The 72089-nt window shown below is 44.9% G+C and overlaps 2 protein-coding genes and 1 pseudogene across 2 annotated transcripts; all 3 read left to right on the forward strand.

Annotated features, from left to right (window-relative positions):
* Positions 1–720: 720 nt before the first annotated feature.
* On the forward strand, positions 721–14708 carry LOC145337416 (uncharacterized). Its single transcript, XM_080182190.1, has 3 exons — positions 721–763; positions 11264–11430; positions 14517–14708. Exons 1-3 carry the CDS (start codon positions 754–756, stop codon positions 14706–14708), a joined length of 369 nt encoding a protein of 122 aa, XP_080038316.1. The 5' UTR covers positions 721–753.
* An 88-nt stretch (positions 14709–14796) lies between these two features.
* On the forward strand, positions 14797–47433 carry LOC145337417 (NACHT, LRR and PYD domains-containing protein 3-like). The gene is made up of 4 exons (XM_080182192.1): positions 14797–14857; positions 16359–18096; positions 20007–20093; positions 47346–47433. Exons 1-4 carry the CDS (start codon positions 14812–14814, stop codon positions 47431–47433), a joined length of 1959 nt encoding a protein of 652 aa, XP_080038318.1. The 5' UTR covers positions 14797–14811.
* Positions 47434–54242: 6809 nt separating this feature from the next.
* LOC145337418 (putative G-protein coupled receptor 139) overlaps positions 54243–72089 on the forward strand; it is a 19283-nt pseudogene continuing 1436 nt past the window's right edge.

Below are 72089 nucleotides of genomic sequence, written 5' to 3' on the forward strand. Positions count from 1 at the left end.
CATTTTGTGAGGTAAATATTTCTGGTGGCTGGGTAGAAAGAGGGAAGTGAGTGACCATCTGGAGGGACATCAGTGTCACAGGTGAGGGAGCTCCTGAGTACTGGAATTGTCCTATAGATAGCTGGTATTGGGAACTGCCTAGATTGAGCTGAAACAACTCAGCATCTTGTCTGGAATGGAGCATAATTTAAATTATAATTATTAATAACTGGTTATTGAGGACTGACAGGGAATGTCAGCGGTCTGTATCTGTGGTCCTGCTGAAAGAAAATCAAGCCCAAAGGAGAAAGAACATTTGCAGATTGCCTGGGCTTGTCTGGACACATTTCAAGTCAGGAGACACAGGCTGAGTAAAAATGAAACACACCGGATACTGGGATCGGGAAAAAAAAAGAGAAAATGCTGGAATAACTCAGTAGCTGTGGCAACATCATGGGTAGAAGAAACAGAGATAAATGGGGGTTTGAACCAAGAATCATCTTGGACTCAACGTGTTTACTCTGTTTTATTTCTCTCTGATGCTGCCAGACCTGCTGGGATTTTCTAGCACCTTCTCTTTGTATTTTGAGATTTGAACAGAATTAACAAATAAACTCCCTGAAATACCATGTGTGAAATGTATGGCTGTTATGAGGAGTTTCTTGGTGTAATTTTACATGGAAAATTATATTTATTTCAGAGAGTCAGAATTTGGAATTGTCTAACATCACTGTGGCTGAAGGATCAGATCCAACATCTTCAACAAGAGTGAAAATGGATGTGGGTAGGTTCAGAAAATAATTCAAATAGTAATTTCTCTCAGGACAGAGTTCCAGGTTTTGAGCAAGAATCTACAGTTCAAATGGGAAGTCAAAAGGAGAACAGGGGCTGAGCAGGAAGAGGAATTGAGTGACCATCTATCAGTTCATCCTAGTCACAGATGTAGGGAGCTCGAGTTCTGATACTGCCCAACAGATAGCTGGCATTGGGGACAATAAAGTGAATTGAGACAGTGACGAAACCTGAAATTCCCTCTCAAGATTAATGGACCTTTCCATGGTCTGACTCTCCCCTACTCTGATTCTCCTGCCCGTTTGACACACCAACAAATTGCAGCACAGTTTAAACAACAATGAGTTAAGATCCCAGCTGATACCTCAGGACAGGTCAAATCTCATGATCGAACCTGACTTGACTGATCCTAACTTCTATTATTTATGTAGTGTTTGGCTGTTTACTTTGGATGGCAATGACTAAACAGAGCCACTGACTCTGTCCTCCCTGGGTTACCCATTATCTGATCTCACTGACTCCATCCTCCCCAGGATACACACTGTCTGATCTCACTGACTCCATCCTCCCCGGGTTACACACAGTCTGATCTCACTGACTCCATCCTCCCCAGGATACACACTGTCTGATCTCACTGACTCCATCCTCCCCGGGTTACACAGTCTGATCTCACTGACTCCATCCTCCCCAGGTTACCCACTATCTGATCTCACTGACTCCATCCTCCCCAGGTTAGCCACTATCTGATCTCACTGACTCCATCCTCCCCGGGTTACACACTGTCTGATCCCACTGACTCTGTCCTCCCCAGGTTACCCACTATCTGATCTCACTGACTCCATCCTCCCCAGGTTACCCACTATCTGATCTCACTTGACTCCATCCTCCACGGGTTACACACTGTCTGATCTCCCTGACTCCATCCTCCCTGGGTTACACACTGTCTGATCTCAATGACTCCATCCTCCCCAGGTTACACTCCGTCTGATCTCACTGATTCCATCCTCCCCGGGATACACACTGTCTGATCTCACTGACTCCATCCTCCCCGGGTTACACACTGTCTGATCTCACTGACTCCATCCTCCCCGGGTTACACACTGTCTGATCTCACTGACTCCATTCTCCATGGGTTATACACTGTCTGGTCTCACTGACTTCAACCTCCCCGGGTTACACACTGTGATCTCACTGACTCCATTCTCCCCGGGTTACACACTGCCTGATCTCACTGACTCCATCCTCCCCGGGTTACACACCGTCTGATCTCAATGACTCCATCCTCCATGGGTTACACACTGTCTGGTCTCACGGACTTCATCCTCCCCGGGTTACACACTGTGTGATCTCACTGACTCCATTCTCCCCGGGTTACACACTGTCTGGTCTCACTGATTTCATCCTCCCCGGGTTACACACTGTGTGATCTCACTGACTCCATCCTCCCCGGGTTACACACTGCCTGATCTCACTGACTCCATCCTCCATGGGTTACACACTGATCTCACTGACTCCATCCTCCCTGAGTTACACACTGTCTGATCTCACTGACTCCATCCTCCCCGGGTTACACACTGATCTCACTGACTCCATCCTCCCCGGGTTACACACTGTCTGATCTCACTGACTCCATCCTCCCCGGGTTACACACCGTCTGATCTCACTGACTCCATCCTCCCCGGGTTACACACTGATCTCAATGACTCCATCCTCCCTGGGTTACACACTGTCTGATCTCAATGATGAAGTTTCAACAAAATAATAAAATGTTTCTTAAGCAAAGAAAGAAAAACTATAATAAACTACCTTCCCAGGTATATGAAAATTTACAAAGTAACATGTTCTTGAAATCAATTTGATGGTTTAATGTTTTCAGTAAGTGCATGTAAGAGTCTGCAGAAGGATCTAGATAGGCTGGGCGAATGGGCCAGGAAATGGCAAATGGAATTTAATGTTGGCAAGTGTGAGGTGGTCCACTTTGGTAGGAATAATGGTAGGAAGGACTATTACTTAAGTGGCGAAAAACTGCAGCAGGCGACGGTGCAGGGGGACCTCGGGGTCCTTGTGCATGAGTCGCAAAAACCCAGCTTGCAGGTGCAGCAGGTGATCAGGAAGGCGAATGGGATGCTGGCCTTCATAGCGAGGGGGATTGAATATAAAAGTAGGGAGGTCTTGCTGCAGCTGCATAGGGCATTGGTGAGGCCGCAGCTGGAGTACTGTGTGCAGTTTTGGGCGCCGTACTGACGCAAGGATATTTTGGCCTTGGAGAGAGTGCAGAGGAGGTTTACTAGGCTGATGCCGGAGTTGAGGGGGTTGAGCTATGAGGAGAGGCTGAATAAATTAGGCTTGTACTCGTGAGAGTTTAGAAGAATGAGGGGAGATCTCATTGAGACGTATAAGATGATGAATGGGATGGATAGGATAGAGGTGGAGAGACTCTTCCCGCTCAGAAAGGATAGGAGGACTAGGGGGCACAGCCTCAAGATAAAGGGGGGGCGGTTTAGAACGGAGTTGAGGAGGAACTTCTTCACTCAAAGGGTGGTGAATCTCTGGAATTCTCTGCCCGTTGAAGTGGTGGAGGCTGCCTTGCTAAATATTTTTAAGACGCGGGTTGATGGGTTTTTGATAAGAGAGGGGATTAAGGGTTATGGGGAGAGGGCGGGAATGTGGAACTGAGCCACGACAGATCAGCCATGATCTTATTGAATGGCGGGGCAGGCTCAAAGGGCTGGATGGCCTACTCCTGCTCCTATTTCTTATGTTCTTATGTTCTTATGTAAGTCATTGGGCAAACTGTGGACAGATACACTACTCTCTGTAGCCAAATGACAGATGTCTCCCATGTGTATTTTCTTTTATCAATCCTTCATTCTCAATGCTGATCACACTGAGCCAACTTTCCTTATTATTCGTGAGACATGGGCAACACTGGCTGCCCAACATTTATTGTTCATTCCTAGCTGCCCTCACTGAGTGAGTTGCTCAGACATTTCAGAGGGCAATTGAGAGTCAGCTACATTGCTGTGGCTCTGGATCACATGTAGGCCAGGCCACATAAGAACAGCAGACTTCCTTCCCTAAAGGACATTAGTGAATCAGGTGACTTTCCCTGACAATTCACAATGTTTCCACGGTCATCTGTAAATTCTTAATTTCAGTTTCTTTTTCTTAGTTCAAATTTCGCCAGCTGCCATGGTGGGATTCGAACCCAGTCCCTGGAATATCAGCTGATTATCTGGATTAATGGTCCAGCAATATTAAAACTGGGCCATCACCTCACTTGGATTCTGTTTTCCATATGAACGATTCTAATCTTTGCTGATGAAGAGTAAGCTTTTGAATCTTCTCCGATTGATGTTTCTGTTGAATATCATCTTCAGGGATACACAGCCAGGATTCCAGCCTCTCTTTTGTGTCCATCTGCCCTGGATCACCACATAGATACAAGCTTCACTTGCCACAGACTCTCTGTGACACGTAGCCATGCTAACAGAACACAATTGCTTCATAGGCCTCAATAAGTTGTCAGCAACTTCTGATTACATCCGAGGTCTGGCTTCTTGTAAAATGAATTTAAAATCTGCTTCTTGCTGTTGTCTCTACCTCTTGGGACTTTCACTGCTCCTTTCTTTAACAACACTGAACAAGACCTTGTTCAGATTCCAGTGGGAAGATCATATTCAGTGTTGTTAAAGACTGTTTGGTGGCACAGTGGTTAACACTGCTACATCACAGTATCAGGGAGCTAGGAATCAATTCCAGCCTTGGGTATCTGTGTGGAGTCTGTACAATCTCCCCTGTCTGCATGGGTTTCCTCCGGATGCTCCGGGTCCTCACACACTCCGCCGATGTGCATGTTAGGTACACTGACCATGCTACATTGTCCCCTTAGGATATGCAGGGGTATGGGGTGAGCGGAGGGGGCGTAGTCAAATGTTCTGTCGGACGGGGAGTGTGGGGGAGGGGGTGTGCAGACTCAATGGATTGAATGACCTCCTGCAGTGCAGGAATTATATGTTTCTTTCTTCCTTTGAGAGTACAATCTTCCTGGAACTTTCTTTTGTTCTTTTCCCTGGTTTCCAAAGAGTATTTTTTTCTTCATATTGGCACCAGCCACCCTGCAATCCCTACTAAGAACGTAAGAACACAAGAAATTGGAGCAGGAGTAGGCCATCTAGCTCTTCGAGCCTGCCCCGCTATTCAATAAGATCATGGCTGATCTGAAGTGGCTCAGTTCCACTTTCCCGCTTTCTTCCCATAACCCTTAATTCCCTTGTCTATCAGAAACCTACTATCCTGCTACAGTCCTGCTATCCTTTCAAAGCGGGAAGAATCTCTCTACCTCTACCCTATCCATCCCCTTCATTACCTTATACGTCTCTATAAGATCACCCCCTCATCCTTCTAAACTCCAACGAGTACAGACCCAGTCTATTCAATCTCTCTTCATAGTCCAACCCCCTCATCTCCGGTATCAGCCGAGTGAACCTCCTCTGCACTCCCTCCAAGGCCAATATATCCTTCCACAAATGCGGCGACCAAAACTGCACACAGTACTCCAGCTGCGGCCTCACCAGTGCCCTGTACAGTTGCAGCAAGACCTCCCTGCTTTTATATTCTGTCCCCCTCGCTATAAAGGCCAGCACACCATTTACCTTCTTGATCACCTACTGCACCTGCAGACTGGGTTTTTGCGATTCGTGCACAAGGACCCCCAGGTCCCTCTGCACCGTAGCATGCTGCAGCTTTTCGCCTTTTAAAAAATAATCCCTCCTACTATTATTTCTATCAAAGTGGATAACCTCACAATTGCTAACATTATACTCCATCTGCCAGGTCCTTACCCACTCGCTCAGCCTGTCCAGATCTCTCTGCAGACATTCCACACCCTCCGCACAATTTGCTTTTCCACTCATCTTCATATCATCAGCAAATTTTGTTACCCTACACACAGCTCCCTCCTCCAGATCATCTATATAAATGGTAAATAGTTGAGGTCCCAGCACCAATCCCTGCGGCACTCCACTAGTCACCAACCGCCAATCAGAATAGCACCCATTGATACCAACTCTCTGCCTCCTATTAGACAGCCAATCCTCTATCCACGCTAACACCTTACCCCCAACTCCATGCACCCTAACCTTCTGCAGCAACCTTTTGTGAGGCACCTTATCAAACACCTTTTGGAAATCTAAAAACACCGCATCCACCGGTTCCCCTCTGTCTACTGCACTAGTCACATCCTCATAGAAATCCAATAAATTCATCAAACACGACTTCCCCTTAACGAATCCATGCTGCGTCTGCTCTATCAAACCATTCCTTTCCAGGTGCCTCGCTATTTCTTCTTTGATGCCAGATTCTAGCATTCTAGCAACTACAGACGTTAAACTAACCGGCCTATAATTCCCTGCCTTTGCCTGCCACCTTTTTTAAACAGCGGCGTAACATTAGCCGTTTTCCAATCTTCCAGCACTTCCCCGGAATCCAGCGAATTTTGGTAAATAATCACTAAGGCATCCACTATCACCTCTGCCATTTTCTTCAGAACCCCGGGATGCATTCCATCTGGTCCTGGGGACTTGTCCACCATCAGTCCCGTTAGTCTATCAAGCACTACCTCTCTAGTGACAGTAATCGCATTCAGGCCCTCAACTCCTACCATCCTTCTGTCTTTAATATCCAGCAAACTATTCACGTCCTCCTCCGTGAAAACCGACACAAAACACTTATTTAAAGCCTCAGCCATTTCCCCATTACCCACCACTAAATCCCCCCTCTCACCCTCCAAGGGTCCAACATTCATGTTTTCCCTGTCCTAGAAGTTCACTTGAAAGCTGCTGACCTGTGAAAAATAAATATTAGTGTTAAATCTATGACCAATAGTAGGCAGTACAATCATACCCGGATCTCTCTCTATCCCCAGCCACTTTTAGTTCATTTTATTTCAGCCCGGACAGTTCATCCTGCCCTATACCCAGGTTATAGCCAAAACATAAAGGCTGCCTGGCCTATCGGCTTGCCCAGGAAATGTAAAGGCAGATGAGCTGTGTAAAATTGCATTTAATTGGCCCCTTAATGGGCTAAATTGACAACTTGGTTTGTGGCGAGAGTCAGAGGTGTGCCTGCCACTGAAATATTGTAATAATGTTGAAACACATGCCCAAAGTCTTCTCCCATGATTTCACACGCGCCTGAGTCAGGTACATCCCCACCTGCTCAATGTTGATGGGTTATTGTAGTGACGTCAGGGAGAAGGGAGGGGATAGCCGCCATGGTCTGAATCACTCATTTACCGATAAGGTGAATAGAACAGTGTGAAGGATATTCGCTGATGTGACTGGACAATGAGAAATATCCAGATTTGAGATGATAAACAGCATTGACCATCCAATTGGAATAGAAATGAATGAGTACTAATTTACCACATGATTGTGGACCTATAGAACAAAAGAAACAATGATATATATCACTATTTGGAAGTTCTGCCAGTTAATTGGAGATGATGGTGCCTCCATATTTTCCCCACCTGTCCTGGATAGTCAGATCTGTTAACTCGGGGGTAACTAGTTTGCAAATGGATTGGATTAAAATAGCCCTCAATCTTTTTGGGAAAGGAAGAAATTTCAGGAATGCTGAACTTAAACAACCGTAGAAACCATTGAATCCCCGGAGTGTAGAAGGAGGCCATTCATCCCATCGAGTCTGCACTGACTCTCCAAAAGAGCATTTTCCCAGTCCCACATCACCATATGCTTATAATCTTGCACGTTTACCATGGCTAATCCACCTATCCTACAAATATTTAGACACCATGGGGTTATTTATCATGTTCAATCCATCTAACCTGCACATCTTTCAGACTGGGAAGAAACTGGAGGAAACCCACACAGACACAGGGGAAACATGCAAACACCACACAGACACTTTCTCAAGGCCTGAATTGAACCTGGGTCCCTGGTGCTGTGAGGCAGCAGTGCTAAGAAAAAATCCCAGTGTTACGTCAACATAGAAATCTATCTGAAGCCAATAATCTGAAGCTCGGTTGTGTGATAAACTGTACATTTTTAATGAATTGATGATATAGATTAATGGGAAGTAGCACGTGTGTTGTATCTGTCTTTCCACACCCTGTTTCTGGTTCTGCCATTCTAAAGAACAAAGAACAAAATCAGCCCGGGAAACAGGCCCTTCGGCCCAATGAGCCCACACTGCCATCTCAACACCACCAGTCCCCCTCTCCACCCACGACCCCTGTCTGATGTTTTATGGCCATCCAGATTGAGGGAAACTGATTTAGGGACAATTTATTCCTGCCAATCAGCCTAAGAGCACATCTTTGGGGTGTGGGAGGAAACCGGAGCACCCGGAGAAAACCCACACAAGCACGGGGAGAATGCGCAAACTCCCACAGACACTGGCCCAAATCCATGTGTCTGCACAGCAATCAGCGATAGTCACTGAGCTGTCGTCTTGCCCAGTATCTTGTCCAGTTTAGGCACACACTAACGACATGAAGCACTGGACCAATCTCGAACAACCAAGAGCAGCCCCAGTACGACCCATCGCGTGTATGCCCCTCGTTGGACACGAGGTGGACCGACTTAAAACCTGTGAAGGAAAAGAGAAAAAACAATATTATCATACCATACCCATTTACATTACCAGGGACGCCCCAATGCTAATGACCCTTATTTAAAACAATCTCCTATATCCACCCATCTCCAACTCAGTCATGTGCCTGTCTAAGTCACTCTTAAAGGACTCTAGTATGTTTGCCTCCACCACCTTACTTGGCAGAGCATTCCATACCCCCACTACCCTCTGTGTGAAAAACCTCCCTCTAATACCTGTGTTGTACCGCTCCCCCTTCTCCTTAAGTCCATGGCCCCCTGTCCTACGTGTCTCTATTATAGGAAATAGCTTACCTCTGTTTACTCTATCTATACCCTTTGTAATCTTATATACCTCTGTTAGATCCCCCCTCAGTCGCCGTCTTTCAAGGGAAAAGAGCCCCAATTTCTTCAATTTTTCCTCATACCCCAGTCCTTCCATACCAGGCAACATCCTGGTAAACCTCCTCTGCACTCTCTCCAGAGTCTCCACGTCCTTCCGGTAGTAAGGCGACCAGAACTGGACACAGTACTCCAAATGCGGCCTAACCAACGTTCTGTACAACTGCAACATTAGACTCCAGCTCTTATATTATATACCCCATCCTATAAAGGCTAACATACCATAGGCTTTCTTCACCACACTGTCCACTTGCACTGCCACCTTCAAAGACTTGTGCACTTGCACCCCCAAGTCTTGCTGCGATTCTATACTCCTTACGGGCTTACCCTTTACCATATAACTCCCCCCTACATTATTCCAGCCAAAATGCATCACCTCACATTTATCGGGATTAAACTCCATTTGCCATATATCTGCCCAATATCCCAGCCTATCAATATCCCGCTGTATTGCCAGACACTGCTCCTCACTGCCCGCCAATCCAGCCATCTTGGTGGCATCAACAAATTTGCTGCTCACACCACCTACTCCCTCTTCCAAGTCATTTATATACACTACAAAGAGAAGAGGTCCCAGTACTGAGCCCTGCGGCACACCACTAGTGACAGATCTCCAGCTAGAAAAAGACCCCTCCACTACTACTCTCTGAGTCCTCTTTGCAAGCCAGTTCTCTACCCATCTAGATACCTGTCCACATATCCCATGAGCTTTAATCTTCTGTACCAACCTACCATGAGGGACTTTGTCAAACGCCTTACTGAAATCCATATAGATGACATCCTTCGTCGACCGTTTTTGTCACCTCCTCAAAGAATTCTACCAGATTTGTAAGGCAAGACTTCCCCTTTACAAAGCCATGCTGCGTATCCTTAATCAGATCGCAACACTCTAAGTGCGCATACATCCTATCCCTAAGAATCCTCTCCATCATTTACCTGCCTACCACTGACGTTAAGCTCACTGGCCTATAGTTACCCGGGTTATCCCTCCTACCCTTTTTAAACAACGGTACCACGTTCGCTATCCTCCAGTCCTCTGGGACCTTACCTGTGTCCAAAGAAGAGACAAAGATTTGCGTCAGAGGCCCAGCAATCTCATCCCTCGCCTCTCTAAGCAGCCTAGGATAAATGCAATCAGGCCCCGGAGATTTATCGGTCTTAATGCCCTGTAAAAGCCCTAACACTTCTTCCCTCGTAATCGATAGATCTTTCAATTGGTCTACTGCTCCCTCAATGACCATACTAGACATCAAGCCCCTCTCCTTTGTGAATACCGACGCAAAGTATTCATTCAGGATCTCCCCCATTCCCTCTGCCTCTAAGCACAATTCCCCACGTCTGTCCCTGAGAGGACCGATTTTCCCCCTAGCCACCCTTTTGTTCTTAAGATAGGAGTAAAACGCCTTTGGATTCTCCTTAACCCTACCTGCCAAAGCCGTCTCATGCCCCCTCTTTGCTCTCCTAACTCCCCGTTTGAGATCCCTCCTCCTCTCTCTGTATTCCTCCAACGCTCTCTCCGTTCCCAGCTGCTTAGACCTGACATACGCCTCTCGTTTCTTCCTGACCAGGTATTCTATATCTCTAGTGATCCACGGTTCCCTAATCCTACCTTTCCCATCCTTTCTCCTGACTGGCACATGCCTTTCCTGCACCCTTTGCAGTTTTCCCTTGAAAGACTCCCACATGCCTAACGTGGTCTTGCCTTCCAACAGCCTATCCCAGTCTGTATCCCTAAGCTCCTGCCTAATCTGGCTGTATCTAGCCTTCCCCCAATTTAGCACCCTCCCCTTAGGACAGCTCTCATCTTTTTCCATTCGTATCCTAAAGTAGATGGAGTTGTGGTCACTATTAGCCACATGTTCGCCTACCGCAACCTCAACCACCTGACCCGGCTCATTGCCCAGAACTAAATCCAGTATCGCCCCCTCTCTAGTCAGGCTATCTACATACTGTTGCAAGGATCCATCCAATACACATCTTACGAATTCCTCCCCATTAGACCCCCCAGCTCTAGGCACCTTCCAATCCACCCCAGGGAGATTAAAATCTCCCACTACAACAACCCTATTCTTCCTACACTTATCCAAAGGATGGTGGTTAAAGTGATCAGACTGGTGGGGAAACGGCTGTCAGGAAACCATTTGGAAATACTAATGAAACACTTAGTTTTTCACTTGTGTACCAATTACCAGCTCTTAATGCAGCATTGAGCTGGGACCCTGCCTGCATTGGGATTCTCCAGGTTCACTGGGAATTAAAGTGTTTGATACAGGATCTCCCAGGGATGTCACTCACCCTGATATCACAGGCTCTGATGTGACATCTGAGCATGTGCAGGATGTGTTCTCCCAGGTGTTGTAGCAATGTAGATAAACACAGCTTTAATAAGCTGGTTCACAGGAGGATTCGGAATGAGAGGCAATGGAGCCGTCTGGTTAGAAAATTGATAATGTGTTGGTATTTCTTTGCTTTCACAGATCCAAACTCGACACTCACTGAGTTCTTCACAAATTGTGACGATTACCTGTTGTTCCAATTAACCAAATATTTCCAGGATAGACTGGAACAGGCGATTGAAGAAGGGGTGGAAGGTTTGGCTCACATGTTAATCAGCGAGGACCATCTCAGTGGACAAGAATATCAGGTAAGATGGAGATTGAATTCCATTTCTTCACACATCACAAAACCTACAGAATAGAAACAAAGAAATAATGTGGGAAAATACCTCAATCTGTGGACTACATCTTATGTTTTGTCACTTGAATTGTTGACTAATGATACCAATCGGTAGGTCTTCAGCAGTCCCGTGTTTGGAATGAGACAAACCTCAGTGTTTTAGAACTTCTGGAGCTATAAAAAGGCCAGAATTATTTTGGAAGTGGCAAGATCCCACTGACAGGACCCTTGCTTCAGCAGGTAGTGGGATCCAGGAACCTGCTGTCCTCATTAAAGGTGGCAGCTTCTACTCAAAGCTGCCAGCCCAGTTGCTTCAGCAGGTAGTGGGATCCAGGAACCTGCTGTCCTTATTAAAGGTGGCAGCTTCTACCCAAAGCTGTCAGCCCAGTCAGACAGCCGGTAGCTCAGCAGCAACACCAGAAACTGCATCTGGAGGGTGAGTGCAGATCAATGGCCAAGAGCCCTGAAATTTAGACAAGTTAGGTCTGGAGCCCAGAGAGAGACCAGACCCCAGAAAGACTGGGTTTATTTGAGGGCAGGCAGCACCAATGCCTTGGCATATCTATTGCCCCGGGGGGTAGGCCTAAACGTGAATGAAATAGTGTCCAAAAAAAGGCCTTTTCTGAGAATCGATTTTGAGGCCACCATCTGGAATGCCTTCCTCTGCCATTTTTGCCACCTTCCCACCTGGTAACCCATCTCCAGATAGCCTGTAAAATCCCAGCCATAAAAACTTCCTTCCCCCAAACATCCTGAAAATCCACTGGTCAAATTACTGATATATTATTATCTGAAATAAATCTAGATAACTTACTTTGGCATGATCAAAGCTTACAGTCTTACAAAGGATCTTCTTGTACAACTGGCCACTTGCTTATGAGACGTTGGAATGAAATTTCCGAAAGTGTACAATGTCTCACTGCTGGGAGTCAGAACATGAGTCAGCCCTGATTGGGTAGACCCCAGGGCCCTGGGCATCATTTTATTAACAGCAGCCAATTAAGGAGTCACTGCTCGGACTCCTATCCAACTGAGAACAGTGATTCACCTCCCAGAGCTAATAACTTAATCAATGGATCTGCAGGCTCAGTAATGTCAGTGTTGGAAGTGATCTCTGCTGTTACTGCAGGGAAAAGGAGATGGCACCTTCATGCTGAGCTTCCCTTCAAGGCCAGGCTGCCTTTTGTACAGCCATGCCAGGGTGTGACAGGCAGGTCCCAGTAATTAGTGGGTTCACTGATCATAGCTGGAAGAGGTAGTCATTGCTGCCAGGGTCCTTCCATGAACCAAGGAACATTCATAAAGGACGCTCTCTCCTAACAACCAAAGTTTAGCTGGAAGTTACCGCACACACAGGGATTACCCAACTATTGTAAAGTTCCAGTGGGGCAGGAAGGAAGCTTCACATGGATATTTCATTGGTGTAATGGGATGTCCATCTGGGAGCTGCACCACAGAGATTCTGAGCTCTTCTAAGGTCCCATGGCCCTGTCACTTGGTACTCAAACTGTGAAAGGGAGTATTAATGAGTACAGAAATAAACAACCATTCCAAGGTGGATCCTGTGTTTACTTTCCCCTCCAGCAATCACTTAGTCTAACCTGAACCCTTATGCTTACTATCTGTTAGTTAATATCCAATCCAGTTGGACCACTCCTGCTTCTTGCTCTGCTTGTTATTAATTTATTATCCAATATATAAATAAAACTAACTTCTACATCACAATAACATATTTTAACCACTTCATACTAAGCAATATCCAGTCTGACCCATGAGACTGTAAATGTGTGACCTCTGACTGAATGTTGGAAACAAACCATAAGTGTGTACTTCAGTGTAAGGCCACAATCGATTTGCCGTTTAATCTTCACAACTTTATTTTAATGAGTTCTGAATTCTCAAATCTCTGTTATAACATCAATCCATTCACCTCCAGTAGCATTCGGATATATTCTCAGGACAGTTTTCTAATTGTTTTTATTCTCCTATAATGGAGGGTCTGAAATAATCTGTAACTGAGTGAAACTCTGACCATGTGCTCCTGGGTTAGATGGCACTGCTCCACAGGGAAACATCAGCATCTTGGACACATCTACTCTGTAGTGTTTCTTTAAACTGCTGAAGAAAACCCTAAAGCCACAGGGAATTGTGTGATAAAGTTACTAGAATGTTTGGATCACATCTATAAGAACTGTTGTCATCAAAGGGAGATGTTGCTCTGAGTTTATTCAAGCAAAGATCTTTAGGGGATGTTTCACAATTCTATTAATTGTATTCTTTCCCTTATTTGAATCACTTTTTAACCTCAATGCAGTACCATCACAATTGGTCTGAGCTACTTTTTCAGAAAACCTTTGCAGAATAGAAAAATTAAGAAAGAGAGCTTTTTGACAGCTGTTTCAAGCTTCCCTTTGCGTTTCGTGCACCCTTCCATGTGCATGACTCATTCAGACCACCACTCATGGCTGAGACTTCAGATGTTTGACTATCCCTTCTGCCTCTCGACTTTCCTCACCTCCTGAAGACATTTCTGTATACCCTGTTTTGTATTAGGTTCATGGTCTGATTTCTCCTCTTTTTGTATGTTGTAAACTCTGACTGTAAACTGGTGATGAATGTTAAAACTTTGTGAACATGGTTAGTGACATTTCACACTAACTGTAAACATGCAGAATAATAGGTTCAGATATTTCAGTTAATGATGTGGAAATGATTGAATCTTTGGCCGATTCTCCTGATGGAGAAATCAACAATTTTTTGATTCATCTGTGGTAATTTCAGGGACAGCTACAGCACAGGATTACTGTGCCAAACTTTGAGAGCGGTATTCCAGCCGTTAAATTTAATTTATTCACAGGCATTTGAAGGAATGTTGGAATCAATATGTGTAGAGAATATTTATCAATTTTCAGAATGACATTGCACCAAAACCAGTCGCTGCTTCCTTCCTCAAAACAACTGGGAAATCATATCCCTGAGCAAATCCTTTCCTTCTCTTTCCCAGTGTTTATCTTTCACACCACTCATCAATTTCTTCATTATTATTCTTTACAGAAAGTCAGTGAGCTCATGGAGAAGGGAAACAGGGCGGGCAGTTCCAAACTTCTCCTCAACCTGGTTATGGAGAAAGACTCTCAGGCTCGAAGGGTGATGTGGGAATCCTTTGTGAAAATACACCACAGCTTACGGAAATTGGGCACAATCCTGAGAGAAATAGAGGAACTCGGTATGGTAAAATCACACTGAATTCAGTTTCAGACCCAAACACTGCAAACTTTACTGTAATATTACACAGACCTGATTTCATGGAAGTTAATTCTTTTCCACAGGCTCTGATCCAATTAATTATATGAAAGGTGGGCAAGAATTATTGGAAATACCCAGCCACCTGAAAGGTAAGGGAGGAAATGGAGATTTCAGACAATTCATTTTACTTGTCAGAATCTGGGTGTATCAGCATCTTTGCCAAAAAATTATCAGAATTCGAGATACAGAAGTTGAAAGGATCTAGGAGCAGGACTAAAACCTGTTTGGAACTGATCAATTCTTATGAATTCAGCATCGATGTAAGATTCAATCCATGTGACTTCTGACATTTCTTGTCATTCTAGGGATATTGTTTCATTTCATTCAATTCACAAAACCGTGTACACGCCTGGCAGGATCCTGATACAGTTTTAAACCCTGTACACACCTGGCAGGATCCTGGTACACTGTGAAACCCTGTACACACCTGACAGGATCCTGATACACTGTGAACCCTGTACACACCTGGCAGGATCCTGGTACACTGTGAAACCCTGAACACACCTGACAGGATCCTGATACACTGTGAACCCTGTACACACCCGGCAGGATCCTGATACACTGTGAAACCCTGTACACACCTGACAGGATCCTGATACACTGTGAAACCCTGAACACACCCGGCAGGATCCTGATACACTGTGAAACCCTGTACACACCCGGCAGGATCCTGATACATTGTGAAACCCTGTACACACCTGACAGGATCCTGATACACTGTGAAACCCTGTACACACCTGACAGGATCCTGATACACTGTGAACCCTGTACACACCCGGCAGGATCCTGATACACTGTGAAACCCTGTACACACCTGACAGGATCCTGATACACTGTGAAACCCTGTACACACCTGACAGGATCCTGATACATTGTACACACTTCGCTGGATCGTGAAGCGCTGTGCGCACCTGGCTGGGTCCTGAGGCACTGTGCCCACCTGGCTGGGTCCGGAAGTGCTGTGCCCACCTGGCTGGGTCCGGAAGCGCTGTGCCCACCTGGCTGGGTCCTGAAGAGCTGTGCCCACCTGGCTGGGTCCTGAAGCGCTGTGCCCACCTGGCTGGGTCCTGAAGCACTGTGCGCACTGGCAGGATGCCGAGATGAGATGCATTTCCATACGGTTGCGTGAGGCATACAATTTTTTTCCCTCTGAGTGTGCACAACATCACAGGTAAAAATAGTAAAAATGTGCTGTGATTGCATTCAGCCGCTGAACAATCTGTGCCCCAACTCCGAACAATATCCACAACTCAGCTGCAGAACAATTACTGAAGAATTCAAACATGGAATGACTGGAATCTCCATTGTTGTGCAATCAGTATCACGTGGGGATTTGTACTGTCTACAATACACGGCAGCTTGGGTAGTATTCACAGTTAGAGAGAAAATATTACCGGAATAGAGATCTGTATTCAGATACAGATAGAATCAAGTAAGGATATGAAAATTGCCATGGCTTTTGTTCACTTTCAAATGAGATTTCCATTAACATTTTAATGAATTAAATCTGTTTTCAGTATAGTGGTCTTGAGAATTTACTTATTAACACAAATAACAATAAAACACATTTTCTCTCTGTTCTGATTGAAGATCTCCAACAGAAACACAAGGAGACACTCCGGGTACAAACTGAAACACTGAGAGTGAACACTATCCTCATAAAGGAGAAGGTTAAGATTTTCCAGCTGGTTGATCGATACGTTGAGCTAACGGTTATTTCTGATGTTCGAGATCGGACACTTGTCGAACATGAACTGCTGGCAAGAGGCCGAGACCATGAAGAATGGAGGGAGAAACATCTCCAGAAAGAACTGGAAAAAATCCGAACTGATCAATTGTTCCAGAGCAGCTTTTCCCAGAGAAAATCCAAATCTGGGAATTCAACAGCAGTGAGCGGAGTGGCAGGAATTGGGAAAACAACAATGGTACAAAAGATTGTTTATGACTGGGCCACTGGGAAAATATACCCACACTTTCAATTTGTCTTCAGTTTTAAATTCCGGGATTTGAACACTATTAACTGTAGAATAAACCTGAGGAACTTGATACTGTTTTCCTATCCTTACTTTGGGAATTTTCTGGGAGAGCTCTGGAAGAACCCAGAGGGATTACTGTTTATATTCGATGGTTTGGATGAATTCAAGGACAGGATTTATTTTGCTGACAATCGGAGAAATACAGAACCTCAATTCATGTGCACAGATCCTGAATTCCGGTGTGAAGTGTCTGACATTGTGTACAGTTTAATACAGCACAAGCTGCTCCCAGGATGTTCAGTGCTAGTGACCAGCCGCCCCACTGCATTACATTTATTAGAAAAGGCTGAGATCAGTGTCTGGGCTGAAATCCTGGGATTTGCTGGTGATGAACGGAAGGAGTATTTCAGCAAGTTTTTTGAAGATCAGACGGTGGCAGTGGCTGTTTTCAAACACGTGGAGGAGAACGAGATCCTGTACACCATGTGTTACAACCCTTCCTACTGCTGGATCCTCGCTCTGTCACTGGGTCCCTTCTTTACACAAAGAGACAGGAAACAGCAGCAAGTTCCCAAGACCATCACCCAACTATATTCCTACTATATTTACAACATTCTGAAAAACCATAGCCGAGAGATTGAAAACCCCCGTGATGTGTTACTGAAGCTTGGTGAGATGGCCTACACAGGAATCTCCAAGAAGAAGATTGTGTTTGGAAATGCAGATTTGATTGAGTACAATCTACAACCTTCCCAGTTCCTGTCTGGGTTCCTGATGGAACTTTTGGAGAGAGATGATTCTGCCCAGAGTGTGGTTTATACATTCCCACACCTCACCATCCAAGAGTTTGTAGCTGCACTCACACAATTCCTGACTCCAGATCCCGGGGAGATTGGGAAACTCCTCAGTGAAGCCCACAGTGAGGAAGATGGGCGATTTGAGATATTTCTCCGTTTTGTTGCTGGTCTCTCCTCCCCACAGTCATCTCGACCCCTGGAGGAGTTTCTGGGTCCATTTCTTCATCAAACAACCTGCCGAGTGATTGACTGGGTGAAGGAGAAGGTTGAAGGGCTGATTGGAAACACAGAAACTGAAACTGGGAAAAGGAAGCTCCTGAACACATTCCACTACCTGTTTGAGTCTCAGAATAAAGCACTGGCTCAGAACACAGTGGGATCTGTGGAAACACTTTCATTTAGAGAATTGGGACTGACCCCGATTGACTGTGCAGTCCTGTCTCATGTCATTGGACTCTGTGATACAATAAAACAGCTCGATCTACAGCAATGCTACATTCAGTGTGAAGGGTTCCAGCGGCTGGGACTCGTTCTGCACAAGTGTCAGGAGTTGAGGTAACTGTTTGTTTGGTCTCATAGCGAATCTTTTCATTGTTGAGAAGCCATTTCCTTTGTTCTAATAAAACAGAGGCATGTTCATTTGAGGATGTCAAGAGAGAAACAATGTCCAATGTTCACAGAGAAAGTGTGGGAGAATGGTGCAGAGTAATAATGCTCATTTCAGAGCAGCTGCAGACATGATGGGCCGATTGGCCTCATTCTGAACCTGTAATAAATCTATGATTCTCTGATAAAACTACATCGTTTCAAGAAGGCAGATTCTCGTGGGCAAATAGGCATGGACAGTAAATGTTGGCAACACCAGTGATACCCACGTTCCTTGAATGAATAAAATCATTATTGGGATGAATTTTAAATAATTAGAGCTGTAAAGGCCTCCCTCCAAAATTTGAAAAAGGATCTTTCCCTCTCCCAACAGAAACCATCTGATTATGTACGATGCTGTACAGAAATTAGTTTCTCTTGTTCGGTACAGCTTACAGTTTGTATTTAATTATTATCAGGATTATTTTACTGAGCTCTCCCTCTGTTATATATTACAGTAGGTGTGTGTTATATTGGGACAATGTCCCTTTATAAGACATGTGATCACTGGTGACATCCTCAGTTAGGGTTGGTTTCTGAATCCCTGCATTGCCCTGCCTGTCCTGGCAGCCTCTGTTGAACACCGTCTGAAACTCAATGTTTCTATTATTCATTGTGGGCCTCTGAATATAAGCAACCACTTTTTTAACCTCTATAACTCTTATACCGTTGTAAAACTTAAATTAAAATGCAGGGACCGTTTACAATGAAACCAAAAACCAGCAGGTAGGCAGCTTTGTTTAACATGAAGTGAAATTAAAGTTTTGGCCCTTTTCTGAGCTCACAAGCACAGAAACACCAATTAAACTTAAACTCATGAATTATTATCTAATGCCCACAAACATAAAACTAATTCATAACAGTAAAGCCCATGTTGTTGTATTCTTTGTTAACTGCTACCTACACTAACAGCAATGATCGATGTACATATATCCAGTCCCTCTGATCCTGCAATCCGTTAACAATTCTACCAATTATTTTAAATTGCTTCCTCGTGTACATGTTTCCTGAAAGTCTCACCTCACCCGTCTCTGCATTGAACTTAATCTGCCTCCTGTCTGTACACTCCACCATGATCTGTTTTTTCAGTCCCAAGCTCCCCTCCTCATTGTTCACAATGCCTCAAACTTTTCTTGTGTTCAACAAACTTTGACATTTTCCTCCATACTCCAAATACCCAGATCATTAATATATATCAGGGAAAAGCAAAGATTCCAATACTAACCGCTAGGGTTCTTCACTGCAGACATCCCCCAGCTTTAGAAAAAAATCCATTACTCTGTTGATCGAATTTTGTATCATAAAATCCTGGATTTATGCAACAGCAGGCATGATTTGAATTTCCGAAAGCTTGGCAGGGCCATCAGATTCAGGAAGTTAATTCTGATGATCAGGAAATGAGATAAGGATAAGGGAAATGTTTAAAAATTACTTGCCTGTTCACAGGGTGTGCTTCTAGTCCGGCATTCATTGTCCATCCCTAATCATATCCTCGATGCAGCATTAACAGTGGGCTACAAATACTGGTCAATCCAGCGACTCACATATACATGAACAACTGAACAAAAATATATATTTTGAGAGGTGTAAAGGTGATTTTCGCCAGTCAACAAACCAGTGATAGTGATTTTTTTCATCATTTTTCACTGCTGACCATTTAATTTTCCATTCAGCTGAAATGACAATAGGTTAGTGTGTAGTATCGTAATTTGAATCAGTTTCTCACTGGTGCTAAGTTTCGGATACAAAAATAGGCCCAGTTTTTTTTTCCTGGTGAAAAATCAGCTGATTTTAATGTGTTTTTCACTCTCTCCATTTAGGCTGGATCACAATTACATGGGAGATTCAGGACTGAAGGCACTGTCTGGGGCTCTAAGGAATCCAGGCTGCAAAATACAGGCACTGAGGTAAGTGCCAGTCTTTGTGAGATTGTTTATAATAATTGGGTGTCTGACAGTGTAAATTATTATCAGTGTCAGTAATAGTGTCATTACTAATCACTACACATCATTCCTGTCAGTATTAGTGTTATTGTTAAACACCACTGATTTACTCTGCTTCCTGTAATCTTTCCCTCTCTGATCACCAGGTCGGAGGGTAACAGCCACAGATATTCTCACCCCCACACTCAGTACAAACCAGTCAGTGATGTGTCTGAACCTGAATTACAATAAACAGTGAGATTCAGGAGTGAAGGTTTCAATTATTCATTTCTAATTGTTTTCAAAACATTCATCAGAATAAAAGAAGATGAACAAACCAATTAAGTGCTGATAGAAATACCATAGGTGTGAGGTCAAATGTTCAAAGTAGTTAATTTGTCATTTCGATTATAAATGCTTAAGTCTGTAAACTTCTCAGTTTGATTAAAAGTATAAAACTTCTGTGTATCGGTAAGGCAGTTAACAAATTACATTGAAATCTGATGAGCTCTATCTCGAGGGACCCCCTCTCAAATATGTGTTAAACGGAGCTGAAGGATCATTTTAAAAGTTAAGGCAGAGGTCGAGGTGGAGAGGATTAGGAAGGGATTTCCAGCGTTTACAGCCCAGGAACTCTTACACCCCAGAAGGTGGGATAGAGAGTTGCAATGCAGAAATAAGAATGGATATAGATGGGTTAGGAGAGGGGACCAAAATGTGGCAGATGGACTTTAACATGGATAAGTGGGAGATCGTGCACTTTGATTGGTAAATCAGCAAGGAGACTTATTATCTAAATGGGGAGAGACGTCAGGGTACTCCGGTGCAGAGAAATATGGATGTCCTCGTTCATGAAACATAGAAACATAGAAAAAACTACAGCTCAAACATACCCTTTGGCCCACAAGTTGCGCTGAACTTTTCCCTACCTACTAGGCATACCTATAACCCTCATTCTTACTAAGTTCCATGTGCTTTTCCAAAAGTCTCTTAAAATACCCTTTCGAATTTGCCTCCAAACTACCACCAGCAGCCGATTTCACGCATCCACCACCCTTTGAGTGAAAAACTTACCCCTGACATCTCCTCTGTACCTACTCCCCAGCACCCTTAACCTGTGTTGTTTTGTGGCAACCATTTCAGCCCTGGGAAAAAAAAATCTGAGAACCCACTCGATCAATACCTCTCATCATCTTATACAGCTCTATCAGGTCACGCCTCATCCTTTGTCTCTCCAAGCAGAAAAAGACAGAGCTCTCTCAACTTATCCTCGTAAGGCATGCCACCCAATCCAGGCAACATCCTTGTAAATCTCCTCTGCACCCTCTCAATAGCTTCCACATCCTTCCTGTAGTGAGGTGACCAGAACTGAGAACAGTACTCCAAGTGGGGCCTGACAAGGGGTCCTATAAAGTTGCAGCATTATCTCCCGACTCCTAAACTCAATCCCTCGATTGATGAATGCCAGTACACCATACACCTTCTTAACCATATCCTCTACCTGCAAAGCTGTTTTGAGCGTCCTATGAAGCCGGATCCCAAGATCCTTCTAATCTTCCACACTGCCAAGAGTCTTACCCTTTAATATTATATTCTGTCATCCTATCTGACCTGACAAAATGAATCACCACATACTTACCTGGGTTGAACTCCATCTGCCACTTCTCCACCCAGTCTTGCATCCTATCAATGTCTTGCTGTAACTTCTGACATCCCTCCACACTGTCCACAACACCTCCAACCTTTGTATCATCAGGAAACGTGCCAACCCATCCCTTCATTCCCTCATCCAGGTCATTTATAAAAATCACAAACAGCAAGGGTCCCAGAACAGATCCCTGGGACACTCCACTGGTGACTGACTTCCATGCAGAATAAAACACTCTTTGCCTTCTGTGGGCAAGCCAGTTCTGAATCCACAGAACAGTGCCCATTGGATCCTATGCCCCCTCACTTTCTCAATAAGCTTTGCATGGGTCACTTTATCAAATGAATGGCTGAAGTCCATATAAACCACATCTACCGCTCTTCCTTTGCCAGTGTGTTTTGACAAATCCTCAAAAAATTTCAATCAGGCTCATAAGGCGTGATGTACCTTTGACAAAGCTGTGCTGACTATTCTTGATCATACTATACCGCTCCAAATGTTCATAAATCCTGTCTCTAAGGATCTTCTCTGTCAACTTACCAACCACTGAGGTGAGACTCACTGGTCTATAATTTTTTGGGCTATCTCTACTCCCTTTCTTGAATAATGGAACCACATCCGCAATCCTCTGGAACCATTCCTGCCTCAATTGATGACGCAAAGATCATCGCCAGAGTCTCAGCAATCTCTTCCCTCACCTCCCACAGTAACCTGGGGTACATCCCATCCGGTCCCGGTGATTTATCTCACTTGATGTTTTTCAAAAGCTCCAACACATCCTCTTTCTTAATGTCTACATGCTCAAGCTTTTCAGTCTGGTGCAAGCCTGCACTACAACCACCAAAATCCTTTTCCACTGTGAATACTGAGTAAAAGTATTCATTGAGTACCTCTGCTATTTCTACCAGTTCTACACAAACCTTCCCAAGTCACACTTGATAGGTCCTAATCCTTCACGTCTTATCGTCTGGCTCTTCACATACTTGTAGAACGCCTTAGGGTTTTCCTTAATCCTACCTGCCAAGGCCTTCTCATGACCCCTTCTGGCTCTCCTAATTTCCTTCTTAAGTTCCTTCCTACTAGCCGTATACTCTTCTAGATCTCTAGCATTTCCTAGCTCTCTGAACCTTTTGTAAGGTTTTCTTCTTGACCAAAATCATTACAACTTTCGTTCACCACAAGGCGAGGCCACACCTGGAGTATTGTGCACAGTTTTGGTCCCTTTATTTAAGGAAAGATGTATTGGCATTGGAGGCAGTTCAGAGTAGGTTCACTAGATTGATTCCAGAGGTGAGGGGTTTGTCGTATGAAGAGAGATCGAACAGTTTAGGCTCAGACCCTCTGGGATTTAGAAGAATGAGGGGAGATCAAATTGAAATATAGAAGATGATAAAAGGTATGGATAAAGTAGCTTCCACTGGTGGGACATTCTAGGATGAGAAATCCTCATCTTAGGATAAGGGGCAGCAAATTTAAAACAGAGTTGAGGAGAAACTACTTCTCCGGCCTTGGAGGGAGTGCAGAGGAGGTTTACTAGGCTGATACCGGAGTTGAGGGGGTTGAGCTATGAGGAGAGGCTGAATAAACTAGGCTTGTACTCGTTAGAGTTTAGAAGAATGAGGGGAGATCTCATTGAGACGTATAAGATGATGAATGGGATGGATAGGATAGAGGTGGAGAGACTCTTCCCGCTCAGAAAGGACAGTAGGACTAGGGGGCACAGCCTCAAGATAGAGGGGGGGCGGTTTAGAACGGAGTTGAGGAGGAACTTCTTCACTCAAAGGGTGGTGAATCTCTGGAATTCTCTGCCCATTGAATTGGTGGAGGCTGCCTCGCTAAATATTTTTAAGACGCGGGTTGATGGGTTTTTGGTAAACGAGGAGATTAAGGGTTACGGGGAGAGGGCGGGAATGTGGAACTGAGCCACGACAGATCAGCCATGATCTTATTGAATGGCGGGGCAGGCTCGAAGGGCTAGACGGCCTACTCCTGCTCCTATTTCTTATGTTCTTATGTTCTGAATCTGTGGAATTCACTGTCCCAAAGTGTGATGGGTGCTGAGACAGTGAGAAAATTTACAAAGGATTCAGACAGATTTTTAATTGGTAATAAGCTGAAGGGTTATGGGGAGAAGGCAGGAAAATGGGGATGAGGGACGTATCAGCCATGATCGAATGGCGGAGTGGACCCGATGGGCCGATTGGCCAATTTCTGTTCCTGTATCTTATGAACTCGTGAATTAATGAGCTGAAGGCTCAGCTCAGCTGTCAATGGTAATAATCACAGTACAGAATAGTCAGAATTATATCCCTATTAATAATGGGCAGTGTTTTTAATAACACAAATAACGATACTACAAGTACCATAGCTATTAATATTTGTGTTAGAAACACTGTCCACTGTTAATAGACACATAACCAGCTTGGCAGTAAAATTAAAGACCATGAAATAAAACAGAGAATGGCAGCATGGACATGAAGTTATCTGTGAGACAGACAGGAGTGGGTGAACTGTACTCTTTCAGTTAGAGGAAGCTTACAGTGGCTTTTCCCAGCAATCAGTACAGTGTTACTGTGGCTAATTGTCTTTAGATTTATTAACAAATTAGACTTGGGTGTATCTGAAAATGAGATGTGAACCTGGTGAAGCTCCAGCACATGGCCACTTGCAGCCCAGAGAGCGGAAGCAGCATACCATAGACCGAGCTCTGGATCAGATCAGAGATCTGCAATCTTGCCATAACCAGACATAAATAGTGTTTGATATGGAACATTAGGTGACACGGTGGCACGTGGTCAGCACTGCTGCCTCACAGTGCCAGGGACCATGGTTCAGTTTCAGATTTGGGTGACTGTCTGTGTGGAGTTGGCACATTCTCCCCATGTCTGTGTGGGTTTCCTCCGGGTGCTCTGCTTTCCTTCCACAGTCCAAAGATGTGCGGGTTCGGTTGATTGGCTATGATAAGTTGTCCCTAGCACTCTCAGGATGTGAAGGTTAGGGGGATCAGTGGGCCATATATGTGGAGTTTCAGAGACAGGGCCTGGGTAAGATATTCTTTCAAAAAATTGGTGCAGACTCGATGGGCCAAATGGCCTCCTGCACTCTGGGAATTCTATGATTCCAGAAACAAGCCACAAGAATCCCATCATTACTGATAAGGGAACCCAGACCATCAGTACAAACAACGAGGCTGAAACATTATAGCAGCCACCTTCAGCCAGAAGTGCTGAGTAGAATGATTAATCTCGGCCTCCTCCTGAGGTCCCCAGCATTACAGATATCAATTTGATTCACTGCATGTGAGGTAAAGAAATGACTGAAGGCACTGTGTACTGTAAAATCTGTCAGCGTGGCAGTACCCAGCAATGGTACTGAAGAATTGTGTTCCATAACTAGCCATTCCCCGAGCCAAGCTGTTCCAGTACAGCTACAACACTGCATCTACCGGACAATGGGGAACAAAGCAGGACAAATCCAATCTGGTGAATTACTATCCATCAGTCTGCTCTTGATCATCAGAAAATGTGGAATCCTTCCAGTGCCTCATTATCATCACTGCAGGAGTTCCTCAGGGTGATGTCCGAAGCCCAACCACCTTCAATTGCTTTATCAATGACCTTCCTTCCATTATAAGGTCAGAGTGAGGATGCTCACTAATGATTGTACAATGTTCAGTACTGTTCACAATTCCTCAGATACTGAAGCAGTTCATGTCCATAAACAGCAAGACCTGAACAAAACAGAAAATGCTGGAAAATCCCAGCATTCCTGACAGCTTCTGTGGAGAGAGGACAGCTAACGCTTCGAGTCTGGATGACTTTTCATCGGAGCTCGGGGCTGAAGAACATTCAGGCTTAACCTGATAAACAGTAAGTAATGTTTCACTACTCACGTGGCAGTCAAGAACCATCTCAAACAGAAGGCAATCTAAGCATATTCTCTTCACTTTGAATGACAGCACCATCACTGAATCCTTGACCATCAACATCTGGGTGGTGGGGGCTGCACTGGGACCATTGAACAGACACTGAACTGTAAACACTGTGGCTCCAAGGGTAGATCACAGCCTGGGAATTCGGAGATGAGGAACTCCATCTCCAAGGCACAAGTCAGCAGTGTGATGGAATCCGCTCATCTTACTGGAATGAGTGCAGCTTCAGAAATATTCAAGAAGCTCATCCGTGTCAGAGGAGCTGAATGGATCAGCAGGCCATCCACCAAATTAAACATTGACTCTGTCCATCACTGTCCATCACAGTGCCAGCAGTGTGTACCACATACAAGGTGGATTGTAGCAACTCACCAAATTTCCTGAGACAGCATGTTCCAAATATGTACTAATTATCACCGAGATGGGCAAGGATATCAGAAGAATGGAACACCAACCAGCTCCAGATTCCTTTCCAAGCTACGCAACACCCTGCCTTGGAAAATATTGCTTTGCCATCATTACTATGGGATCATAATCCTGGATGTTCCTTCTTAACGGCATTGTACCGGATGGCTGCAGAATTTAAGAAGATGGCTCACCATCCCCTTCTCAAGGGCAATTGGAGATTGGCTGGAAAGTGTTGACATTGCCCATGACACCATCATCCTATGAAAGAATTAGTAAAGACCAGCGCTACTCACTGAAGGGATGGGTAATTGTGCCTGTGTGTAACCCAAACACCGTCACAGAAGAGAGAGAAAACAGCTGCTACAGGGCAACTAGAGTGACCATTGAGCAGGCCAGAGGGTTTCTAAAGATAGACCTGATGGAACCCTTCAATATACCCAGTGAGGGTCTCAAATGTCCTGGTGTTGTGTCGTGTCCTATAAAGCCTGGAGTTAGAGTGGAGAAGCTTTGGACAAAGTGTGACTTTGAACATGTGCGATGTTGACCAGATGCTTCATGATGAGGAACCCCAGGGACCACAGGCCAGGGACATGGGATATGTGTCAGGGAGGATGGAGATTAACGATTACAGAAAGGGTTTGCATGTGTCTTACTCACACAGCCATTCAATGTAATAAATCTTCCACCTTCTGCTCCCCGTTGCTGTTTCTGTGAATGTTCTACCATTTCTCTGGAGTTGTCACTACGCGAGACAAAGACATTGGAAATGTACTCACATCATTCAGTGTAATATTTCTGATCTCTCATTCCCACTGAACTGTTGGAAACCCAGTAATGTGGCGAAGGATTGTTTTAGTAGTGCACCATCTCTGAATTTATTAAAAACCCATGCATAACAAGATGACCACAAACAACAAAGTATAACCCTGTGAAACCCAAGGAAGCAACCCGACCATGACAACCACAGCAATTCCCATACTTTCCTCTGAGCTATAGACAGAGTCTTTACCTCTGTCCTCCGGGAATTACAATGATCGTGGCTTTTGTCTTTGGATTTTGAGTCCTGGAAGGATCCGGCTGACTGCGGGTCCTCTGCACAGATACTGGAGTTGTCTCCATCATCATAGCTTCATGAGGTGCTTGTGTCACAGTTGGAGCAGAAGAGGACCCACTGCCCACACCAGGGGCATCCTGAGAGGAGCCCCCAGATGCTGCAGGCAGCCGCTCCTCTATCCATTCAGGGCAAACTGGACCCTCCCTGTTCAGCTGGGAAGTCCCGACAGTGACTCCAGGCGCATTTTCTCCTCTTGTCCAGCCACTGATTCACAGAGCTCATGGAGGTGGTGATAACAAGCAGGTCTCTGTGTGTCTCCAGTGGGTGATAGGCTGGATGTGACTCTCCATGAAGGTCACCAATCTCTCTGTGGAGGATGTTATTTGTGCTCATACCTGAGACATGGTAACACTGCTGGTCTGGATTGACTCCTCCATCCTTTGTGTATGGATACACACAGCCATCAGCCGCTCGGGTTTGTGTGTGCTGTCCTGTGCAGCCGGATTGCAACCCCTTCACTAATGGTGTGAGACAGTATCTGCTCTGGCACAGGTAATGGGGAATAATGTGTAAGAGCCCGCTCTGTGAACCCTCCTCTTCTTCCGAGGGAGGCACTTGTCTCCGTCTCACCACAGCTGTTGATTTGTGAGAGAGTGAAGATTGTTAGAGGGTAATCCACATTCCAACATGTCCTGGAGACTGTTCCTAACCCAGAGCTCCATCTGACCAATGGTGAACACACAAGCACCAGGTTTTGGACTCAGCAGCAGAGTCTCTCCTGTGCCCATCACTCACTCACTCTGGATCCACAACCCATCTCACCATCAGTGATTGCCCACCCAGCCTCCAGGTCTCCCAGCTCCAGCACTTCATCTTCCATTGGCATAAGGATGACACAATCCAGACACTCTCACTCTTGGCTCCTTCTCTGACGCTCTGTGCCCTCTTCTACAAGCACATAAATTTCCATTGTTACTCACCCATCAAAGACACACACAAGCCTATGGTGCTGCCAGACTGCCCATCATGGGCCCACCAGGATGGTCACTCAGTGTGGGCAGTGCAGCAGTCATCTCTGACTGACCGGAACCCTTCACAGAGAGGCTGACATGTTCCTGAAGATTGATGCTGCTGTTTGGACATTGCCAGTGTCTGGGTGGAGATGTTCTTTCCACAATTTCTCTTTCATCCTTATTCACATATCAGCCTGTAAGTTTAACGCTCACCTTGTCAGAACATATCAGGTTATTGATCCTTTTGCCTCACTGCAGCCACGTGCTGCCTGCTCTGGCCCTCGGCAGTTTCTATCCAGACTTGCTTGGGTTCTTGTGACAGGTCTCCTCCTCCAGTCCTGAGGGAACAGAACCTCCCTCCAAACCGATATAGCCTTGAGAATTTCCAGGGAAGTGTCAGTGAATTGGGTTTAATCTGCCTTCTGCCATTTCAGCCCTTTGTTCATTAACCAGGGCTCCCTCACTGCTCCCTTCAGAGCCTTTAAAAGTGCTGCTGGCTGCCTTTAAATCTGGTGCCAGCTTTGCCTGAATGGGATCTTCCCCTGCAGCCAGTGGTTAAGCTCTGGAATACACAGGGTTTTGGGGGAAGGTGGGGGAATGACACTTAGTGAATTGCTCATTCGGAGAGTCAGTACAGACACAATGGGCCAAGTGGCCTCCTTCTGCTCTGTAACAATTCTGTGATTCAGCCTGTGCTGCCTGAGTGGACGGATTCCCCTAACCTGTCAGATATTAATGTGTCCGTTCTGGTTCTGAGTGGAGTTGGTTAGTTCAGTTGGTTTGGTGTCTGGAGTGTGATGTGCAATGATGCTAATGTTGAGGGTTTGGTCCTCGGACTGGCTGTGGGATTCATGGAGTCCCACCTCCTCCCATTGCCCCACGTTTATTAAGTTTTGTCCCTGAAGCTACATATATATAGGAGAGAAATACAAGGAGCAAATGAAGTTTGTTTGTTCTCACTGGAATGACGGAGGTTGAGGGGAGAACTGATAGAAGTTACAAGATTGAGAGGCATGGACAGAGTGGATAGTCAGAAGCTTGTTCCCTGAGTGGAAGAATCAATTACTCGGGGGTGTAGGTTTAAGGTGTGAGGGGCAAGGTTTAAAGGAGATAAGGAGGCAGATTTTTTTACACAGAGAGTAGTCGGTGCCTGGAACTCATTGCCGGGGACAGGAACAGGCCCTTCGGCCGTCCAAGGCTGCCTGACCATGCTGCCCGACTTAACTAAAACCCCCGCTCCTTTCGGGATCATATCCCTCTCTTCCCATCTTATTCAAATACTTGTCAGGATGCCCCTTAAAAGTCACCAACATATCCGCTTCCACTACCTCCCGCAGCAACGAGTTTCAGGCACCGACTAGTCTCTGTAAAAAAAAAAATCTGCGTCGTATGTCTTCTTTAAACCTTGTCCCTCGCACCTTAAACCTACGCCCCCGAGTAACGGACTCTTCCACTCAGGGAACAAGCTTCTGACTATCCACTCTTTCCATGCCTCTCAATCTTGTAGACTTCTATCAGGTCTCCCCTCAACCTCCGTCGTTCCAGTGAGAACAAATAAAGTTTCTCCAACCTCTCATATCTGATGTCCTCCATACCAGGGCAACATCCTGGTAAATCATTTCTGTACCCTCTGCAAAGCTTCCACATCCTTCTGGCCATCAGAACTGAAAGCTAGATTCCAAGTGGGGCCTCACTAAGGTTCTATAAAGCTACAACATGACTTGCAGTTTTTAAACTCAATACCCCAGCCGATGAAGGCAAGCATGAAGTGTGCCTTCTTGGCTCCTGCTCCACCTGCATTGCCACTTTTAGTGACCTGTGTACCTGACACCCAGATCCCTCTGCCTATCGGTATTAACATTTTATTGAGGACTATGGCTACTAACACTGTCCACATGGCAACATCACCAACTCCCAGTTGAAATATCGATACTTTTCCAACATTATTCTCACAGAATTGTTACGGTTCACAATAAGGCCATTTGGCCCATTGTGTCTGTACCAGCTCACCAAATTAACATTAGGAATTTGTGTCATTCTCCAGCCTTTTTCTCGTATCCTCGCTCATTGTTTATATTCAAATAATCACCTAATTCCTTTCTGACTGTTTCAATGCAGCCGACCTCCACCACACTTCCCAGCTGTAATTCCAGACCCGAACCACTGGCAGTGTGAAAAAGGTTTCTCTCTCATCATCTTCAACCCCACCACACACTCCATTCCTGAGCCACTGACAATCCCATGTCCCTCCCTGTGACTCAGGGTAAGGACATGGGAATCCTGAGCTCTTCCCTTTCACCATCATCCTTTTTGTCATTTAATCACTCCGACACTTCCATTTTGTTCTTTCCTTGTCACCCGCCCATCCCCAGCTCCCTGTCACTTAAAACAATTTAATTCACTGCTACTTCCAAGTTCTAATTGTAACTAATTAAACTGAAACTAAATCTGTTTCTCCATTCACAGATATTGCCTGACCTGACGAGAGTTTCCAACATATTTATTCATATTTCAGATTTACAGCATCAGTAGTATTTTGCCTTCTGTATCAACTGAAATTGTGTTTCTTGAATGTCCTGCGCTGTACATTATTATTGTTAATGATCTTATTCTTAAAAAACACTGGGAATTTACCCTGATTCCTGTTATTTTTCTCTCTCTGATCTCCAGTCTCTGTGATAATGACCTCACTGATTCTTGTGCCGAGGACCTGGCCTCTGCTCTCAGTACAAACCGCTCACTGACAGATCTGAATCTGAGTGAGAATGAAATGGGAGATTCAGGAGTGAAACGGCTGTCTGTGGCTCTGAGGAATCCGGACTGTAAAATACAGAAACTGGAGTAAGTAGCAGACTGTGTGAGATTGTGTTTATAATAACTGAATATTCAACAATATAATTTCACCACTGGTATTTTTATAAAAAACACTGCCCGTTACTATTGGTGTCAGTTATGAATAAGGAAAATTGCTTTTCCTCTGACTCCTGTTGTTTCTCTCTCTGATCCCTGAGCAATGGGATGTCAGTCCCACAGATCCTTATGATGAGGGTGTGGGGGAATAATGTTATGGTGCACCCTCTGAGGTTCTCTCCTCCTCCTCAGATGTGCACAGCTCTCCCCGGACACAGCATCCGTTGATTTGTGAAAGGGGGGAACGTGAATAGATGACAGTAAATGGAGGACAGGACATGGTGGTGGAGTCTCGCTGTTAGTAACAGATGACAGTACAGTAGCGAGAGGTGAACTTAGTTCCAATGATCAAGATGCAGAATCAGTTTGGGTAGAGATAAGAATTAACAAAGTTAAAAGATCGCTTGTGGGAATCATTTAATCGCCCCTAACAATATTCAGAATCTCTGACACAGTACACAGGAAAAATAATGGGGTCTTGTAAAAACAAACTGCAATAATTATGGACGATTTTAATCCAATATACAAAGAAGAACAAAGAACCACACAACGCAGTAACAGACCCTTCGACCCACCAAGCCTGACTCCTAATCCTTATTCAGACCCAATATTTACTGCCCATTTGCAGTTTCTATTCCTCTGTTCGTCTCCTGTTCATGTATCTATAAAGATTATGTTGGACAATGGTAACATGCCTGCTTCCACCACCTCCATTGGCAGTGCATTCCAGTCACCCATTACTCTGTGTGAAAAATTATCCCACATCTCCCCAAACTTTGCTCCTCACATCTTTATTCAGTGCCCTCTTATAGTTGACAATTCCACACTGGGAAAAAAAAGTCTCTGATCATTGTGTATATCTCTATGAGTTCACCCTTCCATCTCCCATTTTGTAGTGAAAAACAATCCATGATTATCCAAATTATTCTCATACCTTTACCCTCCTTGATCAAGCAACTTTCTGGTAAACCTTCTTTGCATTCTCTCCAATGCATCCACATCCTTCTGACAGCATGGCAAACAAACTGCGGGCAATATTAGAAACGTGGCCTTACTAAGGTTTGATATGGCTGTTCCATAACTTGCCATCTTTTATACTCGATGCCCCAGTCGATGAAGACAAGCATGCTGTCTGCCTTCTTGACCACCTCTTCCACCTGTGTTGTCACTTTCAGGGATCTGTAGACTTGTACACACAGATCCCTCTGTAGGTCAATACTCCGATGGGTTCTTCCATTTACTGTATAAATCGCTTCTAAATTAGGTCTTTTGCAAGAATCAGATTGTCAGAAGTTGAATAGATTAGTTCACAGAATGTATTCAAGTAATTTCCTGGAGAAGCACGTTCCAGTGCCAATCACAAAACAAGCTGTTTTGAGACATGGTGATGTGTAAATGTGTGGCATTTCCAACAAAAATACGTTTCTTTCACTTGAAAAACAGCAGCAGAAGTGTTCCAGCCATTGCTACTTTAAGGATTGTATTAGATTAAGTGAAGATCTGGCACCGTGGTTAGACTGCTGCCGTTCAACGCCAGGGACCCGGATTCATTCCAGCTTTGGACAACTGTCTGTGTGGAGTTTGCATGTTCTCCTTGTCTTTGTGTGGGTTTCCTCCGGGTGCTCCTGTTTCCTCCCACAGTCCACAAAATGTGCAAGTGAGGTGGACTGGCCATGCTAACTTGCCCCTTAGGGTCCCAGATGTGCAGCTTAGGGGGATTAACACCGTAAATATGTGGGGTTAGGGGAAAACTGGCAGCTGAGATCTGTTAGTCTGACATTGATACTCCAGTAATCTACAGTAAAGGAAATGATAACAGAACACTGAATTAATAGACAGGGCCAAAATGGATTTATGAAAGGCTGGCATGGTGACACAGTGGTTAGCACAGCTGTATCACAGCGTCAGGGACCCAGATTCAATTCCAGCCTTGGGTATCTTTGTGGGGTTTGTACATTCTTCCCACGCCTGCCTCTGTTCCTCTGGGTTCTCTGGTTCCCAGCTGTACTCTAGAGCTGGATTGGCCATGGTAAAATTGCCCTCACTGTCCCAAGATGTGTAGGTTAGGTGGATTAGCCCTGGTAAATTTGTGATGTTGAGGGGAGCGGACCTTGGTAAGATTCTCCCTCAGAGTGACTCAATGGGCTGAATGACCTCTTCCTACACTAGGGATTCTATAGTTGCATGATTTACATACAAGAGGTTATTAAAGAAAATTGGAGCACATGGGATTGGGAGCAATATACCACATGGATTGAGAACTGGTTAGTGGACAGAAACAAGGAGTTGGAATAAATGGGCTATTTTTGGGTTGACAGCCTCTAACTAGTGGAGTACGGCAGGGATCAGTGTTTGGGTCTCAGCTAATCACAATTTGTATCGATGATATGGATGTGGGGATCAAATATAATATTTCCAAATTTGCGATTAATAGAAATCTAGGTGGAGATCTGAATTGTGAGGAGGATGCAAAGATGTTTCAAGGGGATGTGGAAAGGCTCAGGGAGTGGCCAAATGTTTGCCAGGTAAACTACAGTAAAAATGTGAGGTTATCCAATTTGCCAGAATAAAAACAGAAATTATGACAACTCCAAAGATATTTTGATTTCCTTGTTCGTGAGGCACTGAAAGTGAAGATGAGAGCAGTTATGATAACAAATGGTATGTTAGCCATTATTCTAAGAGGATTTGAGTTGAGGAAAAAGATGTCTTCCTGTAATTATATGCAGTCTTGCTGAGACCAACCTGGAGAATTGTGGACTGTTTTGGTCTCCGACTGAAGGGAAGATATATTTGGCATGTAAAGAAGGTTCACTAAAATAGGTCCAGGGACAGATGGATTGTCCGATGAGAAACAAAAACAGTTTATTCTCAGACCTTTAGAAGAACGACAGCTGAACTTATTCAAACCTACACTATTTGACGGTGTTAAATAGGCCAGATGTAGAAAGGATGTTTCCCCTTGCTGGAGGGTCTGAAACCTGCGACACAGTCTGAGAATAAGGGACAGTTATTTCGGACTGAAATGAAGGGTATTTGTTTTCCATTAGAATGCTGGTGAATCTTTGCATTTTTTTTTCCCCAGAGAGCTGCGGGGAACAATCACTCAGTCTGTGCAAGACTGAGCTCGATATATTTCTACTGATTAAAAACATGAAGAAATGCAGAGATAATGCTGGAAATGGTGTTGAAGTAAAAGATCAGCCATGATCACATTGAATGTTGGAACAGGGGTTTGAAGGACTGAATGGCTGATTTCTGCTCCTGTTTCTTCATTTTTTTTATTGCAATGGGAATGGAATGGAAGATTAGGGAAGTGTTGCTGCAGTTTTACACAGCCCACGTTAGAACGCAGCTGAGGAAATGTGGGCTCTTTACATTAGAAAGGATAGAATTATATTCGAACAAGTTCAGAGAAAGTTCACTCGACTCATTCCGGGGATATTTATTTATCAAGGAAAATTTGAGAGATTGGAGCAATGTCTATAATGTTCAGAAGATTAAAAGGTGATTGCATTGAGACAAATAATATCCTGAGGGGATGAGATAGGGTGCTTGCTGAGAGACTGCTTCTTCTTGTAAGAGAGACAATAACAAGGGGATGAATTTTAAAATGTAATTGTCATTCCCTTAAGACTGAGATGAGGAGAAATGTATTTCTTAGAAGGTTGTGAGTGAGTGGAACTCTATTCCCTGGAGACTCGTGACAGCAAAATCATTGAATATATTCAAAGCTAAGTTTGGAATGATTTTGGATTCAGAAGTGAATCAAGGGTTACAAAGAGCGAGTGGGAAAATAATTGTGACGACAATTAGAACAGCCATGATGGAGTCTGCTCGAGGGGCTGAATGGCCTTCTGCTTCTTCTAGTTATTTTGTTCCGATCCCAATACGTCCTTCAGACTGCTCTCTGTGACCAGTGATGGATACACAAGCTCTATGTTTTATCCTCACCAGACACTCTCCTGTGCTCATTCATTAGGCCACCCACTCAACCCAACTCCCCAGTAGTAATTACCCACTCTGCCCCCAGGCCTTCCTGATCCAGACGAGCCCATACCCAAGCAGCTCCTTTTTGGGGAACTCTCTGCTGGAAGACGCTCGCATGGAGGGCAGAAAAAAAAATTAAAACACACTCAAAACCTCCCTGAAGTCACTTGACATTGACACGACCACCTGGGAAACGCTGGCACAAAACCGCCCTACCTGTTGCTGCCTCATCCACAAGGGCTGTCAAGCTCACGAAGCAAGGTGCAGTGCTGAAGCACAACTTAAGCGCGAGCTGTGCAAATCCAGAGCCACCAGCGCAACAACTACAGTGTCTACACAGGTCTGTGCAATATGTGGCAGGACATTCCGTGCCCAAATTGGCCTGATCAGTCATGTTCAGATACACCGCAACCAGCCTCAAAATGACTAATGGTGTCGAGGTCCTCATTGATGAAGATGGACGAACAACGACAGATATTAATGTACCCGTTCTGGTTATGTGTGGAGTTAGTTAGTTCAGTTGGTTTGGTGTTTGGAGTGTGATGTAGAATGATGCTAATGTTGAGGGTTGGGTCCTCGTACCGGGCTGTGGGGTTCATGGAATCACATCTCCTTCCATTGCTGAATCCTTATTCAGTTTTGTCCCTGAAGCTACATGTAACAAATTGTCTCGCTCAATTGGAGAGAAATACAAAGAACAAAGAACAAAAAAAATGCAGCATAGGAACAGGCCTTTCGGCCCTCCAATCCTTTACTGACCATGTTATCTGACTATCCTTCTGGGGACCATATCCCACTATTCCCATCCTATTCATGTACTTGTCAAAATGCCCCTTAAAAGCCACCATCATATCCTTCAGCGGCAATGGATTCCAGGCACCCACTACTCTCTGCGTAAAAAAATCTGCCTCATACATCTCCCTTATTCCTTGCCCCTTGTACCTTAAACCTATGCCCCCTAGTAACTGACTCTTCCACACTGGGGAAAAAAAACTTCTATCCGCTCTGTCCATGCCTCGCAATTTTGTAGACTTCTATCAGATCTCCCCTCAGACTTTGTCGCTCCGGTGAAAACAAACCAATTTTTCCAACCTTTCCTCACAGTTAATGCCTTCCATACTAGGCAACATCCTGGTAAACCTATTTGTACCTTCTCCAAAGCCTCCATATCCTTCTGGTAGTGTGGTGACCAAAACTGAACATGATATTCTAAGTGCACCCTAACTAACGATCTATAAGGGGGCAACATGACTTGCCAATTATTAAACTCAATGCCCTGGCCGATGATGGCAAGCATGCCGTATGCCGTCATGACTACCTTCTCTGTCAACATTGCCACTTTCAGTGACTTATGTATCTGTATACCTGACACCCAGATCCCTCTGCCTATCGGTATTAACATTTTATTGAGGACTATGGCTACTAACACTGTCCACACGGCAACAACACCAACTTCCAGTTGAAATATCCATACATTTCCAACCATTATCTTCACAGAATTGTTACGGTTCACAATGAGGCCGTTTGGCCCATCGTGTCTGTACCAGCTCACCAAATTAGCATTAGGAATGTGTGTCATTCTCCAGCCTTTTTCTCGTATCTTCGCTCATTATTTATATTCAAATAATCATCTAATTCCTTTCTGACTGCTTCGATCCAGCCTACCTCCATCACACTTCCTGGCTGTAATTCCAGACCCGAACCACTGGCAGTGTGAAAAAGGTTTCTCTCTCATCATCTTCAACCCCACCACACACTCCATTCCTGAACCACTGACCGTCCCATGTCCCTCCCTGTGACTCAGGGTAAGGACATGGGAATCCTGAGCTCTTCCCTTTCACCGTCATCCTTTTTGTCATTTAATCACTCCGGCACTTCCATTTTGTTCTGTCCTTGTCACCTGCCCATCCCCAGCTCCCCGTCACTGAAAACAATTTAATTCACTGCTACTTCCAAGTTCTAATTTTAGTTAACTGAACTGAAACTAAATCTGTTTCTTCGCAGATATTGCCTGACCTGATGAGAGTTTCCAAAGTATTTATTCATATTTCAGATTTGCAGCATCAATAAAATGTTGTCTTCTGTGTGAACTGAAGTTGTGTTTCTTGAATGTCCCACGCTGTACATTATTATTGTTAATGATCTTATTTTTAAAAACACTGTGGAATTATCCTGAATCCTGTTGTTTTTTTTCTCTCTCTGATCTCCAGCCTGAATTACAACACTCTCTCAGATTCTTGTGCCGAGGACCTGGCCTCTGCTCTCAGTACAAACCGCTCACTGATAGATCTGAATCTGGGTTACAATAAACTGGGAGATTCAGGAGTGAAACTGCTGTCTGTGGCTCTGAGGAATCCAGACTGTGAAATACAGAAACTGCAGTAAGTAGCAGACTGTGAGAGATTGTGTTTATAATAACTGAATATTCAACAATATAATTTGACTGCTGGTATTTGTATAAAAACACTATTGTCGTCAGTTATGAATAAGGAAAACTTTTTCCCCTGCTTTCTCTCTGATCCCTGAGCAATGGGATGTCAGTCCCACAGATCCTTATGTTGAGGGAGTGGGAGAATAATGTTATTGTGCACCCTCTGAGGTTCTCTCCTCCTCCTCAGATGTGCACAGATCTCCCTGGACACAACATTCATTGATTTGTGAAAAGGTGGAGGGTAATGGCGCAGATCGACACAAATGGATACGATCTGGTGGCCATTACAGAGACGTGGCTGCAAGGTGACAGGGACTGGGAGATGAATGTACAGGGCTATCAAGTGTTTAGGAAGGATAGGCAGGAGGAAAGAAGGGGTGGCGTAGCTCTGCTGATTAAGGATAGTATCAAGGTGGTAGCAAGGGGTGATATCGGAGCCAAAGAGCAGAACGTGGAATCGTTGTGGGTGGAGATTAGGAACAGCAAAGGGAGGAAGACGCTGGTGGGTGTCGTCTATAGGCCCCCGAATAATGATCTGGAGGTGGGGGGGGCTGTTAACACGCAAATAAGTGCGGCGTGCAGGAATGGGACGGCAGTAGTTATGGGAGATTTCAACCTGCATATTGATTGGTCGACCCATGTTGGACGAGGTGGGCTCGAGGAGGAGTTCTTGGAATGCTGCCGGGATAATTTCCTTGAACAGTGTGTGTTGGAGCCGACGAGGGAGCGAGCTATCTTGGATCTGGTGCTATGTAATGAGGCGGGTAGAATTAGGGACCTTGCGGTGAAGGATCCTCTTGGAGAGAGTGATCATTGTATGGTGGAGTTTCTGGTGCAGATGGAGGAGGAGAAAGTGGGTTCCCGGACACACGTCCTTTGTTTGAATAGAGGGGAGTATGGTAGGATGAGAGAAGAATTGGCGAATGTGGACTGGGGGAGTGCGTTGGAAGGTAGGTCTGCTGAGGAGCAGTGGAGGATCTTTAAGGAGATCTTTCTTGGTGCTCAGCAGAAATTTATTCCGATGGTTAAAAAGGACAGTAGGAAGAGAGGTAATAAGCCGTGGATAACGAAGGAGGTGAAGGAAAGTGTTAAATTAAAAGCGGAGGAATTTAGAGTAGCTAAGAGCAGTGGGCGAGAAGAGGATTGGGAAAGGTTTAAATGTCAACAAAGATTGACAAAGAAGTTGATAAAGGAGGGTAGGAGAAGCTATGAGGCTGGGCTAGCACTTAATATAAAAAAGGATAGCAAGAGTTTTTATAAATATATGAAAAGGAAGAGGCTGGCTAGGGTGAACGTTGGTCCTTTAGAGGATGAGAAAGGGGAGCTAGTGGTAGGGGATGGGGATATGGCTAAGGTCTTGAATAACTTTTTTGTTTCTGTCTTCACGGAGGAGGACGTGAATAATTTGCCGGGTGTTAGCGATGGAAAGGTGGTAGGAATGGAGGGTCTTAATGACATTACTGTTACTAGAGAGGTGGTGCTCGACAGACTGGAGGGGCTGATTGTGGACAAGTCCCCAGGACCGGATGGAATGCATCCGAGGGTTCTGAAAGAAATGGCGGAGGTTATAGTGGATGCCTTGGTGGTTATTTTCCAGACGTTGCTGGATTCCGGGGAAGTGCCGGAAGATTGGAAAACGGCTAATGTTACGCCGTTGTTTAAGAAGGGTGCCAGGCAAAAGGCGGGGAATTATAGGCCGGTTAGTTTAACGTCTGTGGTAGGTAAAATGTTAGAATCCGTCATTAAGGAGGAAATTGCGAGGCATCTTGAAGGGAATTGCTTGATAGGGCGGACGCAACACGGTTTCATTAAAGGGAAGTCGTGTCTGACAAATTTACTGGAGTTCTATGAGGATGTGTCTAGGGCAGTGGATAGAGGAGAGCCGGTGGATGTGGTCTTTCTGGATTTTCAGAAAGCGTTTGACAAGGTACCTCACAAGAGGTTATTGCAGAAGGTCAGGGGACATGGAGTTGGGGGTAGGGTGTTAGCGTGGATAGAGGATTGGTTGTCAAATAGGAGGCAGAGAGTGGGGGTCAATGGATGCTATTCAGATTGGCGGTTGGTGACTAGTGGGGTGCCCCAGGGGTCGGTGCTGGGGCCTCAGCTTTTTACCATTTATATAGATGATCTGGAGGAGGGAACCGAGTGCAGGGTGTCGAAATTTGCTGATGACACCAAGATTGGGGGAAAGGCAAATTGTGCGGAGGGTGTGGAGAGTCTGCAGAAGGATCTAGATAGGCTGGGCGAATGGGCCAGGAAATGGCAAATGGAATTTAATGTTGGCAAGTGTGAGGTGGTCCACTTTGGTAGGAATAATGGTAGGAAGGACTATTACTTACGTGGCGAAAAACTGCAGCAGGCGACGGTGCAGAGGGACCTCGGGGTCCTTGTGCATGAGTCGCAAAAACCCAGCTTGCAGGTGCAGCAGGTGGTCAGGAAGGCGAATGGGATGCTGGCCTTCATAGCGAGGGGGATTGAATATAAAAGTAGGGAGGTCTTGCTGCAGCTGTATAGGGCATTGGTGAGGCCGCAGCTGGAGTACTATGTGCAGTTTTGGGCGCCGCACCTGCGCAAGGATATTTTGGCCCTGGAGGGAGTGCAGAGGAGGTTTACTAGGCTGATACCGGAGTTGAGGGGGTTGAGCTATGAGGAGAGGCTGAATAAACTAGGCTTGTACTCGTTAGAGTTTAGAAGAATGAGGGGAGATCTCATTGAGACGTATAAGATGATGAATGGGATGGATAGGATAGAGGTGGAGAGACTCTTCCCGCTCAAAAAAGACAGTAGGACTAGGGGGCACAGCCTCAAGATAAAGGGGAGGCGGTTTAGAATGGAGTTGAGGAGGAACTTCTTCACTCAAAGGGTGGTGAATCTCTGGAATTCTCTGCCCGTTGAAGTGGTGGAGGCTGCCTCGCTAAATATTTTTAAGAAGCGGGTTGATGGATTTTTGATAAGAGAGGGGATTGAGGGTTATGGGGAGAGGGCGGGAAAGTGGAACTGAGCCACAACAGATCAGCCATGATCTTATTGAATGGCGGGGCAGGCTCGAAGGGCTAGATGGCCTACTCCTGCTCTTATTTCTTATGTTCTTATGTTCTTATTTCTTAAATATATTACATATAAATGGAAGGCAGGAATTGTGTTGGAGTCTCGCTGTTAATAACATATGTCAATACATTTGCGAGAGGTGAACTTTCTTCCAATGATCAAGATGCAGAATCAGTTTGGGTAGAGATAAAAAATTAGCAATGTTAAAAGATCGCTTGTGGAAATCATTTAATCGCCCCGAACAATATTCACAATCTCCGACACAGTACACAGGAAAAATAATGGGGTCTTGTAAAAACGTACTGCAATAATCTCCAAGGATTTTAATCTCCATATACAAAGAGAACAAAAGGACCACACAACACAGTAACAGACCCTTCGGCCCACCAAGCCTGATTCCTAATCCTTATTCAGACCCAGTACTTACTGCCCATTCGCAGTTTCTATTCCTCGGTTCATCTCTTGTTCATGTGTCTATTAAGATAGACCTTGAACATTGGTACTGTGCCTGCTTCCACCACCTCAATCCAGGCACCCACCACCCTCTGTGTGAAAACTTATCCCACGCATCTCCCCAATATTTGCCCCTCACACCTTCATCCTGTGCCCTCTTGTGGTTGATCATTCCACACTGGGAAAAAGTCTCTGACTATCCACCATATTGATGCCTCTTATAATTGTGTTTACATCTATCAGGTCACCTCTCAGTCTCCCTTTTTGTAATGAAAACAATCTGTGAGTATCCAACCTCTTCTCATACCTTAACCCTCCTTGACCAGGCAACATTCTGGTGAACCTTCTTTGCATCCTCTCCAAAACATCCACATCCTTCTGTTATTGTGGTGACCAAAGCTACAAGCAATATTACTAATGTGACCTTATTAAAGTTTCATATGTCTGTTGTATAACTTGCCAACTTTTATACTCGATGCCCCAGTCGGTGAAGACAAGCATGATATCTGCCTTCTTCACCACCTCATCCACCTCTTTTGCCACTTTCAGGGATCCGTGCACTTGCACACACAGATCCCTCTATAGGTCAATGTTCTGATGGGTTCTCCCATTTACTGTATAAATCACTTCTGAATTAGGTCTTTTCCAAGAATTAGATTGTCAAAAGTTGAATAGAAGATTAGTTCACAGAATGTATTCAAGCAATTTCCTGGAGAATCAGTTCCAGTGCCAAAAACAAAACAAGCTGTTTTGAGACATGATGATGTGAAAACTCCACACACAGTCTCCAAAGTTGGAATGAATCCAGGACCCCGATGCTGTGAGGCAGCAGTGCCAACTCCGGTGCCACATCTTCACTTAATCTAATACACTCCTTGAATTAGCAATGGCTGGGAACTTCTGTTGCTGTTTTTCAAATGTAAGGAATCTACTTTTTTTTGTTGGAAACCCCACACATTTGCACATCACCAGGTATAAGACAGGCATGACGTGGTCAAGAAGGCTCACGGCATGCTTGTCTTCATTGACCGTATATGGAATTGGGTGGAATGTACCTGCATGGATTGAGAATGGTTAGTGGACAGAAATAAGGAGTTGGAATAAATGGGTGATTTTTGGGTTGACAGCCTCTAACTAGTGATCGCATTGGTCAGTGTTTGAGTCTCAGCTATTCACAATTTGTATCAATGTTATGGATGTGGGAATCGAATATAATATTTCCAAATTTGCGATTAATAGAAATCTAGGTGGAAATCTGAATTGTGAGAAGGATGTAAAGACGTTTCAAGGGGATGTGGAAAGTTTCAGAGAGTGGCCAAATGTTTGTCAGGTGGACGACAGTAAAAATGTGAGGTTATCCAATTTGCCAGAAAAACCCCCCAGAAATTATGACATCTCCAAAGATATTTTGATGTCCTTGTTCATGAGGCACTGAAAGCGAAGATGAGAGCAATTAAGATAACAAATGGTATGTTAGCCTTTATTCTAAGAGGATTTGAGCTGAGGAAAATGATGTCTTCCTGTAATTATATGCAGCCTTGCTGAGACCAACCTGGAGTATTGTGGACTGTTTTGGTCCCCTGACCGAAGCAAAGATGTACTTGGCATGTAAAGAAGGTTCACTAAAATAGGTCCAGGGACAGATGGGTTGTCCTCTGAGGAACAAAAACACTTTATTCTCAGGCCTTTAGAAGAATGATAGCTGAACTTATTCAAGCCTACACTATTTTACGGGGTTCAATAGACCAGATGTAGAAAGTTTGTTTCCCCTTGCTGGAGGGTCTGAAACCTGGGACACAGTCTGAGAATAAGGGGCAGTTATTTAGGCTGAGATGAGGGGTATTTGTTTCCCATTAGAATGCTGGTGAATCTTTGGAATTTTTGCCTCAGAGAGCTGCAGGGAACAGTCATTTAGTTTGTGCAGGACTGAGCTGGACATATTTCTACTGATTAAAAACTATTTACAGAAATACAGAGATAATGCTGGAAATGGTGTTGAAGTAAAAGATCAGCCATGATCACATTGAATGTTGGAACGGGGGTTTGAAGGACTGAACGGCTGAATTCTGCCCCTGTTTCTTCATATTTTTTATTATTGCAATAGGAATAGAATGTAAGAGTAGGGAGATTTTGCTACAGTTTTACACAGCCCACGTTAGAATGCAACTGGACAAACATGTACAGTGTTAGGCTTTTTTTCTGTAAGAAAGGATAGAATTGTATGAGAACAAGTTCGAGGAAGTTCACTCGACTCATTCCGGGGATAGAGAGGTTTATTTATCGAGGAAAATTTGAGCAGATTGGAACAATGTCTATAAAGTTCAGAAGGTTAAAAGGTGATCGCATTGAGACAAATAATATCCTGAGGGGATAATATCCTGAGTGGTTGCTAAGAGGTTGTTTCTTCTTGTCAGAGAGACCAGAACAAGGGGATGAATTTTAAAATGTAATTGTCATTCCCTTAAGACTGAGATGAGGAGAAATGTATTTCTTAGATGGTCGTGAGTGAGTGGAACTCTATTCCCTGGAGACCAGTGGAGGCAGAGTCATTGAATATATTCAAGGCTGAGTTAAGGATGATTTTGGATTGAGAAGTGAATCAAGGGTTACAGAGGAGCGAGACAGGGAAAAGAGTTGATACTATAATTAGATGAGCCGTGATGGAGTCTGCTTGAGGGGCTGAATGGCCTTCTGCCCCTCCTAGTTATTTTGTTCTTATCCCAATACGTCCTTCAGACTGCTCTCTGTGACCAGTGATGGATACACAAGCTCTATGTTTTATCCTCACCAGACTCTCTCCTGTGCCCATTCATTAGGCCACCCACTCAACCCATCTCACCAGCAGAAATTACCCACTCTGCCCCCAGGCCTTCCTGATCCAGCACTTCATCTTCCATTGGTGTAAGGATGGCAAGACCTGGATGTCTCCACTCTTCTTCACTCATTCCCTGATGATGTTTGCTCTCTTTCCAAACACACAAATTGTTCCTCACTCATCAAACACATGCTCTAGCCCAGGGTTGTCCAACGTGTGGACCAAGGGGTGAATGTGACCCTCGAAGCCCCTCAATGCGGCCCCCGGAGCGAGTTTCCAGAATCTCAGTCACACAGTTCAGTTTGAATGGAAGAATCTGTATGGAGCTGCTCCTCCAATCACATGCCGTTTCTTTCCCATGTTTGCTGCTGATGGGTTTTTGAGCCAATCTGCAGCAAATGTGGGAGAGGAACAATTTGTGATTGATGAGGATTAAACTCTAATGATCATCTTTATTTATTCCTCATTATTGTGCTCAGCAAGTTGTTTCTTTTCATATCTCAGTTCAGTTTTTAATTGAAATTTCTGCTGTGCCAAACTTGATCATTCTGAAATTTACTCATCGGCCCCTTGAGTGAGAAAAACATTGCCATGTGTTTGCCCAGTGAATATGTTGGTGAACCCTGCTCTAGCCTATGCTGGTGCCAGCCTAACGGACATGTCTCTGACAGTCAATGCTGCTGCCTTTGCATTGCCAGTGTCTGGGTGGAGATGTTCTTTCTCCAATTTCACTCTCATCCTTATTCACATATCAGGCTGTGCTGCACTCACCGTGTCAGAACACATCAGGACATTGATCCTTTTCCACACTGTAACCACGTGTCTGAAACCTGCTCACCTCCCAGCAATCTCCATCCAGACTGGCTTGTAATGATGGGATAACCTCCTCCCATCCTGAGGGAACAGGACCTCCCTCCGAGCCTGAGCAGCCGGGAGGAGTCCCTCCAGGGAGGAATTAGTGATTGGGGGGGTAACCCTTGCTCTGCTTTCTGACATTTCAGCCCCTCATTCAGTAAGCAGAGCTCCCTCGCTGCTCCCTCCAGAGCTGCTGTGTTTGAAAGTCCTGCTGGCTGCCTTTGGAGATGGTGCCAGCATTGCCTGAACGGGGACTGTCCCCTGCCCAGGCTGCCTCAGTGGGCAGCTCCCCCTGCCTGCCAGCCGTTAATTGTCCACCTCTGACAATATCACCTTCATAACTCTGCCTATCCTGCCCACACAGACACACCACCCATTTCCAATCCCCATGTTGGGAATTCACAGCTTCTGGTAAAATCACAGCCATTATCTTCACCCTCACCACAAACTGCATTCCCAAACCACTGACCATCCCATGTCCCTCCCGAGCCACTCCGAGTAAGGACATGGGGATCCTGTGATTATGGTCCTGTCCCATCATCACTTTTACCATTTAATCACTCCTGTAATTCCAGTTTGTCCTTTCTTTGTTTCATCCCCAGCCACCCACCGCTGTCCCTTCAAATCTGTCAATTCACTGCCAGTTCCCAGTTCCAATGGAAGCTCAAACTTTACCCCTGTTTCTCTCTTCACAAATATTTCCCTAACCTGCTGAGCATTTCCAGTTTATTTATATTTCATTTTCAGCATTGAGTATTTCCTCATTCTACAGAAATGCAAGTTGTGTTTTTGGAATGTCTCCTACAATACATTATTATTGTTATTAACAGTATTATATAAAGCACTGGGGATTGAGCCTGATCCCTGTTATTTCTCTCTCTGGCCTCCAGTCTGTATAGTAACACACTCACAGATTCTTGTGCTGAGGATCTCGCCTCCGCTCTCTGTACAAACCAGTCACTGAGGGTTCTGGACCTGGAATCAAACTCCTTCACAGATCAATCTGTCCCTGCTCTCCGCCGCCTCATACTGATCTGTAGGAGTCTGGAGCGGATAGAGTGAGTGTTTGTGTTAATTTTTAGTATAATAACTAAAATACAAATAGTTTTAAAATATAAATGGGCTTGAATCTTCCAAGCAGCAGCAATGGTGAGCAGATTGCCACCATGTGTGAAAATTCCCCCAACCTGAAACTGCTGCATATTTCTCCCAGAATCTTCAGCACTGCGACATCGGGAGCTCCATCAGAGCAGAGTCGGGGAAGAGAGAGCACACACCCTATTTACAGCACAGTGACCCCGGGGAGCTCCGTCAGAGCAGAGTCGGGGAAGAGAGAGCACACACCCTATTTACAGCACAGTGACCCCGGGGAGCTCCGTCAGAGCAGAGTCGGGGAAGAGAGAGCACACACCCTATTTACAGCACAGTGACCCCGGGGAGCTCCGTCAGAGCAGAGTCGGGGAAGAGAGAGCACACACCCTATTTACAGCACAGTGACCCCGGGGAGCTCCATCAGAGCAGAGTCAGGGAAGAGAGAGCACACACCCTATTTACAGCACAGTGACCCCGGGGAGATCCGTCAGAGCAGAGTCGGGGAAGAGAGAGCACACACCCTACTTACAGCACAGTGACCCCGGGGAGCTCCGTCAGAGCAGAGTCGGGGAAGAGAGAGCACACACCCTATTTACAGCACAGTGACCCTGGGGAGCTCCGTGTCTGTTGATTGGGGGAGTGAATGGGTTGGTGTGTCGCTGGATGAATGGTTAGTCAGGGAGCTGGTGAGAGGTTGGAGGATTAGTTCTAGGTGTCGGGGGAGTGGATGAGTTGTATTGTGTTGGGTTGGAGGGTTAATCGGGAGTTTGGATGGTGACTGGGAGTTGGTCATGTTGTTGGGGTCTAAACAGATGTGGTTGTGTGGTGGGGGGTTGGGGTTGGTTAATAGCTTTGAAGAGGGTAGTGGGGTGGGGTTGGTTCTGGGGGAATGAGTTTAAATCAGAGGTTTAGTCAAGAATGTATTCAAGAGGCAGCTGGATAGAGCACTTGGGGTGAACGGGATCAAAGGTTATGGGGAGAAAGCAGGATGAGGCTATTGAGTTGGACGATCAGACATGATGGTGATGGATGGTAGAGCAGGTTTGAAGGGCCAAATGGCCTCCTCCTGCTCCGATCTTCTATGTTTCTATGTCAGGTGAGGAGAGGTTGGCTCAGGATGAGGCCAGGTTGGGAGGATTAGTCCGATTAGTTTAAGGGCTCATGGGAGGTGGCCAGGCTGGAGGGGAGGTAGGGTTGAGTGGGTCTAGTCAGATTGTGGGAGGTGTAGTATGGGGGATCAGTGGGAAGTGATTGGGGGACTCGGTTGTGCTATTCAGGTATTAGCCCAGGTGGTGAGCTGTCTAACATTACCTGAGTAACTATCCAGGTAAATTTTGTGGATCTGTCCCAAGTCTCTGACTCTAACTGCAGCAGGGGAATTCCCCAATAGTAGTTACTATCTCTGGGACAATTTCCAGGTAGATCAGTGTGTCAGGACATCCACAGGGTCCCGATGCTCATCTTCAGTTGTGTGTCTGGGTCTCTGGTGATCCAGAGACCAGAAGATTTGTCCCATTAACTCCAGTCTCCTGTTATTTACCCTGTTGTTCAATCTGTTTATTTCCTGTTTCATCTTTAATCTGTTTCAGGCTGGAGGGCAATCAGTTCAGTCCAAATGGAGAGACACAGCTGGAGTTGCTGCAGGGAGTCAGATCGGGACTGACAGTGAAAATGTGAACATTTCAATCTCTGAACATTGCTGCTCCACCGGTTACAGTGAAATCCTGAATTGTGAAGATCTTCAACAGCTCCTTCCAAACCCTTCATTCCTGCCCCTCTCCCTCCCTATTCCATCAGCCCCTCCGGCCTGGCAGTGATTTCCCTGCTTACCTGGTTTCCCAGCTGGAAAACTGTTGTAGTTTTAGAACATAGAACATAGAACGTTACAACGCAGAACAGGCCCTTCGGCCCACGATGTTGCGCCGACCAGTTAAAAAACAATGACCCTCTAACCTAAACCAATCCCTTACCATCCATAAACCTATCCGCGGATCTCTTAAACGCCCCCAAACTAGGCGCATTTACAACTGCAGCAGGCAGGGCATTCTAATCCCTCACCACCCTCTGGGTAAAGAACCTACCCCTGACATCCGTCCTATAACTACCACCCCTTAATTTAAAGCTATGCCCCCTCGTGCTAGCTTTCTCCATCCGAGGAAAAAAGCTATCACTGTCCACCCTATCTAAACCTCTAATCATCTTATATGTTTCAATAAGGTCCCCTTGTAGCCGCCTTCTTTCTAATGAAAATAACCTCAAATCCCTCAGTCTCTCCTCATAGGACCTCCCCTCCATACCAGGCAACATCCTGGTAAACCTCCTCTGCGCCCTCTCCAAAGCCTCCACATCCTTCCTATAATGTGGGGACCAGAACTGCACACAATACTCCAAGTGCGGCCGCACCAGAGTTTTGTACAGTTGCAACATGATGCTGCGGCTCCTAAATTCAATCCCCCTACCAATAAACGCCAAGACACCGTATGCCTTCTTAACAACCCCATCTACTTGATTCCCAACTTTCAGGGATCTATGTACACATACACCTAGATCCTTCTTGTTCATCCACACTATTCAGAGTCCTACCATTAGCCCTATACTCTACACATCCGTTATTCCGACCAAAGTGAATTACCTCACACTTTTCCGCATTAAACTCCATCCTCCACCTCTCGGCCCAGCTCTGCAACTTATCCAGGTCTCCCTTATCCAAGACTAAGACACCCTTCCTCACTATCTACCACACCTCCGACTTTGGTGTCATCAGCAAATTTACTAATCCACCCAACTATACCCTCATCCAGATCATTAATAAAAATTACAAACAGCAGTGGCCCCAAAACAGATCCCTGAGGCACACCACTCGTAACTGAACTCCATGTCAAATACTTACCATCAACCATCACCCTCTGTCTCCTATCCGCCAGCCAATTCCTGATCCAATTACCTAAATCACCCTCAATCCCATATATCTGCATTTTCTGCAGAAGCCTTCCATGGTGAACCTTATCAAACGCCTTACTAAAGTCCATATATACCACGTCAACTGCCTTACCCCCATCCACCTCTTTGGTCACTTTCTCAAAAAACTCAATAAGGTTAGTAAGGCACGACCTACCCTCCACAAAACCATGCTGACTATCTCCAATCAATTCATTACTCTCCAAATAACAATAAATCCTATCCCTAATAATTTTTTCTCAAACCTTACCCACAACAGAAGTAAGACTCACCGGTCTATAGTTCCCGGGGAAGTCTCTGTTCCCCTTCTTAAACAATGGGACAACATTCGCCATCCTCCAATCCTCCGGCACTATACCTGTGACCAACGATGACCTGAAGATCAGAGCCAGAGGCTCTGCAATCACCTCCCTTGCCTCCCAGAGAATCCTAGGATAAATCCCGTCCGGCCCAGGGGACTTATCTATTTTCAAACCCTCAAGAATATCTAGCACATCCTCCCTATCAACTGCAATACTGTCCAGTTTACAACCCTGTAACCCAGTGTTCTCCTCAGCTACATTTATGTCCCCCTGCGTGAACACTGAAGGGAAATATTGGTTCAATGCCTCTCCAATCTCTTCCGGTTCCACACATAAATTCCCACTGCTATCTCTAACTGGCCCTAATCTTGCCCTAACCAATCTACTATTCTTAACATATCTATAGAACGCCTTAGGATTCTCCTTAATCCTATCAGCCAAAGTCTTCTCATGTCCTCTTTTAGCCCTTCTTAACTCTCCCTTTAACTCCCTCCTAGCCAATCTAAACGTTTCTAGTGCACTACCTGAGCCCTCAAGTCTCATCCGGACATAAGCCTCCTTTTTCTTTTTAACCAGCGAATCAATTTTCCTAGTGCACCACGGTTCCCTAGCTCGACCAATTCCTCCTTGCCTGACAGGGACATACATATCAAGGACTCGCAGTAGCTGCTCCTTGAAAAAACTCCACATTTCGGACGTTCCGAGACCCTGTAGTCTCCTAGTCCAACCTATGCTTCCTAATTCTCTCCTAATAGCCTCATAATTACCCTTCCCCCAGCTAAAACTACTGACTTGAGGTTCATGCCTATCTCTTTCCATCACTAAGGTGAACGTAACCAAATTGTGGTCACTATCACCAAAATGCACACCAACTTCCAAGTCTAGCACCTGGTCTGGCTCATTTCCCAGCACCAAATCCAATATAGCCTCACCTCTAGTTGGCCTATCAACATACTGAGTCAAGAAACCGTCCTGCACGCTTTGTATAAAAACTGACCCCTCTAATGAGCTAGAGCTATAGCAATTCCAATCAATATTAGTAAAGTTAAAGTCCCCCATAACAATTACCCTATTACTTTCACTCCTATCCCGGATCGACTCCGCAATCCTTTCCTCAACCTCTCTAGAACTTTTAGGAGGTCTATAAAAGACTCCCAACAGTGTGACCTCTCCTCTCCTATTTCTAATCTCAGCCCATACTACCTCAACAGACAAGTCCTCATCAAACTTCCTCTCTGATACCGTGATACAATCCTTGACTAATAATGCTACCCCACCCCCCCTCCTACCTCCTTCTCTACTCCTACTGAAGCATTTGAACCCCGGAACCTGAAACAACCATTCCTGTCCCTGCTCTATCCATGTCTCTGAAATGGCCACAACATCAAAGTCCCAGGTACTGATACACGCTGCAAATTCATCCACTTTATTGCGAATACTCCTTGCATTAAAGTATACGCATTTCAAACCCTGCTCCGCCCCACCCCCACGATGCCGTGCATTGCAGTCCCCATCTATGCCCCCCTCACTTTCACCCCCACTACTCAGGATCCCACCACCCCCCCGAATCCGTTTAAACCCCCCTGCATAGCCTTAGCAAATTTTCCCCCCAAGATATTGGTTCCCCTCTGATTCAGGTGTAGACCATCACTCCTGTAGAGGTCCCACCTTCCCCAGAATGAGCCCCAATTGTTCAAGAACCTGAACCCCTCCCTCCTGCACCATCCCCTCAGCCACGAGTTCAAACTTTCCCTCTCCCTGTTCCACTCTAACCTATCCCGTGGCACAGGCAAGAGTCCCGAGATAACCACTCTGTCTGATTTGGCCTTAAGTTTCCACCCCAACTCCATAAATTTCTGTTTAATATCCCCTTCCCTTAACCTCCCTATGTCATGTGTCCCACATGAACTATGACTTGGGCTTGATCCCCCTCACCGTTAAGAGTCCTGAACACCCGCTCTGAGACATCCCGGACCCCAGCCCCTGGGAGGCAACACACCGGCCCTGAGTCCCTACCATTACCTCTGACTCTCCTATCTGTCCCCCTAACTATGGAGTCCCCAGTCACCAGGCCCAATCTTTTACATCCCCGAACCACCTGAGCTTTCACAATAGGCTCACCCCCAGAGACCTGCTCCCTTTGGCTATCTCCAGTTGATTCCTCCTCAACTGTAGCCTCCAGGACAGAAAACCTATTTTGGAGGGGAACAGCCCCAGGGGATTGTCCCCCCAATTGCTTCTTTCCCCTCTTCCTGGCAGTTACCCAAGACTCATTTCTAGGAGTGACTATCTCCTTGTAACTCCTATCAATGTCCGCCTCAGCCTCCCAAATTATCCAGAGTTTCTCCAATTCCAACTCCAGCTCCTTAACATGCTTCTCCAGAAGCTGCAATTGTACAAACTTCCTACAGGTATAATCAGCAGAAACACTACTGATGTCCCTCACCACATACATACCACAGGACGTGCAGCTTACTGCCAGAACTACCATCCCTGAAACAATTTCCAGCAGGAAAGAAAAACAACAAAAAAAAACTTCCCACACACTTATAATTAGGTTAGAGGAGGTGGGAGGGTGGGATTCTCTACCGGTGTAGAGGATTGGGTCTCCTCTTTGTGCCGATTTATAGGGTCGGAGACCCGAAAAAAAACCTACAAATACCGGTAAGCGTCCTAGTGACGACTTCCGGTTTCGAACTAATTCAAAAAAATCAAAAAAAACCCACCGCTACTTGCGACTTTAAACTAGAAATAAAAGTTAAAAAAATATAAACAAGAAAATGTACCTTACTCGCAACCTCCACACACGCCCAGAAATCACTGCCTCTTGATGATGCTCCACAGGAACACTCCTCCAATGTCCAGCTTTTCATTCCCAGGATCATTCTTGTGAACCTCTTCTGGATCTTCTCCAGGGACAGCACATTCTTTCTTTAATACAGGCCCAAATTTGCTCACAATAATCCAAAGGTAGTCTGACCAGAGCCTTATAAACCTTCAGCAGTACAACCCTGGTTTTGGTGGCACAAATTATTTTAATTTCTAAATGTGGCAAAGAATTTGAGGTTAACAAATAAAACTCAGCTGATAAAGTCATTTATTACATGTCAATGTCCCAGATTGGTCTGTCATGGTTAACCTAACAACAGGAGATTCAGATACAGCTTCCAGTCGCTTTCTCATCTGCTGGGATTTTAATTGATAATTTATCTTTTGATTTGAATTATTTGTCATGTGTATTAACATACAGTGTAAAGTATTATTTGTTGTGCGCTAGACAACAAGTTTAGAAGGATGAGGGGGGATCTTATAGAGACGTATAAGATAATGAAAGGGATGGATAGGGTAGAGGGAGAGAGATTCTTCCTGTTCAGAAAGGACAGTAGGACTAGAGGACACAGCCTCAGGATAAGCGCGGGGGGACGGGGGGAGCAGTTTAGGACGGAGTTGAGGAGGAACTTCTTCACTCAAAGGGTGGTGAATCTCTGGAATTCTCTGCCCGTTGAAGTGGTGGAGGCTACCTCGCTAAATATATTTAAGACACGGGTAGATAGGTTTTTGGTAGGCAAGGGAATTAAGGGTTATGGGGAGAAAGCGGGAAAGTGGAACTGATCCACTTCAGATCAGCCATGATCTTATTGAATGGTGGGACAGGCTCGAAGGGCTAGATGGCCTACTCCTGCTCCTATTTCTTATGTTCTTATGTTCTTACAAGCAGAGCATGCCGTTCATGGAGAAGGAAAGGAAAGAATGCAAAATGGAGTGTTACAGTCATAGCTCGGGTGTAGCAATGCACTACGGTGTACTATCACAAGATAAGTTCATTCAAAACCCTGACGGCAGCTGGAAAGAAGCTGTTCCTGAATCGCGACCTCAGACATGGAGCAGGAGCCAGACCAAACTGTGAAACAACCAGAAAGAATGCTTTCTATGGTGCACATTTCAAATTTACTGAGAGTCATAGTGGGCGCGCCTTCATAGCGAAGGGGATTGAATATAAAAGTAGGGAGGTCTTGCTGCAGCTGTATAGGGCATTGGTGAGGCCGCAACTGGAGTACTGTGTGCATTTTTGGGCGCCGCACCTGCGCAAAGATATTTTGGCCTTGGAGGGAGTGCAGAGGAGGTTTACTAGGCTGATACCGGAGTTGAGGGGGTTGAGCTATGAGGAGAGGCTGAATAAACTGGGCTTGTACTCGTTAGAGTTTAGAAGAATGAGGGGAGATCTCATTGAGACGTATAAGATGATGAATGGGATGGATAGGATAGAGGTGGAAAGACTCTTCCCGCTCAAAAAAGACAGTAGGACTAGGGGGCACAGCCTCAAGATAAAAGGGGGGGCGGTTTAGAACGGAGTTGAGGAGGAACTTCTTCACTCAAAGGGTGGTGAATCTCTGGAATTCTCTGCCCGTTGAAGTGGTGGAGGCTGCCTCGCTAAATATTTTTAAGACACGGGTTGATGGGTTTTTGATAGGAGAGGGGATTAAGGGTTATGGGGAGAGGGCGGGAATGTGGAACTGAGCAGCGACAGATCAGCCATGATCTTATTGAATGGCGGGGCAGGCTCGAAGGGCTGGATGGCCTACTCCTGCTCCTATTTCTTATGTTCTTATGTTCTTATGTTCTTATTTCCTTAGCCTCCGGCCCAGCCGCTGCTCGTTGGTGGAACATCCGGGGCCTGTGGAGGGGCGGGGCCTCCGCCATGTTACCGTGATGTCACGGTGAGGCCCCTCCCCCGCCGTTTGTTTTTAAATAAAAAGGAAGAAGTGAGTGTTGAGCAATGGGGAAAGTGAGAGAAATTCCGAGCCGGAAACCCCGCCAGGAACCGAATCAAAATTAAATCAAATCCATATTTATATCCAGAGGCCGGGGCGGGACCGTGCCTGCGCGCTGTGTTCTCCCAGACTGCACCGCGCGGATCAGGATTAAAACAAAATTAAAAAACAAGAAGCGACCTTCCCGAATCGAGCAGGAACAGAAATTCTGCCGGGAGCGTATTAGGAATAAAAATCATCAACATTTAAAAAAGATTAACATCTACCTGCCGGTGCGCATGTGCGGGAGAGGGATTCTCCCAGAGGGCCGCGTGCGGGCCGCCGCCGCATTGAAACCCCTGGCAACGGCAAGATGGCGGAGGGCCGTCTCCCCTGGCAACGGCAAGATGGCGGAGGGCCGTCTCCCCTGGCAACGGCAAGATGGCAGAGGGCCGTCTCCCCTGGCAACGGCAAGATGGCGGTGGGCGGTGAGTGCCGGTGGCGCAGCCGCAAACCAGGAACGGGAGCCGGGCCCCCGGGCGGTGCAGAAAGAGGCCATTCAGCCCATCAGAGAGTTGCCGGCCCCATTCTGAGGGCAGCTTCCAGTCAGGCCCCGCCCCCTGCCCCTATTTTCGGTTCCGGGTGACGGGGTAAACCCGGGGCTCTGTGTCTGAAACTCCCGTTCAGGCCGCAGCTTCTTCCTGATGTCCCCTCGAATGGAGCCCGTCCCCCCCTTCAATCTGTGACAGCCCCGGGGAAACGGGCCTTTCCTCCCCGCCCTGTGTCCCCCCCCTCACCCCCTCCGTTCCCTCACCCCCTCCGTTCACCCCCCCTTCAGCCTCCTGTGTTTACAGCAAAACAACCCTGGACAATCCAACCTTTCCCCATTGCCCCAATTCCCCAGGGCAACACTTTTCTAAATCCAAATGTTTATCCAATTCCATTAAACTGTCCATTTAACATTGACCCATCGCCAAATGTGAACAAACCAACAGAGACACAAACCAGAGGCAGAGACGCTGCAAATGTCCCAATGTTTATTTATAACACAGTGGGACATTTACTGACATGTTCAGGTCAATCTCAGTGATGGGCAGTGAGCAGGTCTGAACACATGAGGCACCATCAACAACAACAGAACTGTCCTCCAGCAAATAAAAAGGAAGAAGTGAGTGTTGAGCAATGGGGAAAGTACTCCAGCAAAATTTCCACCTCATGGCACAGCAAACCCCCCCATTCAGCCACTTCAGCTGAGCCAGGGGATCAACTCTGGTTGAACTGAGAGTGCAGGAGGGTGTGCCAGGAGTAGTATCAGGTACATTGAAAAATGAGGTGCCAACCTGGTGAAGCTACCAAACAGAACGACTTCCATTCTAAATGGCAAAAACAACAAGTGATAGACGGAGCTCAGCGATCCCACAACTGAGGGATCAGATCTCAGTTCTGCAATCCCTCCACATCCAATCGTGAATTAGAAACACACTGGAGGAGGAGACTCCACAAATATCTCCATCCTCAATGATGGAGGAGCCCAGCACATCAGTACAAAAGATAAGGCTGAAATATTCACAGCGACCTTCAGCCAGAAGTGCTGAGTGAATGATCCATCTCAGTCTCCTCCAGTGGTCCCCAGCATCTCCGGTGCCAGCCTCCAGCAAATTCGATTCACTCCACGTGATATCAAGAAATGGTTGAAGACGCTCGAGAAAGCAAAGGCAACGGGTCCTGATAACATTCTGGTAATGGTACTGGAGACTTTGTGCTACAGAAATGGTCATTCTCCTGGCCGAGTTCTTCCAGTACAGTTATAACACTAGCACCTACCCAACAATGTGGGAAATTGCCCACGTATGTCCAGTAAACAAAAAGTAGGACAAATCCAACCCAGCCGATTCCCACCCAATCGGTCTACTCTCCATCATCGGGACAGTGATGGATGGAGGTTATTGACAGCACCATCGAGCATCACCTGCTCAGAAATAACCTACTCAGTGACACCCAGTTTGTATTTCCCCAGGGGTCACTCAGCTGCTGACCCCATTTCAGCCTTGGTTCAAATATGGGCGAAAGAGGTGAATTCCAGAGGAGAGGTGACAGTGCAGCCCTGGACATCGAGTCAGCCGAGTGTGGCACCACGGAGCCCGAGCCAAACTGGAATCGATGTGTATCAGGGAGCACACACTTTGCTGCTTCGAGTCATACCTGGTAATAGGTTGTGGTTATGGAGGGTCAGCCATCCCAGATCAAGGACATTTCTGCAGGAGTCCCTCAGGAAAGTATCCTCGGCCCAGCAATCTTCAGCTGCTCCATCAATGATCTTCTTCCCATTACACTGTCAGAAGTGGGATGTTCGCCGAGGATTGTACAACATTCAGCACCGTTCGCCACTCCTCAGACACTGAAGCAGTCCATGTTTAAATGGAACAAGATTTGGACAATATCCAGATTTGGGCTGACGTTTGTGCTACACAAATGCTAGGCAATGGCCATCACCAATAAGAGACACTCTAACCACTGCCCCTTGTCATTCTATGGTGGAACCAGCACTGAATCCCCCACTGGCCACATCTTTGGGGTTAGCATTGAGCAGAAACTCAACTGGGCTCACTACATAAACACAGTGGCTACAGGTCAGAGGCGAGGAATACTGTGGGGAGTAATTCACCCTCTGAATCCTCAAAGCATGTCCACCATTTACAAGGCACAAGTCAGAAGTTTGATGGACCACCCCATCCCCCCACCCCCCACTGGCCTGGATGGGTGCAGGTCCAACAACACCCAAGAAGCTTGACAAAATCCAGGGGAAACAGTCCGTTTGACTGCCACCACATCTACAAACATTCAATCTCTCCACCCCTGATGCTCAATAGTACCAGTATGTCCTGGCTACAGAGTGCACTGCAGCAATTCACCAAAGATCCTTAGACAACAACATCCAAAACCACACCCAGTTCCATCTGGAAGGACCAGAGCAGCAGATACATAGGAACACCGCCATTTTCCAGTTCCCCTCCAAGCCACTCACCAACCTGACTTGGGAATATATCGGAGTTCCTTTCTAATCGCTGGGTCAAAATCCTGGGATTCCCTCTCTAAGGGCACTGTGGGTCCAACAACAGAACATGTACTTCACCGATTCAAGAACACAGCACACCACCAAGGGCAACTAGGGAGATGCAATAAATGCTCGTCAGTCAGTGACGCCCATGTCGCACAAATGGAAAAAAAGATATGCTGGTGGAAATAAAATCGACGCAGATGGAAATGAGTGGAATCTGGTGACCCTGCGGTGACAACAGTTAAAAATAAAACGCCTTGTGGACCACACTCAGAATACGGACAGGTCACATTTGGTCCCAGGATGTAGGTTGCCAACCACTGCCTGACACTCTTGATATGCCCAATGCTGTTCGGGAGTTCCAGGGTTTTGATCCAGTGACGATAAAGAAATAGCAAAATCTTTTCTAGACAGGACTGTGTGTCACGTAGAGGCAGTGTGCAGGAGCGCTGTTCCCGTGCATCAAATACTTCTTGTCATTCTAGGAGGTCTCAGGTTTAAAAAGCTCCAATGAAAGTGGGTTGAAGAATTGCTGCAATGCTACACACTGCTGTCATAGACCACTGGTGTGAGAGTGACTGAAGGTTCAAGCTGATGGAGGAGCAAATGGGCTTGTTTTATTCTCCTTGGTACTGAGTTTCTTTTAGTATTGCTGAAACTGCACTCATCCTGAGAAGGAAAGTACATTTCATTGAATTCCTGACTTGTGATTTGTAGATGACGGACAGGCATTGGGGAGATAAGGGTGATTAATCAAACTCGATCTGACCAGACTCTGATTCCTCCTTTAGCTGCAGGAATCAGAAGATTGGTCACGTTTCTGATTAATGCTAATCCCTCGGTATGTTAATGGCTGATGATTCACTTCACTAATGGCATTGATATTGACTATCTTAGGAAGGTGGTTAGACTCTTTCTTCTTGAAGATACGACCATAAGAACTCGGAGCAGGAATAGACCATTCAGGCCATTGACACCCCCACCATTGAATAAGATCAGGTTGATCTCACACTTTTGCAGCCTTCAGTAGATATGAAGAAAGCTGACAGTCACAAACAGCACAGCCCATTGGAATCTCACTCCTTGCTGTAGAAATCGTTGTCAATCCAGATCACTGTGCTTCCCCCAACTAAAAATCAATGTTCTTGTTTCACGTATACACCACCATTAGTTTGCAAGCCTGTATTAGTGTCAGGATCCTCATTAGTTTCACCATCTGTATTCGTTTCAGGATGTCTATTACTGTCACTGGCGGTATTGAGTTCTGGGTCGGACACAGTTTGGGAATTTTGTACCAGTCTCAGGTTCTGTATTAGTTCCAGGGCCAATATTCTTTCTGGCTCTGTGTCAGATTCAATGTCTGTAATACATTCCGGGACTGCATTATTTTCTATGATTGTTTCAGTTTCAAGTTCTGGAAAAGATTCTGAACCTTTCTTAGTTTTAGCCTTTGTTTTATTTTGGGGGTTTGTTTTATTATTGAGGTTTGTGTTAGTTTCAGGGACTGTATTAGTTTCATGGACTGTAGTAGTTGCCCAGTTTGTATTAGTTTTAGGATCTGTAATAGTTTCTAGATCTCTATTAATTTAGGGGTTAGTTTCAGGAAGTGCAGCTGTATAGGGCATTGGTGAGGCCACAGCTGCAGTACTGTGTGCAGTTTTGGGCGCCGCACCTGCGCAAGGATATTTTGGCCTTGGAGGGAGTGCAGAGGAGGTTTACTAGGCTGATACCGGAGTTGAGGGGGTTGAGCTATGAGGAGAGGCTGAATAAACTAGGCTTGTACTCATTAGAGTTTAGAAGAATGAGGGGAGATCTCATTGAGACATAAAAGATGATGAATGGGATGGATAGGATAGAGGTGGAGAGACTCTTCCTGCTCAGAAAGGACAGTAGGACTAGGGGGCACAGCCTCAAGATAAAGGGGGGGGGGCGGTTTAGAACGGAGTTGAGGAGGAACTTCTTCACTCAAAGGGTGGTGAATCTCTGGAATTCTCTGCCCGTTGAGGTGGTGGAGGCTGCCTCGCTAAATATTTTTAAGACGCGGATTGATGGGTTTTTGATAAGAGAGGGGATTAAGGGTTATGGGGAGAGGGCGGGAATGTGGACCTGAGCCACGACAGATCAGCCATGATCTTATTGAATGGTGGGGCAGGCTCGAAGGGCTAGATGGCCTACTCCTGCTCCTATTTCTTATGTTCTTCTGTTCTTATGTTCTTGGTCAGAGCAGTTGCAATATCAAACTTGGTACATGTGAAAGGATGTTTTCTGTGGCGAATCTGTAAACAAAAAAGAGAATAGTCTCGGGCACGCTGAATTTCCTCAGCTCCCTGAGCAATTACTGGTGTTATTGTGCTTTCTTAACTATAGAGTCAGTGTGGAAGGACCATCACAAGTTGTTTATCTTCTGGGCATCTGTGAACATAAAACACTCGACCATTTCCACTTTGCCCACCTTGATGTGGACAAGGACATATCTTCCACTACGCTTCTTGTATTCCAAAACTAAGTCTTTCTTTTTTTTTGACATTAAGGGGGGATTCTTTTCTCGTGACACCAATTCACCAGAATTTCTATCATTTTCCTGCTCCGCCTCAACATCGTTTGAGATTTGACCAAGTACGGAGATGTCATCAACACACTTAAAAGTGGAAGTTGAGTGGAATTTAGCCACACTGTAATAAGTTTACACAGATGGTAGTAATTGGCTGAGGATACAGCCTTGCTGGCCACCAGTGTTGAGAATAATCTTGGAAGAGGTTTAGTTACCTGTCTTTCAATGACATTCTGTTGGCTAGGAGGTCTAGGATCCATTGGTAGAGGAAGGAGCCATGCTCCAGGCTGCAGAGTTTGGAGATATGTTCTGTGGGAATAATGTATTTTGAGGACTGAGCCATAGTAAATAAATAAGAGTCTGCTGGAAGTGCCTTTGTTATCCAGATATTCCGAGATTGAGTGTAGTGTTCCTTTCACCTTTCATCCGCCTGTTGCGATTTGGAGTCATTATCCAACTACATGGTCTGCATGCGCTAAAATCCTGCAAAGGGATGTCGCCAGTCTAAGTGAGTGGTCAATGATCTGACAGGTGGTAAATCTGACGTTATCCATTTTGGTAGTAATACATAAATGGTTAAAAAAGATGTAGCACGCTGCTGTGCAGACGGACCAGGTTGTACTTGTGCATGAAACACAAAACGTTGGTTTGCAACAGGTAATTCAGAAGGCAAATGGATTTGTGTCCTTCACTGGAGAGGGATATGGTTTAAAACAGAGAGGTTATCTTACAGTTGTGTAAGGTGCTCGCGAGGATAGATCTGGAGTACTCTGTACAGTTCTCGTCTCCTTACACAGGAGATTCACTAGGCTGATTCCCGAGTTGAGAGCGTTGGCTTATGAGGAGAGACTGACTAGATTGGGCCTTTACTGTTTGGAAGTCAGAAGAATGAGGGAAGATCTTATAGAAACATAGAAGATTATGAAGGAAATAGATCAGATAGAAACAAGGAAGTGGAAGTTGTTTCCACTGGCACTAGGGGGCATGGCCTGAAAATGAGGGGGAGCAGATTTAGGATTGAGTTGATGAGGAATTTTCTCTGTCAATATATGAAATTCCCTGCTCAGTGAAGCAGTTGAGGCTCCCTCGTGGAATTATTTTAAGGCAAGCGTAGATATATTTTTGAGCAGTAAAGGAATTAAGGGTTATGGTGAGCGGGTGGGTAAGTGGAGCTCAGCCATTAACCTACTGAACGGTGGATCAGGTTTGAGGGTCAGATGTCCCACTCCTGCTCTGAGCCTTATGTTCTTACGTGCAAATTAAGCCATCAACAAATCAATGTCACCTCTCCAGAGCACATATTTTTCTTTGTAATTCATAATCTTCCTTTCTAGCAGAAATCGAGCTCTCCATTCTTCGGAACGGCCTAGCACAGTCCCATCTGAGGCAATATCTGCCCTTTCACATCCTTCCACTCCTTCCTCCTTAGCACAAATTTCTTCATCGTAGTCAAACCCACTCCTATTTCATTTCTCAAATTGCTCCCTACGAAGGAACGTCCGTTTGGTTCAGAAATGCCTCTGTGCAGATGTTTTTTTTTCCTTCCTTCTGAACACTTTAATTCAGCTTGTCTGCTGCCAGCTTCCAACCGTTTGTCAATTCAACCTACAGTCTGCTAAAACTCTGATTTGTCTATCAATTGGCCGCTTGCTCTTCTTTAATGAGAAGGTGAATGAGTAACAACAGTCTAATTTTGGAATAATTCCTTGTATTACTGGAGAATATATTCCCCATGTTAACCAAAGCTGTCTGTTACTCATATGTTATAAGTTCCAATTAGTGGGTAGTGGATAAGCCGGTTATGGGAAGAGTTATGTAAAGCCGAGCTGGTGTGACACAGTAGATGGGCTGGTGCACCCAGGGTTTTCGGTCGCAGTCAGGATCATTGAAATATCTTCTCGTTAGTAGATTATATATGTTTCAATCTCTCTCTGTTTCCAAAGTTATCAAACCTCAAAAAATGCTTGGGAGAATTCATTCTGTTATTTTTTTCTCTCACTGTCAATATCGTTTTTAATTCATGGCAATGTTTTGCTTGGAGGGAGACTTGTGGGTGCTTGTGTTCCTTGTGTCTGGTATATTTGACCTTCTAGGTGGTTGAGATCGTGGGTTTCTTGTGAAAAATAAAATGTTTGAGCTGTTGTACTTTTACTGATGCTCACTCCCTCCAATGTGTTCCCAGCTGGAGGCTGGATACTAGTGCTGGGGTGTTGGGATACCCAGAAATGGAAGCTCCTTTCCTTGGATGGTGATAAATTCCAAGAGTTCTATTGGAATTGCACTCACCCATCCCAATCATCACTTGTTCCTTCTATTTGGCCAATAGTCTTGTGACTTTCAGGAGGTGAGTAAAAATCTAAAGATTTCTAAAGGCATCGAGTCCCAGGGGTTAACAGCATGGAAACAGACTGTTCAGCCCAACATGTCCATTTTTCTGTTTCTGTTTAACAAAAAATACAACAGTGTCAGATTTGAACATTTGGACAAATCCATGATCCTGGACATGGACCGTGAGCTTCAATGAGCTAGTGTTCAGTCTCAGGGTGGGAATAAGTTGTTGTGGGGAGATGCAAAGTTTTCTGTGTATTCGATCGAGAAAATGTTTTGAATTTGAATTCCCCACGTTTTACTGGTTCTTGTTTTCCTCTCCATTCGGAAGCCTGTTTTATTTTCAATGGCAATGTGCAGTTAGATCCAATTCCTAACGCCACAGAATATAGCCCAGCTCACGGTAATGGAATCCCCACAGTAAAGTGTTTGCCTGTAGAAGACTGAAGAGCAGAGTGGTGTGGTGTCAGGGGGAAAATACATGATTCTCCCAGCTCACAAACAAGGACAATAATTCCTCTTTCCGACGCTGTTCATTCAGCTGCTGTGTTTTCCAAGAGCAGGAAACATTGATCAGATCAATTTAAACCTGAAATTCATATTAATTGGAATGCTGGATGTGTCGTTAACATATAGAATAATGTGACGTTGCCCAGATATTGTCCGCTGCTCACCACATTTCCCATCCCTTTTGGACATGGAAGTGAGGGGCTTGTCGGCAGGTTAATTTGTGTTTTGAGATGATTCAGCCTCTAACACGAGGCAAAGTGAACCATTCTTAGTGTTAAATTGAATAACACTCACTGTCCCTTATCAAGCAATTAGCAGTTTGATTACTAATTCAGAGGCAGTTTATAGTTTCATCTTTTACAATTAACTTGACAGCAATTCTGATCCTGTCCCAGGGAGAGTGTGACCTCTGGACCTGCACCACTCGCCACTGTGTAGCCACGGCTATGGGGGATTTGTTGGTTATTATCACAGAGGCCATGCTGAGATAAAAAACACTCTCCCTGTTTGTTCTCAACATGACCTCGTGTTAATGTGATCTATTTATTGGCTCTTGTGCGGTACATTCCTCTATCTGGTTCACTGTCACTCTCTCTTTTGATGGGTTTGTGGCCATTTGCTGCCAGAAGCTGAAAAGTGTATATTGCACTGTGAAAACTACAGCTATGGTCTGAGCAACAGTTTCTGTTTTGGTCTTTTCAAAAAAAAAAATGCTCATTTCTTCTTTATATATTGTCCTGGAACTGTTACCCAAAACCAAACTTTGACTCTGAGTTGACATGGTTAGCATTTGACTGTTGAGATTGAATTTTAACGTCATTACTCCCATTTGTTTCAATTTTGTTACTCAGTGCGCTGACAGTCAGACACATTTTAGCCGAGTTTGTAAGGCACTAAGGACTGAGAGAAAGGGGGATAAGCACGTAAACCCAGAAATGGAGAGTGGAAGAATATCAATGATTTTACACTTCACCATATCCAGCACATGCATACTCCTGTGGATGACAGAAATTCCATTTTACTTTTCCTATAGAATTACTGGAAATAATCTTGGAAGTTATAGCAATGCATTATATAGTTTCGGCAAAGTCAGATTGATGTTGCTGAATTTAAATGGTTGTACAAATACATTTCTTCATGTAATCACTCAGCCGAAATTCAGAGCTCCGTTCAAAAGTGCAATAAAATGTTTTCTTAGCTCATGTCCAAGTGTTTCCAAACGATGAGCCTGGTCATGCCCAGTGTGGGAGAAAATCACGTTAGTGCTCATGGGGCAGACAAGAGGGGCTGGTGGAGAATAGTCAGGAACTACCTCCTGTCCAAAACAAAAAGACGGCCCTCCACCTCTCACCATAGGATTCTCATCACAGCATAGGCACCCAGAAATCAATCCCCTCATTACTGGCATCGACATCATTATTTACTTTGACACTGGCAGAAGTGACATCAGCTTCATCGTGCTGGCCATCCGCAATTTCAACTCACTGCGCCCAAACTTCACTGAATCCTTTTTTCTGCTTTTAACAATCTGAGATGATCAATTTGACAAAACAATTGTGAACATGTCCTGATATCTGACACTTGCAGATTTGTTATTTAACAATAATATGATTTTGTTTCCATCGTTGCAGTCTGTCTCGCTTTCTTGTCATCTTTTTTTCTGGATCTACCTGTGAGGAAATATTACATCCAATATTTTATTTTTCTTTCATTCTTAATCCTGAACATAGGGTGCATTCCTCCGCTAAATTTAGGTCTAAGACGTATCGAAATACTGATCAACCGATTGGAGAGCAAAATTGTCTTGGCAATTGGAGTTAAGGAGAATCCGAACACACGCTAAAAACAGGAGAATGGACAGGGCAATGGTAGAACCTCTCAATGGTAAAGGAGGAATTTTGTTCTTGAAGCAGACGGTGTGGGTGAGATCTCGAATGAGTCCTTTGCCTTGGCATTTACCAAGGAGAAGGAGATGGAGGAGAGTGAGTTGAAGGTAGAGCATTCCGGTATGCTAGCACATTTTGGGATCAAGACAGAAATGGTGTTGGGTCACCTGAAGTGTGTTAATTTGAATAAGTCTCCAGGGGTAAATAGGATGTACTCGGGTTTATCGAAGGAGGAAAGAGAGAAGTTGGCTGGGACCATTAAGTATCGTTGTTTCTGTGTTATCCACTGGAAAGGTCGGGGAGGAGAGGTGAGTCATTAATGTTTCTTTCTGTTCAAGAGACAAAGAAGGGATGTTCCAGGAAGTCGTTGTTGCCCTCAGATTGAGAAGTAACAGTCAAAGCTGAAATTAATATCTAACCCACTGTGACCAGTGGTGGTGTTGCCTCTCCCAGGGACAGCAATTGATATCCTCTGGGTTAAAACATTTAATCTCAAATCACCTCCAAACATCCTGCTTCATACTTCAAAATGATGCCCTCTCGTTACTGACATTCCAGTGAAGGAGAAAGCAGATTCATATCCACCCTATCTATCACTCTCATCATCGTATGCACTCCAACAAGGTTCACCTCAATCTAAAGAACACAAAATGAGCGGAATCAACCTTTCTTCACAGCCTAAATCTTCCATCCGAAAACATGAATGTTAATATCGTCTATACCCTCTCCAGTGCGGTGAATTCTCCCTGGTAGTGAGACGATCCGAACTGCACATAGTACTCCAGTTCTGGCTTAACGAATATATGGACAGCTCCAGCATAAAACTTTCTGCTCCTATAATCTATGACACATTCCACTGCAGGTCGTCTCTCACAACAAAAGGTTCTCAGTAGATGCCATCACCCTGGCCCTACTCTCCACACTGGACCACCCGGACACCAAGGACACTTACAGCAGACCCTACTGATTAACTTCAGTTCATCCTTCAACACCATTATTCCAACATTATCCATCTCCAAACTACGGGGACTGAGGTTCAGCCCCTCCCTCTGTGACTGGATCGTCATGGTACTAACAAAGAGACCACAATAGTTGGGACAGGCAAGAACATGTCTGCAACGATTTCCCTCAATATTGGTGTCCTTCAAGGTTGTGCCCTCAGCTCCTTACTAAACTCATTATAAACTAATAACGGTCTGATCAATTTCCCCTCCAGTTTGCTGGTAACACCATGTCTGTGAGTCTTATCACAAACAATATCAGGCTGAATACCTTAAAGAGATAGAGAATCTGGTGAAATGGTGCGATGGCAATGGCCTCTCTCTCTCTCACTATCAACACAACGAAAGAGATAGTCACCAACTTCATGAAGTATAGTGGAAGACATGCCCCTGTCTACATCAATCAGGATGAAGTAGAAATGATCGAGAACGCCAGGTTTCTCAGTGTCCACATCACCAACAACCTGTCCTGGTCCCTCCACACCTCCACCACAGTGAGGAAAGCACACCAACACCTCTACTTTCTCAGACGATGAAGGAAATTTACTGCGCCTGCTATGACTCTTACCAAAATGTCCAGATAGATCACAGAAAGCATGTTTTATGGTTGTATCACAGCTTGATATGCCTCCTGCTCGGAGCAAGGCTGCAAGAATCTACAAACTGTAGCCCAGTCCATAACATAAACCAGTCTCCCATCCATTGAAAATGACTACACTCCCTGCTGCCTTGGAAAGAGCCACAGTCATTAAGAGTCTCTTTCTCCTGGACATTCGCTTGTCCAACATCTTCCATCAGAAATAAAGATACAAACGTCTAAAGCCATAAACCAACCGATTCAATAACAACTAATTGTCTGCTGCCATCAGACTTTTGAATGGACTTACGCTATATTAAGGTTATCTTTCTCTGCAGCCTTGAACGTTATGATCTGCACAATCTCCTTTCCTTCTCTGCGCAAGCTGTGTTTTGTCTGTTTCGTATGCAAGAAAGAATATGTTTCACTGGATAAGAATACATGTTACAATAGTAAATTAAATCAAATTAAATACGACTGACAGATGCAGACGTCCCGTATGCCTTGCTAACAAACCAAACAACCTGTCCTGCCACAGTCAGGTATCCGTAGTCAAGGACTCCAGACAAGCCTCTGTTCTCGGTGTCAAGCGCACAGTAATTCATCGGGTAAAAACGTGTCGTTTTGTTCCTTCCAAAGTGATCACACCATAATTTTCAATTTTACATTCCATCTGCAACTCATCTGCCCAAATGTCCAACCCACATCTTTAGTCAATGCAAAACTTTCTTCTCCACTTTTACAGAATGTTTCCATCATCTGCAAACCCCATTCCAAAGGACGTTGTTTATATTTGCCCCCAAAAGGGATCAGACCAGATTGGACTGTGTGTTGTGCAGTGAGGAAGGATTACTTGACAGTTTGGTCCAGTGAGAGAATCCTTGGGGATGAGTGATCATAATATGGTTGAATTCATTTTCAGGGTGAACAGTGATGTAATTGGTTCTGAGATCAGAATCCTGTGCGTCAATAACAGTAACTATGATTGCAGGAGACAGGAATTGGCCAGAATGGACTGAGAAACATCGCTGAAATAAAAGAGGGCAGGCAGGCAATGGCAGACATTTAAATAATGAATTAGAGAACTCCAAAAGTTGTTTATTCATGTTTGGCGCAACAGTGAGATGGTAATTAGGGCCAAACATGGAATACAAGGGAAATTAGAGATAAAATCAGACTTAAAGAAGTTGGATGCAAATTGACAAGGAAAAGCAATAAACCTGAGGATTGGGAGCAGTTCAAATTCAGCAACAGAGGACCAATGGATTGATGAAGAAGGGAAAAATAGCGCATGAAAGTAAATTGGCAGAGAACATAAAAAGCTCACTGTAAAAATTTCTATAGGTATGCAATAGCGAGAAAATTGACAAAAAATGTTTCCAGTCAGAAAGGGGAAATTCATAATGGGAAATAAAGAAATGGCTGAGGTGTAGAAGATTTTGATGGGTATAGATAGAGTGAATGCAAGCAGGCTTTTTTCCACTGAGGCTAGGGGAGAAAAAAACCCCAAGGGCATGGGTTAAGGGTGAAAGGAGAAAAGTTTAAAGGGAATATTAGTGGAGTCTTCTTCACGCAGAGAGTGCTGGGAGTGTGGAATGAGTCACCGGATAAAGCGGTAAATGCGGGGTCACTGTTAACATTTAAGAAAAACTTGGACAGGTTCATGGATGTGAGGGGTGTGGGGGGATATGGTCCAAGGGCAGGTCAGTGGGACTAGGCAAAAAATGGTTCGGCACAGACAAGAAGGGCCAAAAGGCCTGTTTCTGAGATGCAATTTCCTATGGTTCTATTAATTGAATTCGTACTTTGTTTCAGTCTTCACAAAGGAAGACATGAATAATGTATCAGAAGTTCTGAGAGAAACATGTTGTAGTGATGAGCTGAAGGAAATCTGTATTAGTGGATAAATAGTTTTGGGGAAGTTGATAGGTTTACAGGTAGATAACTCTCTAGGTCCTTATAATCTGCATCACAGAGTACTTAAGGAAATGGTCCTGGGATTAGGAAAATATTGGATCTATTCGTCCTTACTTTTTAAATGCTTTGGAGTCTGGAATAGTTCCTACAGATTGGAGAGTGGCGAATGTAAGCCCACTAAGTAGGGAAAAGCTGGGAATGTAGACCAGTTAGCCTACCATTGATACTGGAGAAGGTTCAAGAATCTATTATCAAGGATTTCATAAATTGGTATTTGGAAAGCAGTGTTATATCAGACAAATTCAGCATGGAAATCCATATGAACTGAATTCATCAAAGTTCCCACATCTGATGGAAAGGACTCTTAGGGATAGGATGTATGAGCACTTAGAGCGTTGCGATCTGATTAGGGATACGCAGCATGGCTTTGTAAAGGGGGAAGTCTTGCCTTACGAATCTGGTAGAATTCTTTAAGGAGGTGGCAAAAACGGTCAATGAAGGACGAGCCGTTGATGTCGTCTATATGGATTTCAGTAAGGCGTTTGACAAAGTCCCTCATGGTAGGTTGGTAGAAAAGATTAAGGCTCATGGGATATTTGGTCAGGTATCTAGATGGGTAGAGAACTGGCTTGGTAACAGGAGACAGAGAGTAGTAGTGGAGGAGTCCTTTTCTAGCTGGAGGTCTGTCACTGGTGGTGTGCCGCAGGGCTCGGTACTGGGACCTCTTCTCTTCGTAGGGTATATAAATGATTTGGAAGAGGGAGTAGGTGGTGTGATCAGCAAATTTGCCGATGACACCAAGATGGCTGGATTGGCAGGCAGTGAGGAGCAGTGTCTGGCAATACAGCGGGATATTGATAGGATGGTATATTGGGCAGATACATGGCAAATGGAGTTTAATCCTGATAAATGTGAGGTGATGCATTTTGGCCGGAATAATGTAGGGGGGAATTATATGATAAAGGGTAAGCCCGTAAGGAGTATAGAATCACAGTGAGACCTGGGGGTGCAAGTGCACAAGTCTTTGATGGTGGCAGTGCAAATGGAGAGTGTGGTGAAGAAAGCCTTTATAGGAAGGGGTATAGAATATAAGAGCTGGAGTCTAATGTTGCAGTTGTACAGAACGTTGGTTAGGCCGTATTTGGAGTACTGCGTCCAGTTCTGGTCGCCTTACTACCGGAAGGACGTGGAGATTCTGGAGAGAGTGCAGAGGAGGTTTACCAGGATGTTGCCTGGTATGGAAGGACTGGGCTATGAGGAAAGGTTGGAGAAATTGGGGCTCTTTTCCCTTGAAAGACGGCGACTGAGGGGGGATCTAATAGAGGTATATAAGATTATGAAGGGTATAGATAGAGTAAACAGAGGTAAGCTATTTCCTATGATAGAGACACACAGTACGAGGGGCCATGGGCTTAAGGTGAGGGGGGAGAGGTACAACACAGATATTAGAGGGAGGTTTTTCACACAGAGGGTAGTGGGGGTATGGAATGCTCTGCCAAGTAAGGTGGTGGAGGCAGGCATGCTAGAGTTGTTTAAGAGTAACTTAGACAGGCACATGACTGGGTTGGAGATGGGTGGATATAGGAGAGTGTTTTAAATAAGGTTCATTAGCATTGGGACGTCCCTGGTAATGTAAATGGGTTTGGTACAATAATAATGTTTTTTCTCTTTTCATTCACAGGTTTTAAGTCGGTCCACCTCGTGCCCAACGAGGGGCATACACATGATGGGTCGTACTGGGGCTGCTCTTGGATGTTTGAGATTGTCCTAGTGCTTCATGTTGTTAGTGTGTGCTTAAACTGGACCAGATACTGGGCAAGACGACAGCTCAGTGACTATCGCTGATTGCTGTGTAGACACATGGATTTGGGCCGGTGTCTGTGGGAGTTTGCGCATTCTCCCCGTGCTTGCGTGGGTTTTCTCCGGGTGCTCCAGTTTCCTCCCACACCCCAAAGATGTGCTGTTAGGCTGATTGGCAGGAATAAATTGTCCCTAAATCAGATTCCCTCAATGTGGATGGCCATAAACATAGATAAGGGTCGTGGGTGGAGGGGGGACTGGTGGTGTTGAGATGGCGGCGCGGGCTCGTTGGGCCGAAGGGCCTGTTTCCCGGGCTGGTTTTGTTCTTTGTTCTTTGTATACAGAAAAAAAAATCTGGACATTTCTATGATTTATAGCAAACTGAGCCAACAAAATCAGACTTGAACTTGTTCCTGATAGATCCAGGAGAACAGGAAGGTGAGGATAAAGGAATGGGGAACATCTAATTAATTAATTAATTAAGAGATCTCTGGATAGGTTTATGGACGAAAAGGGATTGGTATAGGCTAGTGGGTCATTGTTTTTGTAACTGGTCGGCGCAACATAGTGGGCCGAAGGGCCTGTTCTGCGCTGTAATGTTCTATGTTCTATGTTCTATGTTCTATTTCTATCTCTTGTCTAAAATATCAGGCAAGTAGCCTTATTGAAACACCAGCTCCTGATACTTTGACAACAGTCTGACATTATACAATCCGGGCAGTGCTGATTCTTTACATCAATTCTTCTGAAAAATAAAGACAGCTCAGATGCTTGGTTTGGATGTTTATTATTTCTGGAGAAAATCGATGCTGGTTTAAATGATTAATGGCACCGTTCTATGGAGGGCCCATTCTGACTGGTTTGTTTCCGAGTAGTTTGGGACCCTGTGTTTCGATCCAAATGAAGCTCCCAAAGCTTTGTTCTGGTGAAATGAGGTCACCATTTATTAGTCTACTCTGCAAGTCTATTAATGATTATTCCCATGATTGTGTGCAGATATTGTGTTGCACCATCAACCTTTTTTTTCTTTCAAATTGTCTTTCTACTTGCTGATTACATTTTTAACCTAACTGATGAAGATCAGTGATCCCAGTGCTGATCTTTGCATCATTCACTGACTACAGTCTATAAATCTTTTAAATCGCTGCACTTTGGTTTCTGTTTTGGAACTGGGTTGTGTTCCATTCTGCTGACAGTAGCCTCACTGCACAGGATCTGATTTTAGACATGCTTTGTTGTAACTTACCGAATCATTAAGAAAATCAGCATTGTGGCCATCAATTTTGAAACACCAATTCCTGATAACTTCTAACGTAATTTCATAAAGCATAGCCTTGTTTTTATGGGCACTGTTAGTACTCTGCGTTTACTCTGCGTTTGGATGCATTGATCTTCTTAATACTGACCTTGTGTTGATGGGTTCTATAGTTACCTTCATTACTTTCTCTTTTCCAGTAACAGTAACGTGCATTCCAAGCAATCGATGAAGATAAAACATTTTGGATCGATAATACTGTCTGTGTTGTCACTCCCCATTGTTTATATTAAGTTATTTGGATGCATTCCATCCAAACCAAAGGTTTACCTTCTCCTTAATTTAATAAATGCTTGGTGAAAACACGCTACTATCTGAATTCTCCTATTGCTATTTGACAATATACTGCCATCGATCCGGATGATTTTCCTTTCTATATGTTCTGAATCCTCACCCACTGCTTCAGCCTGTCTGGAGTGTCCTGTCAAATGGGTTTGTCCTGTGAACAGAGCTATGCCCCAGGAGAAAGAAAAATAATTTTCTCTGTGTCAGTCTATCTAACAGACCCTGAATAGAGTGCCCCCATATCCAGTTGTGTGGGACTTGTCTGACCGACAACAGGGGAACTGCCTCGAAGGCAGCGTACCCCCACAATCTCCCACTCAGACATTGAAAGAAGACAATGTTTCGTTTTGTTTTGTTGATTATTGATTCTCTTTGGAATTGGTTTCATGCTCACCGGTGCTGATATGGGAATATAAATATTTGCAATTTCATCACATTCTGTTCTGATATTCTGCTGTAAAGTGTGTACGGGTGTAAACTTTCACATTCAGATTCCCCCACTGAAAAATCCGGAACCAGCACAAACTGTGCTGTCGTTGTGCAGAAGACATGTATTTATGAACCTTGTGATTAACATGATGCATGTTCCAATTCTTCATTGGTTCATAATACATTACGCTGCTAGCTGTGCTGCCTTTAGGCAGGAGGTGTACCCCATTCTTTAATCCTCAGCTTCCTGGTCTCCTGGGTGATTATAAGAGTGTCAGGCTGTAACATGTAGTACCAGATATCGATCAATCTGCTCATCACGTTAGCTTCACCAGCCAATGAGATCATGACTCATAGTGAAAATAAATCACTCCACTTTTCCACATCGCCCCTATAACCAATGTTTTCATGAAAAACTCTGTCTCTGCATTGAACATACTTAATCCTATCTCTACAACAATGTGGAAAATAATTCCTGAGTTTGACTAGTCTCTGAGAAAATAAATTCTGCATTTCTGTGTTTTAACCTGGCCACATCTTATTCCAAGATTGTATCCCTCAATTCCTAGACTATCTCATAAGTGGGAGCACTTGTCGGCATCTATCTTGTCCAGCTCTCTGTGAATCGCATTCATCTCCCCAGGGTTCCCTCTCATTCTTCTAAA

This window comes from Carcharhinus amblyrhynchos, unplaced genomic scaffold, assembly GCF_965287045.1.
Source record: "Carcharhinus amblyrhynchos unplaced genomic scaffold, sCarAmb.v2.hapA scaffold_48, whole genome shotgun sequence".
Taxonomy (NCBI): Eukaryota; Metazoa; Chordata; class Chondrichthyes; order Carcharhiniformes; family Carcharhinidae; genus Carcharhinus; species Carcharhinus amblyrhynchos.

What these genes read in the sequence shown, in the direction of transcription:
- LOC145337416 (XM_080182190.1), top strand. An exon ending in TCAGTGGACAAGAATATCAG is followed by an intron (nt 11,431 to 14,516) that starts GTAAGATGGAGA and finishes TATTCTTTACAG; the next exon opens with AAAGTCAGTGAGCTCATGGA.
- LOC145337417 (XM_080182192.1), top strand. Translation starts at nt 14,812, where the DNA reads ATGAAAGGTGGGCAAGAATTATTGGAAATACCCAGCCACCTGAAAG. An exon ending in AATACCCAGCCACCTGAAAG is followed by an intron (nt 14,858 to 16,358) that starts GTAAGGGAGGAA and finishes TTCTGATTGAAG; the next exon opens with ATCTCCAACAGAAACACAAG. An exon ending in TGCAAAATACAGGCACTGAG is followed by an intron (nt 20,094 to 47,345) that starts GTAAGTGCCAGT and finishes AATCTGTTTCAG; the next exon opens with GCTGGAGGGCAATCAGTTCA.